The sequence below is a fragment of the Coptis chinensis genome, chromosome 2 (assembly GCF_015680905.1).
Source record: "Coptis chinensis isolate HL-2020 chromosome 2, ASM1568090v1, whole genome shotgun sequence".
Taxonomy (NCBI): Eukaryota; Viridiplantae; Streptophyta; class Magnoliopsida; order Ranunculales; family Ranunculaceae; genus Coptis; species Coptis chinensis.
In genome coordinates, this window is record NC_141457.1 from 64,086,008 (window position 1) to 64,158,096 (window position 72,089).

The 72,089-nt window shown below is 37.1% G+C and overlaps 5 protein-coding genes across 7 annotated transcripts; all 5 read right to left on the minus strand.

The window, feature by feature from the left end:
* Positions 1-12,478: 12,478 nt before the first annotated feature.
* TPK1 (thiamine pyrophosphokinase1) lies at positions 12,479-17,003 on the minus strand. Its single transcript, XM_086589515.1, has 6 exons — positions 16,724-17,003; positions 16,552-16,648; positions 14,718-14,790; positions 13,819-13,920; positions 13,105-13,354; positions 12,479-12,820 (listed from the first exon to the last, which is right to left on the minus strand). The coding sequence occupies exons 1-6, from the start codon at positions 16,857-16,859 to the stop codon at positions 12,705-12,707; spliced, it is 774 nt and encodes a 257-aa protein (XP_086445641.1). The 5' UTR covers positions 16,860-17,003; the 3' UTR covers positions 12,479-12,704.
* A 4,514-nt stretch (positions 17,004-21,517) lies between these two features.
* On the minus strand, positions 21,518-40,295 carry LOC147517134 (uncharacterized). 3 transcript variants are annotated; one of them, XM_086589518.1, is made up of 29 exons: positions 40,067-40,261; positions 39,793-39,991; positions 39,559-39,689; positions 37,720-37,836; positions 34,631-34,777; positions 34,130-34,457; positions 33,787-34,033; positions 32,522-32,643; positions 32,325-32,416; positions 29,874-30,084; positions 29,702-29,768; positions 29,096-29,196; positions 28,865-28,935; positions 28,404-28,574; positions 28,197-28,268; positions 26,362-26,442; positions 26,142-26,243; positions 25,948-26,037; positions 25,004-25,079; positions 24,821-24,917; positions 24,628-24,697; positions 24,348-24,527; positions 24,126-24,248; positions 23,958-24,041; positions 23,528-23,712; positions 23,290-23,428; positions 23,135-23,194; positions 22,375-22,479; positions 21,518-21,821 (listed from the first exon to the last, which is right to left on the minus strand). In XM_086589518.1, exons 1-29 carry the CDS (start codon positions 40,181-40,183, stop codon positions 21,708-21,710), a joined length of 3,699 nt encoding a protein of 1,232 aa, XP_086445644.1. In that variant the 5' UTR covers positions 40,184-40,261; the 3' UTR covers positions 21,518-21,707. The 3 variants fall into 3 exon arrangements, with proteins under 3 accessions (XP_086445644.1, XP_086445642.1, XP_086445643.1); XM_086589516.1 differs by having other exon boundaries at positions 33,787-34,457; positions 40,067-40,262; XM_086589517.1 differs by lacking the exon at positions 26,362-26,442 and having other exon boundaries at positions 33,787-34,457; positions 40,067-40,295.
* A 694-nt stretch (positions 40,296-40,989) lies between these two features.
* Positions 40,990-42,127, minus strand: LOC147517135 (uncharacterized). The gene is made up of 2 exons (XM_086593488.1): positions 41,855-42,127; positions 40,990-41,760 (listed from the first exon to the last, which is right to left on the minus strand). The coding sequence occupies exons 1-2, from the start codon at positions 42,125-42,127 to the stop codon at positions 40,990-40,992; spliced, it is 1,044 nt and encodes a 347-aa protein (XP_086449614.1).
* Positions 42,128-42,328: 201 nt separating this feature from the next.
* On the minus strand, positions 42,329-43,195 carry LOC147517136 (uncharacterized). The gene has a single exon (XM_086593489.1). The coding sequence runs from the start codon at positions 43,193-43,195 to the stop codon at positions 42,329-42,331; it is 867 nt and encodes a 288-aa protein (XP_086449615.1).
* Positions 43,196-43,198: 3 nt separating this feature from the next.
* Positions 43,199-43,882, minus strand: LOC147517137 (uncharacterized). Its single transcript, XM_086593490.1, has one exon. It carries the CDS (start codon positions 43,880-43,882, stop codon positions 43,199-43,201), a length of 684 nt encoding a protein of 227 aa, XP_086449616.1.
* Between the last annotated feature and the right edge of the window lie 28,207 nt (positions 43,883-72,089).

Here is a 72,089-nt window from a genome sequence, read left to right on the forward strand (position 1 = left end):
ACCCATTGTCTGCCTTTCAAACACTCAACACGATTTAGACTTAGCCAAATTCAACCAATTTTTCACTCACATGTATTTACTTGTCATCAAAGCCTCAACCTTCAACTCTTCAACCACCAACCTCATTTCTTGTGTCAACTTTATAGACTACAAATTTCTCAATTTTGCCTTCACTCACATTTTTTGCATTACTATTCTCAATTTTGCAACTTTTCTTCTCACATTCATTCTCAACTTTGCAACTTTTCTTCTCACATTCAAAATGACTTCTTCTTTTCACTATGTTGAATCAACTCTTCATCCGAAGATGAGAACATGATAAATGAGGATGAGAACATGTTCGCACCTATTTTCTCGTTGTTGCAAGACATGCACGAAGCTACTCGTGATCATCGAGGAGGCTCGGTCCCCGGTAGAAAGTACATTTATCGTGATCGAATCGACGCTCACAATAGTATTATGAGGGATTATTTCGTGTAATACCCGAAGTATCCCCTTAATATCTTCCGTAGGAGGTTTAGGATGCACCGCCATCTCTTCCTCCGAATCTTGAAAGTCGTCTCCGACCATGACAAGTACTTTACATATAAGGTTGATGGCATTGGAAAGCCATGTTTGACGGGTATGCAAAAGGTGGTTGTTTGCATTCGTTTGCTTGAATATGGTTGTGGTGCGGATGCGTGGGATGAATACATTCAAATTGCAAAGAGCACCCTTTTCGAAAGCTTGAGGCATTTTTGTGATGCCATGTTGGCGGTCTTCGAAAAAGAATATTTGAAGGCTCCAAATGAAGAAGACATTCAACGTCTACTTACATAAGGTGAAAATCGTGGCTTCCCGGGTATGCTTGGAACTTTAGATTGTATGCATTGGCAATAGGAAATGTGTCCTACGGCATGTCAAGGTACACATGTAGGACATAAGAAGAAACCTACAATCATTTTAGAAGTCGTTGCCAATCAAGACTTATGGATTTGGCATGCTTTTTTTGGTATGGCGGGTTCAAACAACGACATCAATGTGCTTCAACGTTCTCACCTCTTTGACAATCTTATGCATGGTGATGCTCCTCGTTGCAATTACACCGTGAATGGTTGCCAATACAAAATGAGTTACTATCTAGCCAATGTGATTTATCCTAAATGGGTTACACTTGTACAAACAATCCTAACCCAACAACTTAAATAGAGGGATTCTTTGCTAAGATGCAAGAAATTTGTCGCAAAGATATAAAGTGTGCATTTGGTGTCTTATAAGCTAGATGGGGGATAATCAAGAGGCCGGCACGAATGTGGAGTATGCATGACATTAATCAGATAATGAAGACGTGTATAATTTTACATAATATGATTGTCGATGATGAACAAGAGATTGATATCAAAGATTGGCAAATTGACATAGATTGGGAGCCACCAGTCTCATTGCATGTTGTCGAGAATCAAAATGAAGAAATTGCAAGAAGACTCAACACACTTCGTTAGAGCAGAGAAACTAATGTTCAACTAAGAGTTGACCTCATCAATCACCTTTGGCAATTTCATGCGGATCAAGGAATGTAGTATGAGTATTTCTATGTTTGTAGTTTGAGTATTATCTATGTTTGTTTTATAGTTTGAGTATTATTTATGTTTGACTTTATGTTGTTTCAAGACAATTCAAATTAAAATTGAAATTACAATATTGAAAATGAACTAACAACAACAATGGAAATGAAATAACTAAAACAACATTGAAATTAATATAAGTAGTAGAAGCACCACCCCCACTAGTAGAACCACTTGGAGTTCCAAACACTCCACTTTCTCTCCTTTGGTGAATTATCTCCATTTTCATTATCTTGAAGTATTAGGCAACTTCCGGCTCAAGAGTAGAAGTATCTTGTGCTAATATTTTGTTATCTTTTTTCCACTTCTTGAGCTCCATCATCTTCACCCTATCGGCGGCGGCATTCGTCATTTGTGCCAAATACTTCTCCATCATCTTGTAATTATCTCATTCTTTCTTTATCCTTTCTTTCTCACCCCTTGTTCCCGGTGGTCGGTTTTTCTTGGTTCCACTTCCACTTCCACCTCCACCTCCACTTCCATCTCCAACTTGCGTAGGAAATGGATCAATTGGAACGCCACCAAGAGTTGCTGACGACGTTGTGGGTGTTGAAGGCACGACTTCATCATCTACATCGAGAATGACGTTGGTTCGTCTCCTCGATGTAGTTGTGGACCGGCTCTCCAATTCTTCATTCCATTTTGGGATATCCTTGAGAAGGACCCAACAATGCTCAAATTGAAAGTGTGTGTTATAAGCCAACATATATGTTGTTTTTGCCTCGGCCAACCGATCTTGGATCGTTGTGCCACTTCTTGCGGTCCTCTTCGAAGAGGAGATAATTCCCGCCCACCGGTTGCAAGCTTTTTGGATGTGTCCAAATCGAGTGGACACCGAATCCTTGCTTCTCTTGTTGTTTTCGCCAACTCTCTCTCGAAATTTATCTAATATTCTCTCCCAATAGTGTGTGATTCGTTGCCCCGCACCAACAATTGGATCTTCATTAACATATATCCACGCTTTGCAAAGAGCCTCGTCTTCTTGAATTAAAAAATTGGCGGACTTTGTAGATTTCTTTCTTTTTGATGTGGTTGTATGTTCATTTGGATCCATTGTTGTACTTGGAGTAGTGATTGTTGTAGTTGGAGTAGATAGAAATTTTATGAGAATTGGGAGCAAATGGTGAGAGTGTTGTGTGAAGTAGTTGCTATAAATTTGCAATTTCAGAAAAACTAGTCGTTTCTAGCCATTGGGATGTCTGGACTAGACAGACGACAGAGTTTATGACGTCCGTTGCAATTTAACGTACAGACGACAGAAACGTATCCCAAACTTAACAGCTGCTAAAAGTCTCCATTGGACTGGTTTTTCGAATTTGGGCTGCCAAATTTGACTGGGGCTGTTAAAGGGCCTATGTGGCACCTTTTAGCAGCCCATTATAGCTGCTCACCATTGGACTTGCTCTAAGAGATAGAGAAGGATGGGCGTACATTTGTTTTTCTAAACCTTTAAATGCTAAATAGCCCATCTTCTAAATGCTGATCGCTGAACTCTAAAATACACGTTTGTTTTCTGTCAAAATGATCTAGCTCTGAATACTGAATATAAATCATTTGGACAATTTTACCATTATTATATATTTTGAACACAATTTGATTGTTTATAAAATCAAAATATATGAAAATACCAAGTTAAATTAAATTACAAGTTCTTATTATAGAAGTGAAAATAAATACATTTATCTATTTATTATTTTTTTCGGCTAATTAGTTAGAAAAATGTGGGCAATTTGGAAAAATTAGTTACCAATTTGTTGTAGAAAAAATTTCATTGGCTCATTTTTCTTTTATAAAAACAATGGGATGGGCTTTGCTTTGTTATTAGTTGTCATAACTTGTAACATGCAAGAAAGACCATTGTATCATATACCCACCTATCCTATTACCCATCGCCATCAAAATCCAGAGAACCCAATTGTTCGTCTCTCTCTTTCCTCTAGTCCTTTCTCTCTCTCAAAACCCAATCGTCTCTCTGCCTCCAAAAAATAGAGGAAAACCCCATCATCTCTCTCTCTCTCTCTAGCATGGTTGAAGATGAAGGGGTAAGGCTGGAAGTAGGCGGCTCAAACAAATATATTTAGCATTCAAGAGAATGATTGTCGCAGAACAATGAAGACTAAAGTTGGCGATGAATACTGAATAGAAAATAAAAACAAACAACTATTTTGGTTGTTGAATGCTGAAAACTAACTATTCAGCACCACTGAATGCTGAATCCGAAAAAAACAAACAACCCCTAAGTGTATTGATGACAAATATTGGAATATATGGTATATGAATCTGTTGGACAGTTTAACTAGGGATTTTTCCCAACACGTGAAGGCAGACTATGCCCTTGGGTAATAGACTAATAGGTTAAAGCAGAAAACCTGTGAAGGCAGACTTTTGAGGCTCAATATCAAATTTGACGCTCAGGCTATCATAGGTGGATTGTATATTTTGGTAGAAAACCGTTTAGATTTTTTGATATGTGGCTCAAGCACGACTCATGTAGAACTGTTATTGACCAAGCATGGAACAACTCGCATGATGTTAATTCTGACTGCAATGTCATAAATAAAACTATTTCTACTCCAGATTCTCTTACTGTTTGGAATAAAATTGTATTCGGAAATGTGTTTACCAGCATAAAAAAGGTCCAGAAAGAACTGGAAAGAGTACTCATGAAACCCCCCACTAAGGATAATGTGGAAAAGGCTAGAATCCTTAAAGCCCAGTTACTTTACTAGCTAGACAAGGAGGAAAGCCTTTGGAAACAAAAATCCAATGTTCAATATATCAAAGAGGGGGGTAGAAACACAAAATTCTTTCATCTATCCACAGTCTATAGAAGAAGAAAGAACGCTATTCTTAAGCTCAAAAATAATGATGGACTATGGAAAGAAGGAAGGAAAGATGTGGGGAGCACTATTAATGAGTATTTTCAAGACCTTTTTGCTTCTGATAACCCAACTCCAAATAACAATATTTTGAATCTCTTCTCTCCTTGCATCTCTGAGAGAGAGAGAATGATATTCTCACTGAATGCCCTTCTAATAATGAGATTTGGAATGTGGTGAGAAAGATGGGCAGTCTCAAGGCCCCTGGTCCAGATGGATTTCAGGGGGTTTTCTATCAAAAATGTTGGGACATTGTAAGCCCCAGTATTATCATGTTTATTAAGGACTTCTTTGTTAAAGGCATCATGAACCCCAAGTTCAATGAAACCTATATCACTTTAATTCCAAAGATTTCTAACCCTGACCATATAGCTAAATTCAGACCTATAAGTCTATGTAATTTTAGCTATAAGGTCATTGCTAAAATCTTGGCAAACAGATTGAAATCTCACCTTCACAAGATAGTATCTCCTTTTCAAGGAGCTTTCATCAAGGGGAGAAGTATAGGGGACAACATTGGGTTGGCATGTGAGATTTTCCACAATATAAACCATGTGAAGAAGAAAAAACAAGGTTGGATGGTTCTCAAAATGGATATGGCAAAAGCATATGATAGGGTGGAGTGGTCATTTATGGATAATATCTTTAGGAGACTTTGATTTTGTGAAAAGTGGAAAACTTTTGTTCTTCAATGCTTATCCATTAATTGTCTCCTTTAGAGTTTTCCTAAATGGCTCCCACCTTAATAGTTTCACTCCTGATAGAGGCCTTAGGCAAGGGGACCCCCTCTCCCCTACCTATTTATCAGTCTTAGAGGCTCTATCTAGAATAATTGTCATGGCAGAAGCAAATGGTATCAAGATAAGGAGGAGCTCACCATCTATCACTCATCTGCTTTATGCAGATGATTTGATTCTATTCACTAAAGCTAATCTCCTGGAAGGGGATCATCTTAAAAAGATCTTGGCTGAGTATTGTGAGACTTCTGGCCAAAAAATAAAATTTGAAAAATCCAGTCTGTTTTGTAGTAATAATGTGCATAAAAAGCATAAAATGATTTTGGAAAATGAGGATTTTTGACAGAAAAGACAAGTACTTGGGTGATTCTATTGTTTTATCTAGGAAAAAAATTGAAGATTTTAAGTATCTTGTAGATAAGGTAAATAATAAGATCAAAGAGTGGAGATCTAAAGTTCTTTTACAAGCTGGAAGGACTGTCATGGTACAAGCTGTGGCACAAGCCACCCCCTTATATGTTATGTCTACTTACATGATGCTTATTTCCACATGTGATAAGATTGATAGCCTATGTAGGGATTTTTGGTGGTGCTAAGGAAACTAAAAGTGTTCATACCATTAGGTGGGATCATTTATGCACCCCTAAAGCTAGGGGTGGGCTGGGGTTTAGAAAATCTCATGACATAAACAAGGCTATGGTGGCTAAGCTTGGTTGGAAAGCCAAAAGGGATACTGAGTCAATTTGGACGAGAGTTTTTGCCAGCATATATGGTAAAAATTGGATTGACCAAAACGAAGCTAAGACCACCCCTTATCTGAAAGGGGGTTCACAGAAACTACACTTTGATTAAATAGGGCCTCATTTGGTCTATTGGGAATGGCAGGGCTGTTGATGTCCTCAATGATCCTTGGTTGATCTGTAATGAGAGACCAACTTGCATTAAAGAACTGTGGTTTTATGGTGCTGAGCTAGAAGGATGGAAGGTCAAGGACCTTTTCACCCGTGATGGAAGATGGAATAGTGAACTCATAAATAATCACTTACCACCTTTCATTAGTAAATAGATTCATGAAGTTCTGGTGAGACCTTTGACTGCTAGAGAGGACAAAGTTACTTGGTCCTCCAACAAAAAGGGTATTATGATTGTAAAATCAGCATATGCCTTTCTCTGTAAGGAGAACTAGGAAAGCCAGTCATCCAGCTTCAACCTTAATTGCATTAAGAAGCTGTGAAAGGCAAAGATGCCTGCCAGCATGCATATTTTTCTATGGAAAGCATATATGTTTGGTTTAGCAACAGGAGACTCTTTGGAAAGAAGGCATATGGTTGGGGACTTTTCCTGCCCACATTGTTATCTCCCATTAGAGGATCCTTTGCACTTGTTCTTTGAATGCACTTGGGCAAGAAGTATATGGTACCGGTTTGCAGGTTTGGGTATGAGAGTGGAGTGCATGCCTTGTAAAACTCTCAGACAATGGATAGAGGAGTTCCTGAGTTGGAGTTTCAACAAGGAGGAGAGCATGGCAGAAAGGGGAACTCGATCTAGCCCTTACTATCTTATTTTTTATGTGGGAAGAAAGAAATAATATCAAGTTTGAAGGGTTCACAGGTAATAGGAGAAAAGTGTTAAGGAAAAGCTATGCTCAGGCAACAAAAACACTCTTGGATTTTAAGCAAGAGGAAGCTAGCACAACTCCCTCGACATCTTCTTCTACTAGCAATTTGAACCCTCTGAGCATTGAGCAGATATTCCCAATTATTACAGATAATACAATGAGTGTTAATTTTGATGCTGCATATGATGGAATTCTGATTGGGCTAGAGCTGGAGCAATAGCTTGGGAACAGGATGGATTGGTAGTAGGTGCAACAGTCAAGAAGTTTAAGGCTAGGAGTCCAGAGGAAGCAGAGCTTTTGGCTGCTGAAGTTGCAGTGCAGTTGGCTATCAGACTAGGAGGCACAGATTAGCTTTTTACAGGAGACTGCCAGGAAGTGATCAAAGTCTTAAAGAATGTTGAAGCCCCCTCCAACTGGAATCTACAACATGTCAGAAACTCTATTCTTAGCAATGTGTCATGTTTTAATTTCTGCAAGTTTCATTGGATAAGTAGACTTTATAATGGGGAGGCCTATGACTTGGCACAATAGGCTAGCCATAACCAGGAAAGGGAACCTCTTCCAAAGTGTATGCAAGACTTGAATATTTGTCCTATTCAGTTTTAATTAATGGTAAGATATTTGTTAGCGAAAAAAGAAAAGTTCGATATGAGGGTAGGTTCAAAGCGCCCTTGTGGAATTCATATTCGGGATATTGATGAGAATTTAACACGAATAATTTAGATTTCAGAGGAAAGGGCTGCGAACTTCCAAGCAAATCAAGCTCAAGGCCAGATTGCAAATGAGGAGGGGGGTAGCAATGGTGCAAATATTGTGAGGTACATTGAAAACTACACGATGAATTCCATTGCAGAGAACACCCACAACAACAATCAGATTCAGCTCTTTGGGAATGAAGGAGATGAAGGACCAATCAATTTGGCACTCAAAGCAGGGGTGCAAATAGCTACACAGCCACCGGTCATGCAAATGCAAACACTGACCGACTTATTCACACCAGATATCTCTCCGGGAACACATGTTGGAATACACGGAAGCTCAGGAGCTGGCAATGCATTTGATATGGAAGACCTTCAGTTAACTCACATTACTCATGAACATGCAATAGTCAATCTCTCATCAGCCGCTTCCACTACCGACCATGTGGTGCCAAGCTTAAGCCACCAACTTCTGGGGGGCAACGTCAACAAAGTAATGAGAGTCAGAAATTTTGGAGCGTATTTCGTAAGGAGGTCTCACACTCAATCACAAAATGAACCAAATGCAACAGTGGGGGAAATCCAATTGGTACAAACTCTTAACCATCTGTTTCATATTCATAATAACTCACAACATACTATTACTTATATGTGTAGGTCAGCATATGTAAGATATCGTAATATACATGGACGAAGGGTAGAGGTGGCTGACCCAAATCAGCCCCCAATGTCACAATGAGTACAATCCTCCCTTGGAATTGTCGGGGGTATCGGAAACCCTCAACAGTTCGTCATCTCGTCCTTGATTAGGAAAGAGAACCCTGACATCATTTTCCTCTCAGAGACAAAACTTTCCGGAACTAGTATGGCTACTATTAATTTACAGTTAGGATTTCCTAATATTTTTTCAGTTTCTTCTTGTAATAAAGTGGGAGGACTATCACTCCTGTGGAAAGACAACATAGACTTAAATATTTTTTACTCGTGTAAGCATATTATAAATGCTAAGATATCAACCGGTCCAGGAAACATACCTTGGATAGCATCCTTCTTTTATGGGGGCCCCTATGCCCCATTAAAAGAAGCCAGCTGGAACTACATTAAGAATACCAGAAGGGTGGGGGGCGAACCATGGCTCATCATCGGTGACCTGAATGTCATCTTTGAACAATCGGAAAAGCAAGGTGGGGAGCCATATGATCTACATCAATCTGATTTTGCTTCGGATTTGATACAACAGGAAGGTCTGATTGATCTTGGTTACTTAGGTAACTCGTTCACTTGGACTAATGGTAGGGAAGGCAGAGCAAACGCCAGACAACGTCTTGATCGTGGGCTAGCCAATACCGACTGGTTTACTTTATTTTTGGATTTTAAGCTTTTCCACCTACCTCGTATTGAATCTTATCACAGACCCATAATGTTTCATCTGAACCCAGACATCAATAGAGGCCCAAAACCTTTTCATTTTCAGGCAATATGGATTAACCATGAATCTTATCCCTCAGTGATTAATCAGGCGGCGTGGGATAATTCAAAGTTTAGAAATAAAATATTTGAGGTTAAAGATAAATTACAAAAAAAATAATAATAATAAAAAAAAATAAAAAATAAAGGAGTGGAACAAAAAAGTTTTTGGAGACATTAGTAAAAACATTTCTAACACTACCAAAGCCATTGATAATATCCAGATTAAGTAACCCTAATATCCAAAATTGTAGGGAGGAATCATTTTTAAGGGATAAGTTGGAAAATCTTTTGAAAAATGAAGAGATGCTTTGGAAGCAGAAGTCCAGGGATAAGTGGATCCCTGTGGGGACGGGGGATATCAATACCAAATTTTTCCATGCTACGACCATCTGTCGGAGGAAAAGAAACATAATTGATTGGTTAAAAGATGAGGGGAGATGGTTATCTCACAGGAGGGATATTAGTGATTGCCTTGTCAACCACTTCTCATCCCTTCTGTCTCATGATATTCCAAACTCGTCGAGTATCCCTCCTGACCTCATCAACCCTATTATTACGGCTGCTGATAATATTGGGCTGAATGTCAGTCCATCCTCGGAAGAGATTAAGCATGCTGTCTTTTCTATTAATTGGAGTGTTAAAACCACCTGCCCCAGATGGGTTCCCTAGTCTCTTCTATCATAATGCCTGGGAAACTATTAGTAGTTCGGTTTTTGCGATGGTTTCCCTTTTCTTCGCTGAAATTCATAGTCTTGAGCATATTAACCATACAAATATTGTGCTCATTCCAAAGATCCCCAACCCTACCACCCCTCAAGAGTTGCATCCTATCAACTTGTGCAATGTTTCATATAAGATTATTTCCAAAATCCTAGCCAATAGGATGAAACCTATGTTGAAAAAGATCATGTCACCCATGCAAAGTGATTTTGTTCAACAAAGACAAATCACTGACAATATTGTCATCGCCCATGAGATTCTCCACTCTATTAAGACCAGAAAGAGAAAGCATGGTTTAATAGCTATCAAACTTGATATGTCAAAGGCTTTTGACAGAATGAACTGGGAAACTATTGTTTCTATGTTGAACCATCTTGGCTTTAATAATAATTGGTGCAACATGGTTTACCAATGCATCTCGTCAGTTAACTTCTCCATTCTCCTTAATGGTTCGCCTGAAGGTTTTTTCAAATCGAGCAAAGGGCTTAGACAGGGAGACCTTATTTCGCCGATGTTATTCATCATTTGTATGGAGATTCTATCTTGCCTCCTACAACAAAAAGAGATGACGGGCAAGATCCATGGAGCGAAGATCTCGAGGCAGGGTCCCATTATCAGCCACCTTCTGTTTGCGGATGATGTCTTCATTTTCTGTAGAGCAACTATTTCTGATGCTCTAGAAATTGTTGACACTCTAAAACTCTTCTCTACCATCACTGGGCAGACTATAAACTATGGTAAATATGGGGTTTTGTTCAGTAAAAATCTACCCCACAAATTCAAAAAGATCATCCGCAACATTCTAAAGATTAAGGGTATCGGTATTAGAGATATGTACCTTGGGGCACCCCTCTTCCTTAGCCAATCCAAATCTGAGCTTTTTGACCACCTCATCAATCGATTAACCTCTCGGGTTAATGGGTGGAAGATTAAGCTCCTTAGCCAAGCAGGGTGAACTGTCCTTATCAAATCGGTCACTTCGGCTATCCCTATCTACCAAATGTCATATTTCAAACTGCCTAAAAAAATCACCAACAAGACGAATGCGATCCAACGAGATTTCTGGTGGGGAAAAAAAGATAACGGCAAGAAAATCCTTTATCTCAAATCTTGGGACTCTATTTGTTTGCATAAATGAATGGGAGGACTAGGAATTAGAGATTTCAGTACGGCAAGCTGGCTTGGCGGCTTCTGAACAATTCAGAAGCTCTTTGGGGCCAAGTTTTGAAAAACAAGTATTTCCCTCACACAAAGGGTTCTCTTCCGCCCCCCATAAAAAATGACTCCTCGTGGCTTTGGAAAACTTGCCGTTCTGGTATCTCTTCTATCATGAATAATGCTATCTGGGACATTGGTGATAGTACAAACATCAACATCTGGACGGAACCTTGGGTTCCTAAAGATGGAGGGGCAGTCCTCATTTACGGACCTAGGTCGAGATTGGCGCCTGAAAAAGTTTCTGAACTCTTTCACCCTACCACAAAATCTTGGAACATCAACTTGCTTGAGTCTCTCTTCTCCGATTTTATCGTGGGAAATATTTTGACCATTTATGTGAAAGATGAGTCGCATGAAAAATCTTTGTTTGGGGAGGAACAAAAATGGGTCTTTCAAGATCAAATCTTTCTATGAGTACCTAAGTCTTGCTAAAATTAAAAAACCCATTGTTAATAATCCAAGTTTTTTTCTTAAAATATGGAAGTCTTGGGGAAACCCAAGAACAGAGATTTTTGCATGGATATGTGTTCATGACATTGTCTCGACTCGAGAGAGAATCAATCGTATCTTCGCCATCAAAGATCAACGGTGTGTTTTTTGTAAAGCCCCGGTTGAAACTTTACACCATCTGCTTATGACTTGCCCTTTCACTAGGGCGGTGTGGTTTGCTACCCTTTGGCATATTCGTATTGACTTTTTCAAATATTTAACAGTTAAAGACTTTGTTGGTCTTTGGTTTAAACCACCGCCTGATTGGCCAGTAGAATTAGATGAATGGAAATTGACATGCCTTTACATTTACTAGACCATTTGGAAAGAGAGATGTAACATTATTTTTTCGACATAAAAACAGCCATCACCTTTTGACATTGCGAAAATAGCTACCCATCTCACATCACTCCACCTCATCAAACTATATAAAAAACCACACATCCATCCAATCCTATACCGGGATATAAAGCTGGAAAACTCCACCATCGTCCTATGTCAAAATCAATGTGGACTGCTTTCTTTTCGGAATGTAAACCTATTGGTATTGGTTATGTTATGTGAGATGACAAGGGCTTTTTCTTAGCCGCAGACACAACCAGAACAAGTGGACGAGACGCCGAGGAGGGAGAAAGCAGGGATCTCAAATGCACCATTCAATGGACATACGTCCTAGGTTACCAATGCATAATACTGGAAACGGATTGCAAGACAGTAGCTGATTTTTGGAATAGGCTAGCTACTAACATCGGGAGGACAGCCCGAAATATAATTATAGATGCACTGGAATATTCAACCTCTTTTGTTGCCTTGCTTGTAACCCATGTAGATAGAACTTGTAACAAGATTGCACATCTGTTAGCAACCAAGACTAATCACCTCCAGGACTGTTTCTGGGAGATGGAAGCCTCCATTTGGTTACAAAGCCAACTGCAGGATGATCTAAGTACATGTAATATTCAGGACTCTGAAGTTCTATATATATATATATATATATATATATATATATATATAGTGTGTGTGTGTGTGTGTTTACCCAAAAAAAAAAACGGAAGAACACGCCGACATCAACTGATGTCAGACCACTGAATTTTAATATATTACAGGCTCCCAGTTATCAGACATATATTAATGGGATCCCACAGTCTACAAATTTGCCAATTGAATCTATACATTCTGGAGAATAATGACAAAGCAATATTTATTCAATACAAATGCTACATGAATTACCTGAAATCAAAATTTATGGCGACATTATAAAGAATTTATATCTATTTTCTAATGGATATTGTCCATAGAAGATCTGAATCTGACCGCACCGTGATCCGTGCCTCCCGCACAATGTTTGATGTACTTATCAGACCACCGAACTTCATTTCTGTATTATCTGGATTAAACAAATTCCAGGTTATGATACAGATTTTGTAGTATAAACATAAAGAGTAACAAATGAGAAGCAGAAGTACACTAAAGAGAGCACTGATACAAGATCAGTTGCTGCATCATAAACTCAAGTTACATAATACCATAAACCAATAAGTTAAGTTCAACTTGGGGTTCCATCCAAGACAATTACCAACAGATGGTTGAACACACCCGGATCTCCATAATGCTAAAAAGAAGTGTCTGGTTAAAAAAAATAAAAACCTTGAGCGGTTTTAATCTACTTACCGAGATCCCATTGAAGCCCAGTGGTGGTTGTACTTGCAGATGGAATCCCAATTGGGATGAGGCCGCAGTGCGGGCCCTCAACGGATGACAGGATATTGATCTCATGACGGTGGCTCCTTGGAAGCAGTTGGATAAGACAATCTTCAGACAGAAGAACTATCCTTGTGTTCGAGAAACGGCAGAGAACATTGATGTTTCCAATTTCATGATCAAATCGCCCACCAAGTGCCCCTGCAACAAGAATGCATAGCTGCATTTCCATGTACAAACAGAGAAACCATGATCATTTAGGGAAGGGAATTGAATATGAAAAACACAATAATTTTGTAAATTTATAAATCAGTCCTGGATAACATAGCTATGGAGTACAGGGGAGTCTCAGTAGTTGATTGGCAGTTTCTCAAATTAGTGAGACCTACAACTACATATTCTTCTATTAGCCACTTGATTAGAAAGAAGGATACATGGAGCTTAAAAAGGACATCTTAATCATCAAAAAAACCTATAGCATTCACAGTGGGAACTAATTCAGCTAATGAATTTATTCTCAGAGAAGTTATGAAACCGAAAGGGGAAAAGAGGGTCAAATCCTTGAAACCAGAAGTCAAAAACTTAAAAATAGGAGATTAAGACCAGTTTTTAAGATATGGTCCTGGAGGTTGAAGAGGAACTATCGTGTGAAAAGAGCAAATGGATTAATGGATAGTTACTTACATTGGCCTTCTCCAAGTTTGGAGTGACATCTTCAATAAGAGCTACACACTTGTGTAAATCTGTGGTATCTTGATCATGGGATTCATCAACAATTTTTGTTCCCTGGAGTTCATGTGCAAAAAATAATTATTCCACAAAAGTAATTGATATAACCACAAAATATATCTGGTGGAAAAGTAACCATTTCCCCTGAAAAGCATCTCACTTTATCTGTTTGCTAATGATAAATGAGGGAAAAGAACTACATTGAAAGGAAATTCATTTCTTAAGAGTAAGATCGTTATTCAATTCAAATGGAAGTCCACAAAACAAACACCGCAACAATGGAAAATTGTATACTTGTCCTTCGTTCAGAGAATGCTCATTCCAGGTATTGTCAAAGTGCATATATTCTTATGAAGTGATATGGTATATTGGTATTTCCAGAACTATTTTCTTTCTGCAAGGATTTTTCAAGTAGCTCAAAGCTCGTTGAGAGCTTATGAACTGACTACCAATTTCTTTTGAGCTTGTTTTCCAACATAAATAAGATTTTGGTAATTTTTGCACTTCGCAGCATATATGTACTTTCTTGACTTTTTTGTATTTTTAATTGATTCTTTCTTCATCTTACAATGCCTTCAATCCACAAATATGCTAACTGTTTGGAAAAATATGCTCTTCTTCTTTTAAAGAATCACAATTTGATGGGTGAAAAGAAGTTCTACCTCTGTCCACCTTGCTTGGTCTTCATAGTAAGGGACCTTCATAATTCTGTATTTTCCATTTTTTAACAACATGAATGATGAACGGACTAAATTTCCTATTCAAGAACCATAATATGCAAACTCTACGACATACTTCAATTCGTACAGAATAACAGTATAAGTGATTCGGAAGAAGGATTTGAGTAGTGTTACCAGATTTGAATAGAAATCTTGAACTTCTGTCCTAATAGAATCCATGTCTCCTTTAATTACATCCGGCTTGTAACTGAAAAAGAGAGGAGACTTAATTAAATGAAAATGAGCATGAATTGTATCTTGGTAATAAAAGAGCAAGACTAAGCATAATATCCGAAAAAAGTAAAATAAAATAAAATTTGAGCTCATGATTTATGCATTAACTCTGCAAGTTAAGCCTTGCAGTTTTTTACTTTTTACTTAGAGATATGAGACAAAAATAAAAATTGGTCCCAAAGCTGTCTGGTCAAAACCAAACAACCCAGTGTTCAAAAATAACAAGTGGAGATTACTCTGTGTTCAAAAATCAAACAAGAAGCCAAGAAAATGGGAATCGAATCCCATTAACAAGTGGAGATTACTCTGTCAATTTGGTTTTTCAAATGGGTTAGAAATCTCATTGGAACCCTTCATATCATAGGAAATGACACACTTTTGCCATGCAGTTGTGAGCTCCCCATCCGCAAGCCAAGGCAAAAAGAGTGAAGTTATTTATCATTTTATGGTATTTGGTATATTTCCTCACATTAAAAGGTTATCCTAATCCTACCTATATACATTATTACGTCGCTCTTAAGTACTGCATACTATGACCTACACCATATCACCATCAAGTCGCCATATGGAATTCCTAACATGAAATTCATGTTTCATAGAGATGAAAAGAAAAGTGAAAAATACTAACATGTGCCAGCCTGCAAGCGAAATTTCCACAGGGGCATCTTATGCCCAATCTCTAAAATCTCTAAAAATAGGATTCTAAGTAGCTGGGGCAGGTTACCAGGTATTCCGGCCAAGTGAGTCAAACTTCAGTATGTTCAGGCTCCGATGCTTTTAGAAGAGCCTTAAAATAGGTTCACCCTCTGCTCAAATTCTAATATGAATGACCTTGAGCAACTCGGTTAGTGTGCAATTGTAGGAATGTATTGGAGTTGAGTCGAGCCCACCTTTAATAGGTCAGGCTTGTCTCGTTGTTTCTTAAGAGTCTTAATATATGTTCAGGCTTGTCTCAGAATGCAACATGAGCCGAGCTTAAGCTAGCCAAAAACAAGTCAAACAAAGCTCAAGTGGCTTGGATCCTTTACCAGCTCCATAAGTAGCTATGACACGTTAAAGAGAAAGATTGAGAGAGAGAGGGGAGGAACGCAGTAGGATGGCCAAAGTGAGGGAAGGACGAGAAGTGAAGGAGTATGAGAGAAACACCAGAAGATGAATGCGGAAGGGAGCAGGCGAGGGTGGTAAACCAGCCAGCAACAGCCATGCACCTGACCCAAGATTTACTTTAATCGAGGTAGATAGTAGCAAACAGGCCACAACTAAAAGTCTAAAACCAGTTGATATAACAAACAACTGATCGTTATAAGCAACACGACCCTGTGTTTTTGCTTCCACCCCATTCCAAAACAGTGACTTCTAATCTATTTAAGCTAAAATATTCTTGTGCTTTCCGAAGAGAAAACACATCTTTCCCCTCCAATCTAGTAAAAACATCTCCTCTACAGTAAACATATTATCTTTTTGACTATTGAACCTTATCTCCCTGATATCGAATCAATGCTCCAGTGGATTTTCCAGTAAGAGAATCAACTCATTACCAGTAAATGGCAATAGAGTACATTTAGCAGGAAGAAAGTAAAGGATTGCAAAGTATCAACAATAATACAAAATATCCAGTAAATTTTACTCAATGATCCCTACATTGTTTTAAAAATTACAAACAACAGATAATCTATATAAATCAAACTTAAATGACTCCATTAAAAGATTAACAACAAGAACAAGAGAATCAAACCGGTTTCGAACAAGTATAGGATCTTGATTGGGTAACAAATCAGGCATTTCGTCGAAAACCCGATTGGCTCCTCCATCAGCACACAACCTCAACTTGGCTGTTCCACACAAGCCAAAAACATTATTATTATAACACTACAAAAAAAAAAAAAAAAAAACACAAGGGTACATACCGTGTTTCCATAAGAGAGGAGTGAAAGTAGGGAGTTTCTGGTTAAGTACAACAAGTGCGTACGTGAGAGTGGGTTTGTTATCATCTAATGGAATTGTAGGAAGAAGAAAGTGTGTACAGTGAGTCATCAAATCCATTCTTCTTCTCTGGGCTGCTGGTTCGCTTCAAGGTTTTGATAGCTACGAGAGGGAGGATCTTTTAAAGAAAAAGGCAAGTCTAGTCGGGTGCAAGATCTGTGTTTGTCCAAGTCCAACCCAGCATGATTACGTTTTGTTTTTATTAGTCCATTTTGAGCTTGTGTGGTTTGGTAAAAGTGGTAAACGACTGCCGACAAGTCGTATGCCACGTGCTCAACAAGTCAAGCATCGGAATCAGGAACTAGGCATGGACAGAATGATTTTTTGCTCCCAGCGGATTTGCTCCAAGGGAAATAGGAACCAACCAAGTGTCCACTGAAAAGGGGTCAACAGTTATCAAATTTCCACCTTAATATATGCTTTCTGATTTACCCCCAATCTTAAAAAAATAAAAAATAAAAACTTAACCAGTTACAAAATCTAGTTTTTAGTTTTAATTGTTGGAAAAAAAAAAGAATAAAAAACTTGAAGTGCTGAACTAGTGACACTTTTTCAAACTAAAAAAGATAAAAAAAATCTTTAGCTAATGATGGGAAGAACTCCTATATATTTTATAATGAGATTTTTTTTCTTTTTTTTTCTTTTTATTTATTTCTATTTTTAGTGGGGGCAAATCAGGAAGTTTGTTCTAAAGAAGAAATTTGATAACTATCAATCTCTTTTTAGTGGACACGTGATTGGTTCCTGTTTCGCTTGGAGCTCTTTGAGCAAATCCCGCTGGGAGCAAAAAATCACTCGCATGGACACTAATTAGACAAATACAGAGTACATTATTGGTTTCACATCCCAAGTCTTTGTAATGTTTGTATAAATCTAAAGGTCTTTCTAGCAAGACCTCCAAACACGAGACCAAAAGCTAGTAGTTGAAGAAATAGAGTTATTTTGATGGACAAGGGAAGGGCCTGTTGATGATGTTACTGTCCAACATTCCCGACTTAAAGTTTCTTGGCAAAATATCTCGCTGACCTGGTTTCATTTTGAACACAACAAGTGGTGGGACCAACCTGTTGGTAGTTGAGTCTAAGTAGCACTTCCGATAAATTCATTTCCAGCATAACAAAACACATTGCGCGTTCCATAACAAAACCATTGCGTTCCGTGTTAATTACTACGATTTTGAATGCAAAATTTTTCTTGGTTCGTTGGATAGCCGTAGACTACTCCAATGCAGATCGTCACCCATGAACCTTGATTTAGTGAATCACAGTTTAAACTTCTAAATGATGGAACAAAATCTTGGTGAAGGCACAAAATACGCTGATCCCCCCTTCCTTCCTTTAGGGTATGGATAGGGCATGGTTGTCCACCTCCAAACTTGCCCTACTACTTATACTAGTTCAAATCCAATGAAGACATGGAGCAGACAACACGTAATGAATTTGTCAAATGTATTCGTTATTTCTATGTATTCTGCACCATTTGAATTAATGTCAACTCCATATTATGGTCGTTTTCCCAAAATGATCAAATGTAGACCACATTGCTCAATCAGATATTCCGTATAAATTCCACTCTATCTTAGTTAGAATCGTTATATCTAAATCAGATGAGACGTACGCTAATCTAATAACAAACCAACCAAGTAGCATCTACCATCAACTTTCTCTTAAACTTTTTCTCCCCTCTATAAAGAAAAGGATTCTTCATATTCGGACTGTCAAACCTCATTTCTTTGGAGTATGTGCCAGTAAATACGAAGCAGATCCAGATCGCTCAACAAAATGGAAGCCCCAGGAACCTGTCTATGACAAAAGAAACAAGTCGTTGATCATACAAGACCCAAAACTATTACGGATTTACAGCAGAGGCTCCCAATTAAAAGATTGGTGCTGGATAGTAAAACAGTGACATTGGTACTGGATCTCATCATTCACTCAAAGTAGGATCTACCATCTTCGGGCAGTACAAACTTGGCTAGCATTCCAAATAAAGAGAGCTCCCATGACCATATAATAATACAGACGCAAACATTATACGGAGGGAAACACTCCCTAGCTGTAACTATATCCTTTTGCCAAAACTGAACCCATTTTACTTTTGCAGCCGAATGATATTAATCGTTCTCAAACTGCAATGATATTAATTGAACTTAAGCTTTATTAAAGCAAAGAAAACTTGTAACCCTTCACAATTGTCTGCTAGATAATTTGGTGCACGACCTATTAACTTTGGCATAAGAATGCTTAAGTATATAATATTCAAGACTAGTGAATGCCCGTGCCAGTCGGCACTCTAGACACATGCTTTTGAACAACACCCCAAGAGACCATCTCTATGGTAGCATTGGATCGATGATATAACCATTTCCAACAGTTTTATGCTTCATAATCATTCCATACGCATACTCAAGTGAGCTTAATTATTGCAATTCTATGCATTTCATTTCTCAGAAACCAACTCATAACACATTCATTAATTCAATACATATCAGAATGAGAATGATGAAAATAAAGGGAGAGAGTCTTCAATTAAGAGCATCATTATTTTTTTTTTAAATAAAAAAATCCAGCAGAGTCTCCTTTGTATTTTCAATATTTCAAAATTTTAAATCCCGTCATAACCTGAAAATCAAACAATACAATTCGCATAGATCAACCATAACAAAATATATAACTTCATATTTATACATAACCCAAATTACTTCTAAAACTAAAAGACAACTCATTAAACATTAAATAAGACTTTGTATAATTTTTCACCTAGGGCTAATTCTAGTAACGAAAGGGAAAAATAAAATAAAATAAATACTCCACGCCCACTGATCGAGGTCCTCATTTCTCTCATTCTCCCCTCTATGCATATTGTTCACACCATTCTGCTACCATATGGATAAATGTGCCATGGAGCAAAGACTACAATCAAACTTGTGGCATGAATGGGTATTTTGGAGATTAAAATTGAAACACTACTCATGCCTATCAATATGTTCATAATGCTAAAGCATGCCAATAACAAAAACTGCTCAAGAAAGCAACAATGACCATAAAAATGCTTATATGGTGTAGTTATTCTCTATTTGGCATCTAATCATGAAAATCCCTAAAATTGGAATCATCCTATATCAACCATAACTTATAATCTAAAAATAAGAAAGCGTCCCATCAAGAAAAAGAGAAGAATGAGGGTCAATTGTAAGGAATGGATTGCATAGCAAACATTTAAGTACTCAATCTCAAACACTTTTTTCAGCAACTTGATTATGAGAATATGAGAGTGGTAAAACCAAAACCCATAAAATTTAACCACTTAATAAAAAAAAATGACATGTATGACTATATATAGCCAATCAATCACCACGTTGAAATCTATCATGTTTGTAAAAAAGCTACCAAGACAGCATTTGTGAAAGAGCTATCAAGACAGACTCTTCGATTGAAATCTCTACCATTGCATAACTCCTATATTCACAATGATGACACCCAAATGGACTAAGCTATGGTAGAAGAGAAGGGTATGTGCTCCTCTTCCCCAACAACATAATTTCAGGTGCTAATGAGTTAGCAAAAGGCAATCAAAATCAATAACAATATCCAATACATTCTAAATGTAAATGGCAATAACAACAAAACAACGCATACCCAAAAAAAAAAAATTAGTACCAAAACATAGAAAAAACAAATAATTGAAATTAGATTAAAACTTAAAATAATCGGAAAAAAAACAATGTACCTGGAAGAAATTGGAATCGAAATTCTTCGACAATGAGAAATTAAAATGAGAATTGAAGGTGGGCGTTGAGATTGGGTCGGTGCCATAACTGAACATCTTTGAATGTGAAACGAAGTTGAAGAGAAAGAAGAGACACCCAATTTTTTCTGAACATTAAGAGAAAAAAAAATGATTCTAAGAAAATGATATGATTAATTTCTTCAAAAAAGATGTATAAATTCATTGTACCTTTTTGATGAATGGTGTGGAACCTAAAGCTGTAGAAGTAGCCATGGTGTGGAACTCTTTTTTGAAGGCGTTGTTTACTTATTTATGTTGTTGCCGTTTTTCTTTAGTAAAAGAGTGAAAAAATTTAATAAAATAAAACCCAAAGTCATGGCTCGAACCCGCGACCCCCATGGAAACAAAGCCAAAATAAAACAAAGCCAAAATAACCAAGCGGGAGCCATTTCGATTCAAAAATTAAATTGGAACGCACATCTCAACCGTTAGATCTTGCTCAAAATAATCTAGACCGTCCTTTATTATAATTTTGTTTTGTAGTGAGAAAAAAAAACCCTAGCTTATTAGATATATGACCTTCCCAATACTAATATATCACTAAAACAAAATAAAATGCAATTCTAATCAACTAGCCGTTAACAGGTTAAAAAAGATCCAGAATACTAAATACGGCATCAAATATATTTTGACAAGAAAAAAATGTTAGCGAAGTATTTAGATGAGCCAAATAAGAGATCAGATTTTCACAAGCAACTCAGCAACTCAAGCATTATTAATCTTATCTACTTTTTCAGAGTACTCGTTCTCACAAAAATGTAAACTCCATGAGCCAAGCGAACAAACTCAATCACTATCACTCAATACCACTCCCATCTGTATCCTCTTGTCTCCCTGAAAGTCTGATTTCAGACATATTCCGGTATATAGTATAAACTTAACGCAAAATGGGCTTATTTCACTGAGCTGGAATGAATGTAAAGGCAGAATTATGGCAATCAGAAACATTAGATAGATCACCAGCTTCAAAATTACTTCTAATATAAATACATGGGGAACTAGTGATGGAATATCCACCGTAATCAGTTCCTTATGAGAAGAGAAAGCTGCATAAATTAAAATTTTAGAAGAAGAAACACAATGATAGGGCTGTACAAAATTACAAATAGATAGCACCCGCTACATAAAGTAACTTAGTGACATCTTCTTCCTTGATCCACCTTCTCCATATAACTCATTCCACTGGAGGAGCTCGTTCATATTTGAAGATTCTGATGACACACTTGCGCATACCTAAGTGAGAAGAACATGATAATTTAATAACCTTTGACAGTTTCGAATCAAATATACTGCAAACATTTTATGGTAAATGACAGACGAAAAATTTGAAAGTTTTTTATTGCCATGCTCTGTTAAGATGTTCTGTTTTTTTTTCTCTTTTTTTGCTTCAAGTCCCAATTCAATACAAAGAAATGAGCCTCACAAGCTGGCCTTTGATCAGTTGATAGCAATCCGTAACAAGATAAATAGTATTCAGAAACGTTGTTATAGAATGCTATTGCCATTTATGTGTTCAGTCTTGAGTTTCAAGTATCATTTGTTTATAAGATTTTTCAGCGCGTCTTTAACCGGGAATAAAGTGCAAAAAGTACACCAAAGTTGAGACAAACATCCATAAGCACATTGAAGATCCACAAATAATTTAAACATAGAAATAAACGATCAGGACTAAAATTTCTACCCCAAAAGATAAAAAGAGACAAATATTCCAAAAAACATCACATAATAATTTTAAAAGATCAAAAAAGTAAGTTCACTTCACATTGTTTATTTTATAAAAATATACCTGCTCGTGTGCATATCTTAAATCCTCCATGTTTAAGGGACGCACATCTGCACTGCCACGCAACGGAGGCGGCAATCTATTTTCTTCCAGTGCTAAGCTCCTCTCCTGGGATGGATAAAACATAAATGGCTTTAGATCTACTGACAAACAGTCGCGAATGAAATTTAATGATGTACTAAAGTATGTAAATAATGATAAAACAAACAAAACAAACTAATGATACCCTCGTAATAATTAGAAATTAATAATAATAATAATAATAATATTAATATTAATATTAAAAAAAAGGCTGCACAGAGACAGCTATAAAATGTTTTAGATTGCACAAGGAACACCCCCACCCCCCCCCCTCCCTCCCTCCCCCCCCCGAAACCCAGTATTTAGAAGAAAAGGAGCATTGAAGGAAATTTCACCACCTTCAAGAGATTTCTTATCATGAAAAAAAAAACCATGTCATCGCAACTTAATTTTTCCCATCAAAATTGTTCCCAAGGGTGACAACAGTTCCCTCGTATGCTCTTTTCTTGTATCGATGATATTAAATTCACTTGTATGCTCCTATCTCATGTAATTTTCAACTACTAGGGGAAAAGTTCCTCGTGTGATAAACCAGACCAAAAATGTTGGGCACTGAGCACGGACTAATATGTGCCATAAAATACTCGGAAGTAACTGAATATAGTGCTGGTCAATATTTGGATATTACAACTTAGCCATTTTGAATTGATGAGTAACAATATCGAAAGAGCGTGATACAGACCTTCTTTTCTTTCTGCAGAAGTTCTCTTATGGAGCAGTGTGCTGCAGTAACACAAAGATTCTGAAAAAAAGAGAATGATGAATATCAACATAATAGAACAGTCCTGATAATGAAACTGAGATGCAGCCAACAGTAAAAGTCAGAAACAAGGAAACCTTCAAGTCACTTCCAGAGTATCCATCGGTCATATTAGCAACAGCTTCCAAATCAACATCAGAAGCCATCTCTTCTTTGGCCAGTATTACTTTCAAAATTTTTTCTCTATTTGGGACGTCTGGCAAATTTACCATCAAACTGCAGGAAAACATTTCACATAATTGATTAAATACAGGATCTATTGCTTTAAGGGTATCTAGACATGGCATCACATAAACAAATTTTTCAAGGAGTTACCGTCTGGGAAGTCTCCTTATAACGGCTTCATCCAAGTCAAAGGGCCTATTGGTGGCAGCAAGTACCAATACACGTTCTTTGTCCTTAGTACGCAGACCATCCCAATTTATCATGAACTCGTTCTTCATTTTACGCATGGCTTCATGTTCTCCTGATTTTTCACGCCTCCCTAACATGCTGTCAACCTGAACATGCAGAAACGATGGTCAGGAATAAATAAAAATAATCACCCATCATGCACGATTATGCAAAACCCAAAGTAATTCTGCAAACAACTTCCAAAGATTACAATTTATGTGAAATATATATCTTCTTTGGCTGCGATAACATTTAACTCAAAACTTTCCGTGGCAAGAAATACATCATATGAGCAAAGGGAAAAGAGAAGTCCCTACGAGAATAAGAGGATAAAGGAAAGCTTTTCACTGACCTCGTCAACAAAAATAACACTAGGAGCAATTTTACTTGCTAGAGAGAATACAGCTTTGACATACTTTTCACCTTCACCAACCCACTAAAAGCAATAAAGATAGGAAGTTAGATTCAATGCCTCGACAAATAGTAAACCATACTGATCAACCTGAAACCACATCTGTACCTTCGAAGAAATGCTTGACATTGATATGTTAATAAAGTTGGCACCTGCCTCAGTTGCAACCGCTTTTGCAAGCATTGTTTTTCCTGTGCCCGGTGGGCCAAAGAGCAGTATTCCTTTGCAAGGCTGAAAATCAATTATAACTCATTAAATGTAGGGGAAAAGTGGAATCTAAACTTCTAGCAGGTGTACAGATGCATTGTGGAAAAAGCTACGATGTCGTACTTTTGTCAGCTGCCCTCTACAAAACAATTCTGGCCTCTGCAAAGGGAGCATCACCAACTCCTTCAACGTCTCCTTGACTTTTTCTAAGGCTCCAATGTCGTCAAAACTAACTCCAATATCATTTGACGGAATCACATCAGCCAGAAGATTCTTTTCAAACTCATTTTCGGTGACCACATCCTAAATAACAGGTCAATCTTAGAATGTGTCCAAGTAAATGTTTATCTCAGAACTTCAACCTAAAACATATGTGCATAAAACATTAAAACATCTCACTTACCTTTAGAGATTTCTTCAAAGTCTTCGTCTCATTCTGAATAGCATGGAAAATGTTGAGCGCATACTCAAAACTGCCACATTCAACAAGATATTAAGTACCCAAATTCAGCAATTCATTAAGATTATTTTCCTCAATGTAACAGATGCATGTGATATTGTGATAATAACAAAGAGAAAGGACGGCGGTGGTTAACCTTCCACCAGAAATCACAAGCTTAGTTTCTTCACTAGAAGGATCCCAATTATGCATGAGGTGATGGCTTAAAGCCCAACCAACTATCTTCTCCACACCTGTAAAGTTAATCAGGAAGAAATATGGAAAGGTCAAGAACAGCCGAGTAATCTCTAATAGAAGTAAAAGTGAAAATGATACCAACTTTCACTTGCAAGTGCTTGGTCTTTTATGCAAAGTGTTTCAAGTTCAACACAATCCAGTCCATTTCGATTTAGAATCTGAAACATGAAGTGAGTAAGTTAAGAAAATATCCACAGATGGCCATGTGGGAATAAATAAAATATCACCGACTCAGAGATACAAAAGTCCACTATAATCAGTCAAGGTTTTATGGTTAGCTAAGGAAACTCAGGTACCACAGTGAAACCAATGGTTGTTTAAATATAAGAAATAAGTAGCCTGAATTTCTCATTCTTTTCTGTCAAACTTTCATTGTCAAAATATGTGGCGTTAGTTCAAGAAATGAAATTAGTAACACAAAGTTACAAATGCTTCCGGTGAAAAACGCATTTTTTTCCCTCCTAGATGTTGATGTAGGGTACATATCTTTTGTTACACCGATCCCTCTAATTGTTGCAGTAAAACTCTGATATCTCAATTTATTGGACAGACTTAGATATGCGATAACTTTTCACTTGGAGTTGAATTTTATAACTCAAGATGCTTGGATAAAGGAGGCTTGACAACTGCAAGAACCATCTCATAAAGATTTTCAAGATTCTTTGTTTTCGGGGTCAAAACGGGGAAATGGTAACAGAATTAGAAATGTAGTTTCTTTCATTTACTTGTTTTTTTTTTCTTACTTTTTATTATGTTTCAAGATTATGTAGTAATCAATTGTCTACAAAATTGTTTGATGTTAAAAAAAAAAGTCTATTTTAGGGTCCACTAGTAACTTGACATAATGTTTCAAAAACTCGCCCTCGAGTTATGCTTCGGGGAGATGAGAATTGTTTTCGAGCGGCTTAAATGAAATGTCTCCATGAGCCGTCTTTTGTTCTGGCTTCTTCTACTACTTTTCCTAGCTGGTCTTTAAAACAACAAGAATGTTTCAAATTTCCCAAACATAATGTGGAGATCACATACCGATCGAAAACTAGCACGGGCTGACTTTGCTTTGAGAGTTTCAACATCACGATCCAAATGTTGCTTCCAATCTACAAGAAGAGCTTCATCCTGTCATAGCCCCCAACAAACCTCAGACGTTTTTTATATAGTATGTGAATCCATAATAACAATGCAAATCTATAGTTACAGAACAAAAAGAATCAGTCAGAAACCTGTGGCAGCAGTATGGTCACTTTATTTGGAAAAAGTTTGGTGAGATGCTTTGATGACTTCGAAATTTCTCTGCCTCTCTCATGTAGCCTACCAAAGCTATCCTGCATGTTACAAGAATGGTAACTTGTGACCACCACAAGGGAATAAACAATACACAAGATGGCTTCATAAACAACTACAAAAATAAATATCCAAGAGTATAGTTAGCTGTATGGTCACTTTATTTGGAAAAGGTTTACTGGGTTGCTTTAATGGCTTCAGAATCTTTTTGCCTCTCTCATGTGGTCTACCAAAGCTATCCTGCATGTTACAAGAATGGATACTTGTGACTTCCCTCAGCGGCACCAACAACCACAGAAGATACAAGACCAGTTTACAAACTGTTACCAAAAGCGAAGATACAAGAGTATGTGCTAAACGGAGATATCATATATGATCAAGGTTTAAAAAAACGAGACTTAATCCTCACAGGTTCTAGCCCCCTCATAACTTCTTCAAAAAATAAGCAATCCATATTAGGTTATGTTTTGAGCGTCAAAACACCTCCTTGTTTGTTTTGAGAATAAAAACACCTCATTCTATTAGAAATATCAAACTTCCATCATCAAACTCCATTTTTCCTTATTCTCTTTTTTATTGTTACTGAGGCTTAAGCCTTGAGAGCCTCTGAGGCTCGCCTCAAGCGCCTCACAGAGGCAGTGAACCTCAAGGCTTTGATGCATTTTTTAAAACACTGAATAATGAATATGATGTTAGTGAAAGGTGGAAAATTTGATTAACAAAAGAACAACTATAATGAAGAGGAGGAATTTTAAAGCCATCAAAAGAAGTATGAATACAGTAAACGTGATTCATAGGTAATGAACAAATCTATCCCCAGAGACGTTTTCAGGTGGAAGATGGGTTTTCAGGGAGAACACACTTTACCATCCTGTTTGTAGTAAAATTCTTATAGGCAAGCAACTTCCCCTTATTAGGTAAGAAGTTGTTTTCTTGAAAACTCCTCCTTCAAGCAATGACAACAATAATGTGGAGATGGCAAATCACTTTCTCACAATTTTCCAGTAATTTGGCTTTGTTTAACCAAACCAAAGCCAAACTACAACATAGATTGATGGAGAAAGTGTCCTCTCCCTGACCACCGCTTTTAAGTGGTATGTCAAGTCATCACGACCGACAAACTCATCAAAACATCTCATACAGTAGTCCACACGACATCCTCCTATCCCATCACTCAAATGCCTAAAGCATAGAAAAACTTCTCCTAGCACAGCAACATTAAAGATGCCTACCGCTGAAATTGGAGAGATCTTAATAATTTCTCTTTAAATTTGTAGAAATGAAATGAAGGTAATTTCCTCAAATTCCATGACAGAGGAAGAAAGTTTTTGGTGCACAGAAAAGAGGGAATTAATATTTCTCAGCTAAGAAAAACAAGTGGAGGATCTCAAACAAATAATTTCTCTGAACATTAAACAATATGATTTTATGAAACAATTCAAAGGACACAAGATGGCCTAAACTACCAAGAAAATGAAACATCACACAGGATAAACCAAGGCCAAAAGAAAGCTCGCTCCTCGTATCATCCAAGATCAAAATCTCCATATTCTAGTGATTAAAAAAAAAATAACTCATCGATTCATTCTCGAAATCACTGATATTGGTTATTGGCAAGCATGTATTTCTTTTGCATCAGCTAGATTTATACTAATTTTGTCCATCAGGATTTTATTACCAAAAAAACCCATCATTTTGAACAGCGTTTTGCAGCTTCAGAGAACATGTTGTATCCTAAGTTTTTTGTTACATGTGGGGCACATTCAAATTGGTTAAGGTATTATGTTTAATAATGTTAATGTCAATACATTGACATTGATCAACAACTTCATGTTCATATAGCAATAGCTAGCTACAAAAAAAAAAAAAAAAAATCAAATTATTCAACTAAAAGATGGTTGGAGCTGTAAAGCAAAGAGAACTTCACAGGCACCGATGGAAAAACATGCCAAACAGCAATGTGATTGATTGAACAAGAACATAATTAGCAATACCGGAAAAGCAAAGTCAAGAAGAGCTGTTGGGTTGCTCCCGAACTTCGTAAACAAAAGGCCTCCAAGATGTGACTGCAAATTCAGTATTAAAAATGTAATTAAGCAAAAACTGAAATACAATGAAACATACTGTAGACGGCTCATAATAAGATTCAGTTTTACCAAATTGCATTAAACTATTTAAGCAATAAGTCACAAGCTCCTCACCTTGTCCTTACGGTCAATCTGGGTACTTGAGAGAATAACAACTACGTCCTCTGGGAGATTTTCAAGCTTAGCCTTCAATGAAGTATATGCCTCTTTGCTCCCTAACATAGACTTCTCTATCTCTTTCACAAAAAGAATTAACGGGCCAGTTTTGCTTTCACTGTAAGCAACCTGCACAAAAAAAAAGCATCAGGAGAACTGTCCAACTTTCCAGCTACGACTGTGCTTGTGCACCTGTAAATCTTTTTAGATAGTTTTTTACTAAAACAAGATATGATGCAAATAAATAATTGGCGGTGTTTCCACCACTAAAAAGTCAGGCAGAATCACCTATTAACACCTTGAAACATCTCTATACAACTCCATCCCCTATTCTAGCTCAAATATACAAAAAAAACTTTACTGGTAAAGAAGCACAGCCTACATATCCTTTTCAGATAATTAAAAAAGCAAGTGTTCACCTCAAACAGTTCGTCGATGGCAAGATTGTCAACGTCATCTACCACAGGATTTTCCAAGCCAAGCAAACCATCTATGAAAAGAAATTATTACATCATGTCAAAACTTTGGGAATGTAATACGGATAGCAATTAGAAAGTAGCATACCCACAGCCTTAAGTTGACTTAGTCAATGGAAATAACAATGCAAAACAAACCATGATCTTATTCACATTGACCCAAAAGATTGTTACCTTCAGGAAGTGCTTTGTCGAATCTAACTCCAAATTTAGAGGATCCATGTTTTTTCAAAGCAAGAATTACTTTGGCCTTATGACCATGAGGCAGTCCTGCCCTGCATATACACAAAGTAATAAAACATAATTCAGAGTGCCAAAGTAGAACACCAAACACAGTATATAAGCTCATAATCCCATCTTGACGTGACCAGAACAGATAAAGTAGTGCAAGGCGGCTCCGGTCTTCTTTTCTTAATCGGTAAAAATAAATTTTATGAAGGTAAACATGAGGGAGCCTATAGCATCTGGATGGAAGATAAAACACACGAACTAGATTGGTGCTCCTTATTCCACTCGGCATTTGTCAACAGCCATGTGCTTCCTTAGTAAGGTTACTAAGGTAAGTGACACCACCCCGAAATCATCATCCAAATTTACAATACAAGTGCACCCAATTAAAAATAAGTGCAAGGAGGCTGGGTGCTAAGCTATATATGACGATGATCAAATACAACCTACGTTCGACTAAAAATACTGTGTTAAACACTTCAGCAACCATTTTCCCGTTTTGGTACTCACAAAAAGAGAACATTTGATTGGAGATTGGAGAACAGTAGATACCTTGAAGTAGGCTGAAGAGGAGGGAACCCACATGGGTGTATATTACCCATATATTTTACTCGGTCACCTGTGAATTTCAAAGAAGCTTAAGCAGCTCAGGAAATGTACAATGCAAGAACATACAAAATTATAAAACAACACTCAAAAATATACAAAAGTCTAAACAGTATACCTGTTTTGGGTGTGTGATTATTGGATGATGCAGTTGAGGTTTCTTGCTTGGGAAGACCTTGTGGATTAAGCGTAGATGAGCCAACTATATCAGCTTCAACACTTGAGGCTTGCTTCTTTTGCTGTGATGCAAATCGTTGCTTGGAAAATGATCCAGACTTTTCTAAGTTTAAATCTTCTTTGCTTGACACAGAATCTTTTGTAAGGAACTCCTAAATCATTGTCATGCGTCAAAATCTCAACACGAAACAAAGAACGAATACCTAATGCTATTTAATATGGTTCAAGATGTTAATGTCTGTCTCAAGGCTAAAATGGCATGTAGCATCAAAAACATGATATCATTCGACACATTGAGGAGCAGTAGGAGAGTCAGAACTCAGAAAACTGCAAACCTTCAGTGAGACATATGGTAGAGAGAGAGAGAGAGAAACGAGCTTCTCGGTCGTCTTCACTCTTATATATAAACTAAAGCAATAAGAAATAGCGGTGAATTAGACTACCAAAAAGAATCATACTAACTTTGACTTCACGTAAACTGAGTTAGGATCAGTTTGATCATCTTATTCTAAGGCCGTCTGAATTTCTCAATGTTTAAAACGTTGGGCAGTGGTTGAGCGCCTAGAGCTTCTAGACGGGCTAAGGCGGTTAGTTGTTGCTAATATACATATTACATGTAGTGACATACACCAACACTACAAGAAATGGAGAAACCAAACTTCACATGCTTATAAAAAATGCTAATGAGGGAGCAAACTACACATTTACCATAATTTATACAGTAAACACAAACATAAATACTTCTTTAAAAGAAGGCATAACAGTTGAAGAAGATGGCAAGTGGGCTGCTTGAGTTGAACAGAGAGACCCAGAGAGGACTGAACACACTCTGTTTCGCGCTTATTACCCCTTGTAGTGGACTTTTTTCTTTTAATTCTTGCCGGGCTTTAGTCTTTTAAACCTGCATTCAAATCTTAAGCCTTCTTGGGCACTTAATTTTGGACAGATCAACTTTTTTCGAAAAAAGAACCAACAGTTGAGCACTACAAGACTGCCTAGAGGCCAATTAGTCCGCCTAGAAGCAGAATAATCCGCCTAGCCTGAACAATTGTCCCACCATTTTTTGAACCGTCTTAGGCCTAGGTGAGTCGGCTAGGCACTGCCTAGGCTTCTGGTTAGAACACTGGAATTTCTTTTGATGATCATGCTATCTGCGGTCATGTACACATGCACACCCCTAAACATATACATATGACCAAAGTCATTAATTGGCAAGACAATAAATTTGTTTTTGCAATTAATTGATGCTTTTGCATTTAATCACAGAACCATAGGTTAATTTGGTCAGCTAATGGCCTACTAAAACAGCTCCCTCCATTGCTTATTTTTGGTCTATTATGTACATGTCAAAATAAATAAACACAAAGATATAGCAGTTTTGTGACTGATGGGGCTAACGACAACCTACTTGACCTTTTCTCTTTTTTATAGAAAACGTATTTATTAATATAACCAAGGAGAATACAACACTAAAATCTTAAGCACCATACACTCTGAGTTACCCACCTAAAGTAGATTGCAATTTCAGTCCTCCCCAAGTACAACAACAGCAGGAATTGCCTTTCACACCATTACTTTCATTTAGTGTAGCATTTGCAGAAAGAAGTCCTGCCTCATGTGACCTACTAAAGTTGTCACATGCTCTACTCATTCCCCAGGCCAGTACCAGATGACCTTCTTGAATAAAATGGTTTTGCTTTTTTCTATTTGGTACCCTAAATCATATGCCAAAAACGACCTTCTTTGTCCACGCTTTAGATTTTTTAACAAACAATAAGCACAATTACCATTCAGTCAACCTCTTCTCATACGTATTGGCAGTATTTTGGTTACTTTGTCCATCAGTAAGTCAACCCTAAAGGTCTTGGGTTCAACTCCCAGCTTCACCTGGGAAGAAGGGTATAAGTCTTTAGGGGTTAAAATGGATATAATTTCACCTTGAAGGGGAAAATAACAAATAAAAACAAATAATAATATCAATATTATAATAACAATAACAACAATGACAACAAAAAGAATTATAATAATAAAATAGTAGTTATAACAAAAGCAACAATGACAACAATAATATGAGTTGCCACTTATACAGATAGTAATTATAATTATAGTCATAACAATAATATTAACTAGTAATAACAAAACACAAAAAAATACAATATGATAGTCAAAGTTCTAATAACTCCGTAAAGCATCATTTCAACAGGAAAGAAGTTAAATTTTGCAGTTCACATTCCCGTAGCAGAAGCCCTAACTAGTAGTCTAGTACTGTGACTACTGTCAGAACAGCATTTGACACATTTCGAGCAAGGTTTCAATAGTACGAACGCTAGACACGAATTTAAATGGTGACCAGAAATTATATAGAAAGGATTGATAAGTCAATAAAGCTTACTCCAGGCAACAGTAGAGAATCAACTATAAGCAACCTAGCTCCAAAATATTTGGCTAAAGCTTTAGTTAGTGTCTCTTGATAAATTTCAGAACCTACAACACAATCCACAAAACAAAACGAGATATATTGTCACTACATGCCGAATAAATTAATAAATAAAGCAAAATGTCCACATAAGCTGCAAATGGTACTGATACCTGAAGGACCACATAACAATATCCGCGAGCATACTGTAGGAAGATCCAGCGCATTTGTCGCAAATTTCGGACACTTAAAATGTACGTATGTAGACGCAATCAAAACATTCTTTGTAGAATCGCTGAAAAGACAAATGAAAATTAGGTGCGACCACAATAACCACAAGGTTGTCCGTTGGTGCAGAATTAAGAAGCATTTATTTCAAACACATGGTGGCGACAGGCGAGATGGGGGTATTATGTACAGATTGTGGGTTTGTAGAATGTAGTCTTTGAGGATGCCGTATTTCTACTCTTTTTCTTTCTATCTTTTATTGTAATTGTAGGTTTTCTTGACCTACGTCTTTGTTTCTAACAAAAATCATTCATTTTAGTATTTTACCAATAGAAAAAGGTATTCCTTAACTTCTGTTCTACAAGTATAGATATCCTCAAGAAGATACTCGTTAACTCTTGTCTCTAAGGATGCTCTCTAATGGGGAATCTGTAAGTCAAATCCTCAGCCATTGTCAATACTCGTTTGTGCCAGGTGAGGGGTTACTTCGTTCACTATTTTTGGGCACTTCGAGTATGTCCGCTCAGTCATTAGCGTTTTGGATCTAGAAAGTTAGAATATGGGCAATTGTACCGTTTGAGATAATGTGGACGTTAAGATTAGAGGGGAACATGAGGCATTTTGAGAATAGATTATCTCGACCAGACGGCTGATTTTCTTATGGTTGAAGATATGGCATATGGGAGGAGCCGAGGAACATGATAATCAGGAATTTTAATTTCAGATAAAATTGCACTATATTTCAGATAAAATAGCACTTGATGAGCTAAGTTAAACGTTGAATGCTGAATTTCATATGTATTATGTTCCTTTTTCGGGTGTTTTCTGTGTTTCCTGTTCAATCCGTTGGACCATTAGAGATACTGCATCCTATAACTCTCTTTTGAAATTGCATAAGTATAAAATATCTCTACTTTTACCAGCTAAAAAACAGCATACAACATTAGAACAATAAGAAATGAAGATGCCCCGGAAAAACAAATATACATCCAGTGTGATGATCAACACTTCTAGCCGTCTAGGTAAGTCTAAATGTTGATATAGCAAATGCAAAGAATAGACATTGTTCAAAACTGAGTTTGACCTGTAAACATATCAAACACGGCTCAATAATGAACGAAATAATGGGGCCTTGAGGAGCACTAATGGAACGGCAAACCAATCAAGTGTGAAATGAAATGAAAACCAATTCAAGGAGAGCTAAACTTACCTTAGATAGTATGGAAAATCATCAAAAGACACTTCAATATCACTGGGAAAGAGAATTTTTTCTTTTAAGTGATCCTGAAAAGCTTCGCATCTACTTGAGGGGATACTTTTATCTAGATCAGAATTTTCCCTTTGCTCATCTACTGTTCTGAACATGCTGCCATCTAATTCAAAGTCAGAGGGAGATCGAGGAAACATCGGCATATAAGGCTTGAACTCATAATTTATCCCAGGAATCCTTCCAATTCCTGCATCAAAACAAGCATCCAAGCCAATGCCATCAAGATGTGAAGTTCCATTTGCAGCAAGGTCTACTTTAGATATAGCAACAGCTTCTCTCTCACTTGAAGAACGAGTGACCCCCTCGTCACATTTAAAGCTTCCCATCCTAGTCTTGCAACCAGCATCCAGATCCGGCATGGAGCTTTCTGATATTTCACAACGCAAAGGAAGTGGAGGTCTTTCCCCGCCACTCTTAGCAGACGGTGTAAGAAATGGCAAATCTTTCCTGTGGGTTGATAGGGATGCTAGTATCGATGCTCCAGCAACTGAAGAGGAGTCACCAGACCTTGACTTCAAATACGTCCCTTTGACTGAAGCACTGTGAGATTCTGTAATGCCAACTGAAGGCCCACCTAAAGTAGGCAATTGGCTTGCAAGTTTCTGGAAGATCTATATTATGTTAAGGAATCGACCTCTAGCACAAGTGATAACAAGGATCATTAGCATACAAAAAGAACGAATTTAGGGAGGAAACCATTCAATGGTAGAGACTTATATCATAATAATCTTTCTTTCCTTTTATTATAAAAAAATCTGATCAAACAATCTCTTAAAAAGGATACATAAGCATGTTTACCAAATGAATCAAAAACGACCTCATCTCCTTCCTGGAGACATACATCCAAATTTTTTTCGAGATTCTTGCCATTTACTTTGACATCACCTTTGCTCCCTGTGATCTTTAGTAGGGCAGAAGAAGAACCCTGGCTCTGGCAATAAGAAATAAAAGAGTGTAACCTCACAATCCATGTCATATCACAATTAGGTTCTGCTGCATGGACTCTCCAAATAGAGTTTAGTTATTAATGTCAAGGGTGTGCAATTACTCAATAATGACTTTTCCTTCATTTTGTTTACATTTTAATGGAATTTTCTTCTCTCCATAAATGGTTTTCTCTTAGTATACGAAAAGAAATGGAAGATGAAAATATCTTCAAAAGATGCCAGAAACCAAGTGACATATCCTTAAAACAATATGGTTGGAATTTGTTGGTGGGTTGGGCCTTGAGTCAGATTCCCATTTATAAATTTGTCGAAATGACAAAACGAAGTGTTAAGTATTAAAAATGAACAAACAAAAAAATAATAATAATAATAATGAAAAATAAAGTTGTGAAAATCAGCGTTGATATTTGTGACCATAATCCTAATTTTTCAATTTGTCTTACTATTAAAATTGCCAAAACCGCCAACTAAAATACAAGATCACAAAATTATATTGTGGATCCATCTCCTAGTCCTAATGTGCATCCTAGAAAATAGATTGAGATAGTTGAAAACTTCAATGCAAAGTAGTCTTCTACAATCTCTAACTCCATGGGTACAAGGTAGGACAAAACAACTTACTTAAACCATACGATAAATATTAATGAAGAACTGAAAAGGGAACATAGGGTTCATGTCAGGGTGGGTAACTACAAAGGCAGACCCATAGGTTTCCCTTCTAAATGTACTCATACAAAGTTGTACTTTTTAACTTTAAGATGAGCAACTGCACGCCCAGGACCCACTGGCTCCACCCCTGGTCCTTTAGTTCTTCATATTTGCTATCTCAACATATTTATTAGAGTTCTTAAAACTATTAACATTTTTCAGCTTGATAAGAGAAAGTAAAGAGTATGAAAAACGGATGACAGAATAAAGCATCTAAACGGCTAGAGACACCCTAATTTTGAACTAGGTTCTCTCACCTTACACCATTTATCTTGTGCTTCCCTACTAAAAAATGACAAACACTAAGCCCAACAATATTAAAGGAGACACGAAGAACCTTTAAGAAAACAGAGGTCTATTTTAATACACCAAAATTCAAAAAAGTAAGTTATCAGCTTAATAAACAAAAGTTGATGAGATCAAGCTAATACACTAATACTCGAATTACTTCAAACTGTATACGAAAATATTGGTGTATAAACACTCCAAAGGAACTCCAAAATAATGGAAGTTCTTAAGTACAAATACACAATATTGTACACTTCCAATTCATTTTTGCAAAATATTGATATACAAAAATTTACTAGTTTGAAAAGTAACACACCCCAAAGACAAATAATGGAACCTTCAAAATACAAGCCTGACGTTGCGACAACAACACTACCTTTGCACATTTGTTTATGCTAAAATGGCCTTGCAGTTTCTTACCAAAGTGCCCACATTATGGCACTAGGAAGGTGCTGTGTTAGGTACTTCGTGTCGCTTGAGAGTGGTAGGATCACAATCCCACTAGCCACACCTGTGTATTGCATGGTACGGGTGTGACGTGCGAGACACCGATATGGAGATTCAGACACGGCATGGTTTAAAAGAATCAGATTTGTGAACACGGCTGATATTCAATTTAATTTTAGAAAATATATATGTGACAAGAACGTTATAGAAAAGATATGTAAAATTTTGTAATTACAGGATTTCAATTCTAATGTTTTATGTTTCTTTGGGTCATATCTCATTTGAGGTACATTACCATCCAACTCTTCATCTAGAAGTGCTGGTGTCGCCTCTGCGTTGTGTGTCACACGCCGACACAGGACACGACACAAAATATGAAGTAGCCGCACAACAGATTTCCCACGGCCTCCCTAATCTCTTGATACAAAATATGAATAAATGGTCATGAACTCTAGAGGGCCACAAAATGCCAAGCTAACTTACTCAAGGCATTCATGTCAAGAAAGTGGTGTCAAACCAAGCCCGATCCGACAACGTCGACAAGCATAAAAATTCTAGCCAACAACTCCCCAACAAGAGATCATAATGTGCAGCTCGCGTGCTCCCTCTCTCCCATTTATAGAAGACTTGTGAGAGCTTAGCTCCAGTCAGATTTTCTTCTTTAGTCTCAGCGCTTCTCACCTTCTGTCTTTCAGACTACTCTTCCTGGTCGTCCCTTTGTTTTTTTGTCCTTCAAGTCCTTGGATATCAAATTCTAGGTTCTTACCCAAAACGACTTCATTATATTGGTAAAGGTTGACCACCTCAAGTTATTATTTGAATGAAAAGTGATTATTAGCTGACCAAATAAGAAATTGAAGCTCAAATTAGCTAAAGTTGCATACTGAAATTTATGCATGGGCACTGCGAAAGGATCTCCAAATACTAAGAGGTCTTTAAGTTCGGTAGTCCGGCTGCCATCCAGCAGCTACCAACCGAACAATCATCTCACATTCTCCAAGATGAAGCTGGTCAAACCAAGAACACTCCAGAGTTCCCTAGGAAATTCGTGACAGGAAAGTATCTTGGAAGAACCTAGAATCTAAACAAGTAGATATCTTAGGAACTTTAATTGGATATGTCTAGGGAAATTCTAGAAGATGTTGATATTGGTTTGTAACCAATAGATGTCTAATGTGAAATGGTCGAAACTCAAAACCATTAATTCCACTTCCTTAACTCTGTTTATAGGATATGCATTTCATTTGTAATCATCAGATATTTAGAGTAGCACAAGTCGTTCTTTACTTACATCTCTCAAAGTGTGTTCTCATGTTGCTCACACATTGAATATTTAAGTGTTAATTGATTTGGGGTGGTGTTCTTAGATGTTACCTAAGTGACATCACACTCTAATACGAGCCTTACCAACTGTATACTTTGGGTAGAAATTTGACAATCATAACAGAGCAGCTTAATATATATATAATTCTATTAAACTTACCTCTATGTGACTTAGTTTGCAGAGTACGTTACTAACAGAAGGATCTTTCATCCTTAAGTTGCATTGTGCACTTCGACCAACACTGAAAATAGATCCACATAAGAGCCGGGGGGGATGCTGGAAAATACAAAAGAATATTACAAAATATCAAGACGCCTTCGTATTTAAGTCACTTAACAACAAACTACAGTGTCAAAAAAGAAAAGGAAAATTCAATGTGCACATTCATAGAATTCTTATTAAATAGGTCGTGAGTTTTTTTATAAAAGGAAAATCAAGTATTCTACAGATGTAACATGTATAAGCGCATATAAACTTTTAGAGTAACACAAATAAATTTCGTTTTCCTTTTATACTGTCAATCTTCATTCATGTTGATCAGGTTCAAGAAAACTGTTCTTCTCCAGTTCTTCCTTCTTTTTTTTACTAGTTATAAAATGTCATGTTAACATGTCTACATGAAAGCAGGGGACAAAAACCAGGTTTTTCCCCTCTCCTCCATCTTTTTTGCCTCCTATGTGGCCTATTCTCCATTCTTTTGCTCTCTCTACATTTTTCCACCTCATATACTACAAAAATAAACAATAAAAGAATAAAGAATAAAAGTGTAAATATGATCAACTGCATCAAACTTCCCTTCCAGTAACCCATCACACTCCTACACCAAAAAATGGCACAAATTCCTATCCAACTCGACTGTACTAATAAAGTAATAAGAGTAGAATTGTGACCAACAACAATGTTGTAATTGAAATTTCTGGCATTCTATAAGAATGGTTTCTATGTAATTTCTTGCAAGTCTATGCCAATTACAACAACAACAATCTGGAAATGTTAGTAAAACCTTTAGGAAATTATACCAGAAGTCTTGGGTTCGAACCCACCGCTGATCTAACTTAAAACAGGCATGCCAAAAAAAAAGGAAAAAACGATGCCGGAGAAATAGACCCAATAAGCTTTTAGAAACCCTTGATTTCTAGGAACCACTCTTTCTTCCCTATTCTCGCCCATTCTCCATTCTAGCATCTTACTTTATTTCATTTTGTGTTTTCTGGTTTTTCTTGGTACTCAATTTGATGATTAATAAATAATAACACATATCTATGTCTACTCGGAAAAAAAAAGTTGGAACATGTCATAAGCACCTTCTAGGATCCGGTTTTCTGTTAGATGTCAATGCCTTAAGCTTGTATCAAGTGCTGGCCTCTATTTCCCCTCTTACCCACTCCCCTTGAAGAAGCCCTTTGCTCAGTTTTACCACCTATAGTACTGCACTTCCGCCGTTTAGTCCCTGGTGCAGACATTAGGTCTAATAGCAAAGTCGTGGAGGAATGTCCTTGCACAAGCCTTATTATTGTGATTCATGTACAGAGTCCAATGTGGAACATTGTAAAGACCGTTGTCGCAGTCGGAAACCAATGGTGTTTAGTATATCTGACAAATAAAGACTATTTTGATCTTTGATTTACAGCTTGCGTAGTATATAAACTACATATCTTGTAAGGGATCATTCCCTTTTAAAAATGATATTATAGTAAAATGACCCGTTACCCCACCCAGTCACCCAAAAGAAAAAAGTAGTTGTGTGTTTGCAACAGTAAATGGGTCACATTTTTCATTACAGCCTCGCCAATAGCATTTCAACTATTCTTACCAACTTTTAACAAATCTTGTTGTGCTTCGTGTATAGTATTTTCAGAACACTAAAGTTTAAAGAAACTTAGCAAAACACAACCATAATACATGCAAAAACATAAACAGATTCCAAAATTGAAGAAAAATTGATGCCCATTACCAGCTAACAAAGAAACAGTAAATCAATAACAAAAACACACATACCTGAGAAGAGCGCGGAACAAGCTTGCCCCACGGCTTCATTTGCCTTTTCATCTCTTTACAAGCTCTCAGTGTTCTCTTCTGTCTCTCAATAACAATTTCTTTGTTCCTCTCAAATTCCTCAAATGCACATTCTACAAACAACAATCCACATAAAAAACAAACCTTTAATATAAAAAAAAACTTCAATTCTAATCACAATATAATAACATGCAAACACAAAAGAATCACACAAACCTTTCTCTAATTCCTTGTCTTCTTCATTACTAATATCAGAACCATTCTCAAGATCACCAATCTTCATATCAGATTCCTTTACATGATCCTCCTCCTCTTCTTCTTCTTCTTCTTTCTCTTCTTCAACAACAATCTGATCATCAGGTACTAGTGGTGAAGTAGCTTCAACTTCATTTATACTCTGTGACAGTTCCTCAACCTAAAGATTAAAAAATTAAACCCTGATAATTATATATTAGATTAAAAAAAAACTCAAAAATTGTAAAGAACGAACCTTTGGACGTTTTCCATTAGGTGGAGGTGGAGAAGAAGATGAAGAACATGCAGCAGAATTGGTATTAAGTGATCGCTTTGATGAAGAAGAACCAGAACTCCGCCTTGTTTCAACCATGGTCTCGTTTCTTGATTTTATTTATTTATTTTTTATTTGTTTTTGAAAGATGAGATTTTTAGAGATTTTTAGGAGAAGATTGAGAGCTTTAGTATTAATTAATTGTAATTATATTTATTGTTATTAACGAGAGATTGAATAGGGGCCGTGTGAGACGCGTGTATGTGTTGATTATATATTTCGATTATATCGACAAATGTTATAAACCTTTATTGAATTTTGCTTTGAACAGGTGAAATATCGGTGGATTATTTGCCGATAGGTTATGTGGTTTCCTATAGTGGATATTTTGGAGTTATGGGATTGAAGTTAAACGCCCATTTCCTCTTTCCAATTTCAGCAATCACAGTAGAAACGGAAGGCCTTCCTCTTGTTTTCGTATTTTCATTTAAAAACGATTAGTACGCTATACTTTCTGATTTGGCACAAACTACAAATTATCTGATCAACTTGTTATGAGCTTAATAGATGGATTATTTCATAGAAATATATGTTGTTGATAATGTTTGATACGAAAAGTTTCATTAATTCAAAATTCAAGTAGCATTCACACTTGTTGCACTTAATATGACGAGAAGTGCGAGTGCTTGATGTATGTTCATATTTTGTATACTAGAAATTGCCTGTGACTTTGTCACGAAGCTTTTAAAAATAATTGTTCTTCTAATTGTTTTTTGTTTGTACATTTAACCTTTGTACAACATATTTTGCAGAATCACCAAGAAAATGAATTATTTAAGTTGCAAAATTACGAAGTAAAATAACCAAAATACAACAACTTCCGCAAATAAGGATGACATATAGGTTTATTCCAACAAAATTTCTGAATACACGATATTTGTAGTGCAATTAGAAGCATCTGGTGGAAGAATGACACTAATTCTTTTTGATGATGTGCATCTTGAGAGGGCCACATACAATTGTCCATGACTGAAAACAGGTGTCTGTAGATCTATCCCAACGTACTTGACTGATTGTCCTTGTGATTTATTTATCGTCATTCCATACGCGAGTCTTACAGGGAATTGACGCCGTGTCATTGGAACTGCCATGTCATTAGATGAAGGCGTCAAAGAAATTCTCGGGAGAAGTACCGGCTCACCTGCTTTGTCTCCAATTAAAATTTTAGCCTGAATCACTTTAGGAGCACATTGAAGAACTATTAGTCGTGTTCCATTGCAAAGTCCATTTCTTGGTGCTATATTTCTTAGCAGCATAATCGGGCTGCCACGTTTTAGCTTTAGTTGGAAAGGAGGTAAACTTAAGGAATCAAGTGAATTCAAAAACTCACTTGGATAATCACCTCCATTCGCGGGAGAATTGCCATCTTTTTCAACTGATTTATTTGCTGTTAAATATTCAATAACATCTCCAGGAAATTTTTTTAAGGCAGTGTCATTGATTTTCTTGACATCATCATTACGTGCAACTAGAATAGTACGCTCTCTTAGGAAATCAGCTGAAGTTGTGCCCTCCACATTCAAATTTGGGTACACAGAGTAAATGAGTTCTTCAAGATTTCTGCAATGTCGTATCCCAGATGGAAGCTTTACAGTATCTTTCGGATTCGTTCCAATCTAAACAAATCAGCTAAACTTAGACAATGAGCTACTATGTAAGAGTATTTGCAAAAATACAGTTCAAAATAAATTGTTAAAATAGATATTTTACCTCTTTCAAATAGTTTGCAAAGTCGATGTTATCTGGCTCTGTCATATCAAGCCGCATGTTTTGAACCAGATGCAAGACTTCCACATGTCTCCAGAGCGGAGATCGTCTCAATGATGCAACAACAAATTCTTCACGAACACCTTTCGGTATAACAGGCAAAGTTTGCCTAAAATCCCCTCCGAGAATCACAGTGATTCCACCAAATGGCTGCTTATTGCAACATATATCTTGGAGCGATCGATCAACAACTTCTACACAGTGTCTATGTTGCATGGGGACTTCATCCCAAATAATAAGTTTCGTCTCTTTGAAAAGTCCGGCTTGCAATGATTATTTACCAAATCCACATACTGTGTCTTCTAACACATCTAGTGGTAACCTAAATGTTGAGTGGGCAGTTCTGCCTCTATATAATAATAAAGACGCAATTCCAGAAGAAGCCACCATAATCATGATATTACCGATACTACGACATCATGCTGCAATTGCATTGTATAGAAATGTTTTTCCAGTACCCGCATCTCCATTTAAGAAAAATAATTTTCCTTTAGCATTGTGCACAGAATCCGTCACTGCATTGAAAGCTTGGTGTTGCTCTTCATTGAGACGACTTACATTATCATCTGCCACCTGTTGTAGTCCCTCATATTGAAGTTGTTGTTGCTCCAAAATAAGTCTATTGCCAACTACCTTACTCCAATTTTCTCTCGGTAGTGGCAAGTCTGGGAAATCTGAAAGCTTCTTAGCACTCTCAAAAAGGATTTGGTCCAATAAAAATAAGTCGTAGTCTTTTAGTTGGTCGTCAGATGGATTTGAAATGAGAAACAATGTTTTCATCTTGGGTGCAAGATTATCACATATTTGTAATGCAAATCTATCCCACAATAGTTCTGGATGTGTTGGAGTGCACTCTAGAAGTATAACACTGAAAAGTCTTCGTAGTTGATACCGAGTTTGCATCACAGCTGCCTCCTTTAAACACTGTTTCCACTCCTCATCATCTTCTAACAGTCCCCGTGCTATACATGCAGCTCTAAATGTACTGTATGGAACACCATCTACAAATTTCAATGATTCAAATGACTGCAGGCCCTTTACAACAGTTAACAACAAGCGAAGATAGAAATGTTCACCTGCATTTGGACTTGCAAAATACATTCGACCAATAGCATAACAACTTTTGCTCATGGGTGTCCAAATTTTCTCAGACTTGTCGTAAACAAAGTGTTGAGGGAATTCTTGATAAGTGTACTTTCTGGCATGTGGATATTTAGCACAACATTCGAAGAATGCATTTAGAGTTGATTTCTGACGCTTAGCTCGAGCAATAATTTCTTCCATTGGTTATGTTGCTTTATAAATAACCTGATGCATTCCAAGCAAGTGGACTGCCAAGCGAACAACATTTGGTACCTCCTCATGCATTCTAAACTCTAATAGATGCCACACAGCTTCTGGTGGTCCGATATACCTCCCGTCGATGTACTGTTGGATCTCGTCATTCGCTCCAGTTAGCACCATAGTTGTTTTGTCAAATCCCTTGTAAATATATTTAGTGATATATTTGACAGCCCGAACTAATGCACATACTTCAATGTTAATGTGGCAGTCAAACATTTTAGATAGATACGGATTATATGGAGCGACATTTCGGTTGTCAACGGTATGCTCACCTCTTATCTTGCTTTTGACCTTGTACATTTTTCCTGGGTTGCGACGCATATAAAGAGGGTACCCTTCTCGATCCATCGTTGTCTTTTCAACAAATTCTCGTGGATAATGGAACCTGCACTTGCCATCTTGCATACATGGTGCTTCTGGGTTTTCAACACCACACACACCATGAATCATGCACTTCATAACGGTCTTAAAGAGTGCAGGTTGAGTGTCAGGGTTTAGAATCTCGGTAGAAACTATTCGATCCACTTGTTCAGTGGTGCAAATCTTATCCTCATGTTGAAGGAATATGAGAGCGTGCATGTGTGGGAGGCCGCATTTTTTAAGTTCAATGGTGTAAACATGTGCCATTGCACGTCCAAACACGTCATTTTTTATGATTTCATTCATTATCTCTTTTCACTTCATCTCAAATACTCGGGCGACCAACGCAGGTTTATCAGATGCTGTCTGGTGACTCTTAAGCTCATTTTGAATTTCTGGCCAATTCGGATTTGCAGTGACCGTAACAAAGACATCCGGACGTTTATTGTATCGTGTGATCGCCATTGCATCTTGATAAATCTCATACATATGGACTCCCTGTATGTGACGATGGAAGAATAAAACGCTAGCCCACTTGATCTGGATTCAGTCCCTGTGTTGCAACATCTGTCAATCCTGAATACAACTCTGCACGAATCTCAGCTTGATGATCTCTGAAATAGCACAACTTGTTCTGTTCGGTTGAAGCCCAACCGTCAACAACAAATTCTTGGCATAGAGGCCCTCCCTACAAGATCGTTGAATACTCTGTCGGGCGATCAAACAAACGATAAGCATAGTACTACGTCTGGGTCAAACGCACATCTGTTGGACGATTATTTTTGACGTCCCATTGGCATAGATCAGGAGACCAACCAAGTTCTCCTCGAGGAAATAGAAGAACATAATGCAGTGGCAAATAAGTAGGATTACACTCACTTATCCTCTCTAACCCTCCCCTTCTCAAACGAAGAACAATATCTCGCAAGCTATCAACCTCATTTCCATTACTTGGTAATACCACAACAATTTCCTCTGTAGATGGAAGGTTATATCATCGTCGGTCACTACCAGAGCTGTAATGAAGACGAACAAAAATATTGTTGTTTGCAGAACCATTTGAATTTAAAATCTCAAAAGCATTCTTATAGAACTTGTAGAAGTCGTTGTACTGAATAAGAGTGTCTTGAATGATTTTTAAGACGTCCCGTGACAAATGAGGATTCTGACTAAGGCAGGTGATTTAAAGCCTCATTTCCATCATAAAAGTAAAGCTGTGAATAGACAGGATCCCTTCTTGGATCTGCCAGCAGTGATCCGACTCTATGGTAGAGTCCTCCATGTATAACAAATGACATTGGACCACGCCCATGCAATACACGCATGTCCGGATTAACACCAAGGCTTGTAAAAGCATTACACACATTGTATGACCGAATGTGCTCACGAAATGACCTCGCATTGACATCAGATCCTTCATACAATGATTTAAAGGCAGGGGGCAGTTCAGAAAGCAAAGACAATTTGATCTTTCCTTGTAAACATCACATCCCAAATAAAGGTCTGTTTTTGGTTGACTTTGATAGTTGTTCATCTTTCCAATGTAGGGTATAACAGAATCCACATTGGACATCCATTCGACCAAGATAATGTTGTCCTTTCCATGGAGTATGTGCATCTTGCATGCGATTCTTTTCTTGGTGAGTGCGTTGAGCCAATTGTCGCCGAGTAGGTACTAACCCTCGTGAGGTAGTATGTTGAGAAAGAGTTGAAGAAGTAGTATTTCTTTTCCTTCCTGAATGCTAATAGAGAAATTAAGTGTCAAAAATTGATTTAAAGAAACATATACTTTACAATATAAGGAATAAGATGAAGAATATTTCTTTTAGAAAAAAGAAAAAAAAAACATGAATGCTAATATTACACTTGCATCTGAAAATTGTCAAAAACTGCTTTAAACATAATTAATAGTTTAACCAACAACTTACAAATGAGATAACTACAAAAACAAAAATAGTATATCAAATCTTTGCTTCACGATATATATAATAAGAATTCGCAATGCATCTTCGTAGTATTTAAAAAAATTGATAGCATGACATGTCCAGTAGCAATTACCTCTCAATTATTAATACATGATGGTTAATATTCCATGAATTAGATGAAAAATTCTTCATACTATGGTAGAAAGAAACAGGTATTTTATAGCTTAGTTTACCAAGATATCATTTTTTTTTTACTTTTTCGATTGTAGAGTCCAACAAAAGTACAGAAGAAGTGGAGAAGTGGTATAAATAAAAAAAAAAAAAGATACCTCAATATTCTCAGCATTTTAAATGCGGAATTGCTCCCGAAGTCTTGCTCTATGAATTTCTACTTTCGTTTGATGTACTATTCGAATGTTGAGAAAGAGCTGAAGAAGTTGAATTCTGAGAAACATTGTAATCATTTTTGTTGTTATTTCTTTTCATTCCTGAATGCTAATAATAATACATTCATCCAAAAAGTGACAAAAATTTATTTAAATAAACAATATAAGGAATAAGATAAATAATATAAAAAATAACAACTCATAATCAGTTTGTTACTTTTTAGACTGTAGATGCTAACAAAAGTACAGAAGAACTGGAGAAGGTGTGCTATGAGTATAAAAAGATACCCCAATATTCTCAGCATTTTGAGCGTGCAATTGCTCCCGAAGTCTTGCTCTATGAATTTCTACTTCTATTTGTTGTTCCATGATGATTATACCTTTTAACTTAAAAAATAAACGGTAATCATACCTCAATTGATTTAAAAGACCCTTCAAATCATAATTGGATACACTAAAGAAAATAAATAAATACAAACCTTATTATGCAAGAGTTTTTTCCAGTGTAGTCAATTTTCTCACAACTCTCAGCCAAAGAGTTTTTTCCAAGTGCAGTCAATTTTCTCACTCAACTCCCAGCCAAAGTTTCTTGCATCCTGCACAAGAAAACTACTGAACAGAGGGATACAAATAGAACAATGTTAATTTAACTAACTTTTTAAAGATAGCATCCAGGACACGAAATTTAGCTGATATCATTTGTGAGTAGTACTACAGAAGAATAAAATTTTCATATATTCTCCAAACCAAACTGGCCACTTATCTAATTAGAACGAAGGAGATCAATCACAATGTGGCTGAGTTACTGTCTAATTAGAACGAAGGAGATCAATCTTACATATATGTTTATACTTTTAAGCAGTAAAGCAAAAGAAATCAAAGCATAATACGGCAAGATGACCCACCAAAGGCAAATTGAAAGAAAAGTAACTCACAAAAGTGATTATTTTACATTTCCACAGATGACAAAAGTACATGAAGTGAGAAAACTAATAAGAAACTTACAAAGAAAACTTTTGGGGTCAATATATGCTTGCAAGATTCCTTTTTTGTTTTCTTTATTTGAACTTCTATGGAGTTGACATATTGCTTGCATTCAAATTAGAATTAATTAGGCAACAAAAGAATTAATGAATTGATAAAGCGAATCTGTAGACTGTTTTCTGAGCTGATTTGCAGATAGTCCTCTGCGCACTCCTATCATTAATGTAACTACTCATTTAATTAATAGAATGTAACGAAATAGTTCCTGTAATTTATTTTGGAGGAAATACTTACTCTAAGTTACAAACTGAGCACCATGATGAGAATTGGTTACTTTGCCACTACTCTTACTGAGGTTTATGTATCTAAGCCTATTCCCGACCAAATTTATTGCAAATGTCAAAACTGAGCAAGCGCAAATTGGCAGATAGTAGAAGTGGGAAAGCGGCTCAAGATGTGCAATCACTACAAGATTGTGGGGTACCTTATGATGGGATATCATAAGCTCAAAAGTGTGATAAAACCTCCTAACACATACAAAGCTATAGTAGTTGATTTTGCACCACCTCCAGAAAATGATGAATCTTTTGCTCCAGGCAAAAAAGAAGAGAATGAAGACAGCCTGCAGAAAGGAGAACTCTCCAACCAAGCCAATAGCGTTTGGAAAGTTACGAATAAAGAGGTACGGATATCTTAGCAGGCATACCAAATTTGTAACTCTTGGAAACTTGGACTCATGAAGCTAATAAGGTTTTATGTTGCTGATGAAGCTAAGGATGCATCAATTCATGAACTTGATATAACACTAATGTTGCCGAAGAAGCTAATGATGCACTGACACATGTTGCTGATGATGCTAATGCACAAAGTTGAAAACAAAACAAATCTCAGATCAGAGGGAGAGTGCAGATTTGGATTAACTTCTTGAAAAGTAACCGGGGGCCCTAACTTCGAGAGTGGAGCTAGAACATTCTTTGCTTGTACCATGCACATAGATAGCGTGGCTTAATTTGAATGATTTTGTAACCTGCTACAGTTTCACAATATGGTTAAGTAAATATCTAAATGATATGCAAGTAATGGTAGGAGACTAAACTGAATAAGTTTTCAACCCTTATTGACATCATAAGTTTTTGTGCAATAGATAGAAGTGCACTTCTATTCAAATGGATGGAATCTTTAAAAGTGGTGTTTTTGAAGATAGATTTTATCTTAGAAAACATACTGACTCGAGTTTCATAACAAAAGTTGGAGTTTAATTGTAATATTACTAAAATCCTCAGGATGATATCAATCCATAGTTCCGCTTGGGATCAATAACTGATTCAAGAATTTTTCACCCAGAAGAGTTTCACGAAGCCTCTTCACGTATGTACCTTCATATCTGCAGCAGGAAATAAAATAGTGAACATCAATACATTTTAAACAATGATACGTTTGCAAGAATTGCTTATGATTCTTGTCAGTTTCACTTGATCCAGAAGTATTGCAGGTAGTCCCAAATTTCCCCAAAGTGAAGACACTCAGGCATTCACTCATAAAAAGAGCAGCCACACATGGAACTCACTAACATGACGAAAATAACCTAATTATAGTAAAAGTACATTATTTATATGTTACCTACTCGACTACTACTTATCTAAGCAAAGAAGGCATGTGTCTTAAATGTGATGCACAATACTGCAAGATCCTAGAAAAAAGAGTCTGTTGATAGTTACGTTTTAAAACTGCTATATCAATACAAAGCCTTACTTGTGAGGAGGGAGGTTGCTTAAGTACTCTAGCGAAGCTTCAGCTTCAAGTAGTTCTACACCGTCTATGTCTAACAAAAGTCTTTTACTGAAACACAATTAATTCAGTGTTTGATTCTATGTATAGAAGAGGATAAAGTTTCTTTTTTGAGAATACTAATCTAGTAAGTGTTTGATTCAATCCGGCACTAAGTGTTTGATTATATATATAGAAGAGGATAAAATTTCTTTTTTGAGTTTGATTCAATATATATAGAAGAGGATAGAATTTCTTTTTTGAGTTTGATAAAAGTCTTTTACTGAAACACAATTAATTCAGTAAGTATTTGATTCAATCCGGCAGTAAGTGTTTGATTATATATATAGAAGAGGATAGAATTTCTTTTTTGAGTTTGATTCAATATATATAGAAGAGGATAAAATTTCTTTTTTGAGTTTGATTAAATCTAGTAAGTGTTTGATTCAATATAGAATTTCTTTTTTTTAAGAATACTAATCTCGAGGGGCTGAGATTTAAATCTAGTAAGTGTTTGATTCAATATAGAATTTCTTTTTTTTTTAGAGTACTAATCTCGAGGGGCATGAGATTAAATCTCAGCCGCCACATAGCACCAGTCCTATTATGTTATATTGATAAGTACTAGCTAATGACTAAATAGAACAATGGAAACGGCTGTTCTTGGGCTAGTATAGTTAAAACCAATATTTGCATTCAATATTCTTTATCTCCTACTCCAGTCCCATGTACAAATAGGTCCATAACTCCTCTTCGCACGATATGCTATCTCTCACCTCGCATTACACTATTTTATGTTGGGAGAGATACAATGAAATGCTAGTCTTTAATATTTGAAATATTTGAGGAAACCAAAGTCATGGGATTAAGATTCGTTAGAGCGGTTCGGATGTATTGTTGTCTTTATGAAACTTTCTTTTGCACGACTTGGACTGGGAGGTCGATAAACATTACATACATGTAAAAGTTCTTGTACGGAACATAGGGGCATATTCTAACTCAGGGGAAAATTGATGAAATGTGACCGCATTAAGCAATAGCAAACACTGTTTTTAGTTTGTCGTTTAGACTGTGCAAAACAAATTTATTAGTATTAGCTTCAAAGTACAAGATGCTAATAATAGCTAGGAATCATGGGGAAGAGTTTTGAGACAAATTTATAGGGGTTCGGGAAAGAAGAGGTAATGACTATATAGGCGGTACGGTTTAAATATAATGTGTGATGAATCAATTCTATCACCTGCTCGAACTTTAATTTGAATTTAATTTGAATACAATGTGTGACCAATGGTGAATCAATTGTATCACCTGCTCGAACTTTAATTTGAATGATTGTCCTGATTAGTGCTTCTTTTCTATTTCCGCTTTGATATTACCACAAATTTTTACTGTCTAATTTTAATATATAATAATTATATAGCTAAACACCATTCAGGCATTCACTCACAATCTATTCAGAAAAAATGTATCAGATGGTTCACAATTAACATTCATTATAAATGACATTTTTCTTCACATTGTTTTCTATCATCACCCGACAAGTGACATTATTTTAAGGGTACCCTTATTTTAATACGATCTCATGTGTACTTCCATGCACCATTTCATAGGTATCTCTGCACCTCCAGCTGAATTACTTCCATTCCCAACTTTAGTATCTTAAGAAGTTGAGAGCCATTGGTGGTGATGAAGAAGATGATGAACATGCAACATAATTACTATTAAGTGAACGCTTTGATTATGATGAACCACAACTTCGCCTTGTTTCAATTCCACCAAAGACCACCGTAAAGTCAAAGAATAAAAATCCCGAGGGGAGAATTAAATCTCTTCCAGAAACGAGAGAGTAAGAGAGAGAAAGGTGGTGATGGAGTCACATGTGTTGGACACTTGGATTGTGCTCTGCAGATGAATGTGGTGCATATAACACTTAAACACATGCAAAATGGTACATTTCTCATATGGCTATAAACTTCAATTAGTGGTTGTTTGTTTTTCCCAACTTCAACGTTCAGAGGTACTGAATCACTTAAGTTCAGCATTCAGAGGCTGTAAATATTGTTTGTTTTTCACCTTGATTTAAGCATTCAGCAGTGAAACTTAGATTCAGCATTCCGCGATTAAGTCAGCACTAAACGCTTAAGTTAATTGCTGAAACCATTTGCTTCCTGTTATGCCCTCTATCTAGCACCAAATTTTGATAGTACTGCCTTTGGGTTTCTTTGGTTATTAACCCAAAACCTTGCCATACATGTTTCAAATTCCACTTCTTTCTGGTTTCATCAACATGGACCCTTCAATTGTATTCCCTTCTTCCACTAATCAGACTCTTTACTTCAGCAACACCCACAACAATAAATAACCAATTGAATATGACGATCACCAACAATACATTCTAAGGAGGGAAATTCAACACCCCAATCAGATTATTTAAACTCCCACTAATTTAAGAGCCCTCCAAATTTACATAAACACTAAAGCTTAAATTTTCAAAACTTACAAAAACCCACCATCGTTGTGGGTAGGGTGCTATATGTCCTCGCAAAGTAGTAATGGAAATTTTATTTACATTGGCATGCATACATTCTTTAAAAAAGGTATATATATATATATATATATATATATATATATATATATATATATATATATATATATATATATATATACTATTAATAAATTAAAACAATATTTATTTTAATATTATTCATAACTAAAAAAAATATGTATATATTAATGTATTGTTTCGACCTCCACCTACTTGGCAAATGTCCATTAGTAGTGGCCTCCATTTTATTCGTTTAATCGACAGAGCTAAAGCTCAATTTGCAATATCATAGATCAATGTACATGCCCATTAACTTATGTGTCTAAGGTTGAACCTTAGCTACATGGCTTGCCACTAACATACATTAATTTATGTCCAGATTCGTTTCTTATCAAAGGGATAATTATCAGTTGAGAGTTATATTCAATTACAATTACTTAAGCTACAAGAATACTTGAGCTACAAGGAGTCTCTACTCTACCTATATAATTACCAAACTATTTTTCATACATAACTACGTTCTTGAGACTTGATCTCATCGATAATTTGGGTACGTAGTGTCACACCCCGAATTTCGACAGAATTCGAAAAAAACATTATTTTGTTCCCGACGACTCTTCGATCTCCGAAGTGTGACGCACTCTCAACTCCTAAAAACCCATAAACAGTTTAAATATGCGGACAATTAAAAACTAATAAAAATTTCAATTAAACAAATGTCCTCTTCATTACAAAAATTCATCAAATAAGATTAGGTTACAAATCTCTTTTCAATAACTCTTTAATTAAAATTACAAATGAAAATACAAATAATATTTCCTCAACTGAAAATCTATATCACCTTAAGGGAAAACAAAACCTATCTTGAAATGCAACGCTAACGCAAACCACAAGCAGCAACCAATCTTCTTCAACACTAAACCTGTCAAGACTTATCAACTGTGTTCATTTAATGACCACACTCGATAAGCAAATATACAAATCGGGTCAGCATTATAAAAATGCTGGTGTGAGTAGCTCTAAAACACAACATATACTTATACATATATTTATATACAATTCATACGGCAGTTAATTCCTCCACAGAGGCGCCTTAACTTTCCACGACTAATACATCATCCTTAAGTACAATAATTAATGCAGGTAGTTCCTCTACTGAGACGCCTTAACTTCCCACTAACCACACAACAGACTATACGTATAATAAATAAGGCATGTAGTTCCTCCATCGAGGCACCTTAGGTTCTAACTAAATTACTAACCAGCCAAACATATACAATCATCTATCTAGAGATATATCATTTACCAACATATTACCATAATTATATTAATTAAGGTTTTCTTTGTGTGTCCCTAAAATCACATCGTATCTATGTCTTACCTAGTTTCCCTAGCTTCCACAATCGCTACCCGACGCCGAACATGTGCATCCACATGCCTCCCCTTACATAATGAACCACTCCGTGCGTAACCACCCGGCGAAATGATGCGACACCGTAAAATCCTCACACCCGGAAGCCATTATGTAAGTAATGCCACTATTCGGCATAAAATATCGCGCCTCGTCGTTCTATTTTCATGACGAAATAATCAAACCCACTATTCGGCTACGCCAGAAGGGCCATTCATCTTAACTGAAACGCCAGAAGGGCCAATCACATTACTTACGCCCGAAGGCCATTCAGATTCACTGAAACGCCAGAAGGGCCAAATCACATGAGTTGTGGTAGCTAGGTTCTAGGATTTTCGTTACGTAATTTATTCAAGTGTCATCTATTTATGACTCATAGTAATTCCACTATATCACGTGCATGTCGATTACCTTATTGCACTAAGCCACAATATTTATAAATATCTCAATTATATCTCATAACAACTTTTATTCTTTCACGTGCCAATATATTATTGCACTACGCCACAATCCCGTGGGAAATATCCACAAATACTATACTACCTCATAGTAGCATCTCACATATATAATAATGGAGTGTTTATACATTTATTTCTCCCAAACATATTGCATTATATATATATCCCAACATATTATATAATATCACAATATCAACGTCAAATCTTAATTAGATAATGACCACCAAATTTATACAATTTACAACATAAAATGCAAGATAATTAAATTAAACACGGTCCATCCCACAATCAAAGCCCAATATATATATGCTTTACACACTACTCACGTCAAATCTTAATTAGATAATGACAAACAACGTTATATAATCTTCGACAATATTTTATTACTATATTTGTCCATATTCTTAAATATGTGAAAAACTGAAAAAGTCAACATTCCAAAGTCAAAGGTCAACGGTCAAAGTCAAAGTCAAACTGGCATGGTCAAAGGTCAAACTGTCGTTTCTATGTTCAATAGGTTCATGGTCATAGCCATGGTTCATGGCTAAGGTCAAAGTCAAAAGTCAACAGTCGACACGTCATGGTCAAAGGTCAAAGTCAACACGTCATGGTCAAAATCAAAGTCATCACGTCGTGGTCAAAGTCAAAGTCATCACGTCATGGTCAAAATCAAAGTCATCACGTCATGGTCAAAATCAAAGTCATCACGTCATGGTCAAAATCAATGTCAAAGTCAACGGTCAATGGTCAAAGTCAAACTGGCATGGTCAAAAGTCAAACTGTCGTTTCTATGTTCAACAGGTTCATGGTCATAGCCATGGTTCATGGCTAAGGTCAATGTGCATGGCTCATAGGCTCATGACTAAGGTAATAGTTCGGACCCAACTGGCCAAGCCCAAACCTTAGGACCCGAAAGTCTAAAACCAACTCATTTACTCTACCTGACCCAATTGGGATCTATATTAAATCCTATGGACTGGCCCCAAGCAATATTAAAACCCTAAAAACTTAACCGAATCCGCCCAAAACACAACCGAAGTTCTACCAAAATTTGACCTGAAACCGGCCCAATCAAAACCAAAACTGGTCCACAACTTAATTTGGAACTGGCCCAACACTTTAATTGGGTCGGCCCAAAGAAAACTAATGAAATTGGCCCATAGAACTTAATCTAGAACTGGCCCAAACAAAACTTAATTAAACTGGTCCAAAATACAAAACAAATAGAAAAGGGCCCAAACAAAACACTCTAAACTAGCTAAGGCCCAACCACTTAAATTAGATTTCGGCCCAGCAAGAAATAGAACCGGCCCAACATAAAATAAAGTGTTTGGCCCAATCGATTAGAACTAAAGCCCAACCATCTAAAATAGAATCCGGGCCTAAACAAAACAAAACCGAGCCCAAGCCTCAAGCCCAAACCCTAGGCCCAATTCATCATCTTCTCCAACTGCCACCACCGGATTGACCACCGTCGACCTCCACTCGACCACCCATCTTAACCCACCGATTTTAATCCTCATACAAACCCCTACCACTTTAACAAAAACCACAAACTCTAATATCAGTAATTCAACACTCTTCTTCAAACTAGATCTAGAGTTTCGACCTCCATTAAAGCTTGTTCCAAGCTCCAATCGGCGGCCCAATCCATCAACATCAACCCAACTACCACCATTCATCAAACCCCAAACAACAATACCAAATAATTCAAACAACAAAAATCACACAACAAAACCAAACCCCAAGATCCAAGATGTATGCGTTACCATTAAAGCCTTCTCAAGCTCCAACAAAGACACTACACAAACCAAATCACAACTCAACCAACCCACCATACCAAAAATAATACTCTAGCATCACACCCAAAACCTAGTTCGACCAAAACCACCATCACTACTACGGTTTCAAAACCCACCATCGATCACGGTTTCAAACCTAAAAATATGGGGACGATTTGGATCATTTGGGGGCCGCCTTAACAGCCCCAACAAGGTTCGACAGAATATCGGCGATTTCCATTTGTTGGACTCGACGCCCGCCGCCATTGGCGACTTCCGAAGTTCCAACAGATTCCGGCCGATTTAAATACAAATCGAAATTCAACAAGGTTTAATAAAACAAATGGCACGAAGTCCAATACAAAGCAGGATAATGAAGCGAGATACAAAACAGAAATATTAGATAGTATACACCGATATCACGAAAACTATACATCCGTGAAATAGCAAAATAGCTACTCACCTTTATTAACAGCTCGACGAATCCTCCTAGCCCGAATCGTCGCGCTCCACCCTCCAGCAAACGAGCTTCTAGCTCTGCCTCCATTTTCATTATTTTTATTATCTTAAAAACCCTATTCTCTAGAAAAATGTGTTTATATACTTGGGTTTGAAACTCAAGCCCAATACAGACTCGGGCCCAAAAATCAGGCCCGCGTATCCCAAATCCAATCCAGCCGATTTTTAAATAAATAAATTTAATTAATTAATAAATAGAAAAAAAACGTATTTTAAATACAGGCGTTACACGTAGGCAACCGAAAGGTACAGTCTCATCATTCATCACTCAATCACCATCACTTTCTCACTACTCTTCTACGTTATTCACCACTTAGTGTTTTGATCATATTTGGTCGAAACATAATTGGTGCCGTCTGTGGTTCTTATTCAAAACCCTCGATCACGTTCTGTGAAGGTTATGATGCCATACTCGACGAGCTCAAGGTCCTAATGCAATTACTGACGATCATCACAAACATGATGTTCAAGGTCAACTTGGCGATAACGAACTAATCCCTCCTACTCCTTTTCCACCACAGGTTGGACGCGACCCTACTGCCGTTCCACCAATGCGCCAAATTATTCAGCGTGAGGTTATTGCCTCTGACGATTCTCCATCCTCTGACTGGCGAAACTAAATATTGTAACTTCGTCAGATTTTATCGTAGCGATAATAACGAATGAATCGAGCGTAAAAGCGTTCAACCTTAAACTGATGAAGCTAAACGTGATAACTTAGTCAGATTGTGTCGTAGCGATAGTAACGAACTAAGTGAGCGTAAAAGCACTCAAACTTAGACTGACGAAGCTAAACGTGGTAACTTTGTCAAATTGTGTCGTAGGGATAGTAATGAACTAAGTGAGCGTAAAAGCGTTCAAACTTAGACTAACAAAGCTAAACGTGGTAACTTCGTCAGATTATGTCGTAGAAATAGTAACGAACTAAGCGAGCATAAAAGCTTTCAAACTTAGACTGACGAAATTAAACATGGTAACTTCGTCAGATTGTGTCGTAGCGATAGTAACGAACTAAGAGAGCGTAAAAACATTCAAACTTAGACTGACTAAATTAAACGTTGTAACTTTGTCAGATTGTGTCGTAACGATAATAAGGTCCGCTATAACCATAATAATACCATTGGAACTGAAGTGAAAGAACTACATCTTTATTGATGACCGAGTCATAAAAAGTGCAAAGATAATAACGGAAAATAAACGATTGAACTAGAAGCAAACTAAAGATTTTTTTTTAAGGATAACGGGAAAACAACAACTAAAATCTACTTATAGAACTTGCACAGATGAAATACATTCCACGGCTTATCGAGAACAATCCCATCTAAATCTCGGAGAAAATAAGATCCTTTGGTCGCGGGGCGATCAATGATGTATGGACTTGTCCAGTATTCTCCAAATTTACCAGAATCTATCTATCAACCTTGTCTTTCGACAGAGTATCCAGTCATCTTTCTCAAACACTTTAAGTCAAACTTTCTTATCATATTTTCGTTTCATATCAGCCTGATAACGAATTAATTATTGCAGACCAACATCTCTCGTCTCATCTATCAAGGCTTTGGCTTGAGCAAGTGCTTGATCATTCAACTCCAATTCCATGACAGAAGTTCGTGTGGTTGGAGTCATCAACTCTGTAGGCAAGACCGCTTTCGTACCGTAAGCAAGATTAAACGGAGAAAATCTCGTTGAATGCTTATGCGTGGTTCGATAAGCCCACATAACTGCAGGAAGTTTCTTAACTCAATTTCCTTTGGCCTGTTGAAGTCGCCACTTGAACATTGCAAGAATGAGTTTGTTAGTAGCTTTAGCTTGTCCATTAGCTTGCGGATGGTATGGTGTTGAGAAATTGTGACTAATCTTCAAGTCAAAACAAAATTGTCGAATTTCGTCAGCATCAAATTGTTTGCCATTGTTGGAAGTCAATGATGTTGGAATACCGAAACGACAAATAATGTCACGCCATAAGAACTTTTTAACATTTGAAGCAAGGATCTGGGCTAAGGGCACAAATTCAGCCCACTTGGTTAAATAATCAGTTGCAACAAGTAAGAAACGAACACTACCAGGAGCTTCCGGAAGTAGACCGACAATGTCAAGACCCCACTTCGCAAATGGCCAAGGGCTCAAGATTGGATGAAGTTCTGTCGCTGGAAGTGTTCCCATATTATCATATTTCTGACAAGGAACACACTTCTCAGACAAACGCTTAGCATCCTTTTGCATGCATGGCCACCAGTACCCTTGTGTCATTGCTCTATGAGCGAGACTTCGCCCCCGGGAGTGGTTCCCACATAGGGCTGAATGAATTTCCGTGGGGACAAGTAAACCTTCCGCTCTGCTGAGACAACGAAGCATAGGGTTAAGACTGGTGCCTTTACGATAAAGTTGCAACAGACCATCCAAAGTCGAGATGATACAATATTTCCAAGCATCGTGTTTGACACGATCACCAACTTTACGATCGTGAGGCAAGATGTGATCATGTAAATATGTGATATAAGAAAGACGCCAATTATCGTCGTCACAAGGCGTAAGCGGAAAACTTAGCTCTACATCAGGAACTTCCGGAGCATTGTCAGCTTCATGATCATCGTTGGTATGGACTGAGACAATATCATTGACAAGATCATTGGGGTCATCTGACAGCATAAGTTGTGGATCAAGTGTTTTCTCTGCAACGACAGCTTGATTATCAAGATCACGCTTACGCTTCCGAGTCAGCATAGGAGATATCAAATTGGCATGACGTGATTCGTCAGAAAATGTATGGACGAAAAAATAACTCTGAGTGATGTACATATCTCGCAAGTCCTCGATGGATAGATTGATACTCTGCTCTTTTTAAAATTCAATGGAAATTTGGCGAGGCTCATCTGACTTAACTGTCGCGGATAAATATGCGAGAGAATCAGCATGTCGCACATCATGACGCGGACACTGCACAATACTGATAGATTCAAAATTTCGAACAATCCGATGAATTAAGTCCAAATAAGCCGATATTCTCTCGTCACTAGCCACATATGATCCTCCAAACTGGCTAGCGACTAACTTAGAATTTGTGAATAATCGTAACTTAGTCGTCCCCAGATAAAGAGCAGTGCGCAAGCCGCAAATGACAGCTTCGTACTCGGCGTCATTATTTGAAGCGTCAAAACCCAAACGCACTGACTTCTCAATTTTTTCTCCATTCGGCTGCAAAATTACACACCCAATACCGGAGCCAGACTTGGTTTTCGTTCGCCCTATTTCTTGTGAAAGTTTTCCTTTTGTAGAATTCGCTATTTGTGATTGGCAAGCACCACAGTAATTCTCGATTTGTTAATTCCGTTCCATCTTCTTTTTCACTATCGCTATCACTACCGAATAATGAATTTTTGAGTCTTTTACTCCTGTTCTCCATATCACTATGTGTCTCCCTTGACCTATCAAGCCACCGTTCGATATCCCCATAGTTTCTGAAATCAACAATATCATCAAAGTAACTCAGATCTACCAATCTTTCATCGGAACATTCATTAAAGAAAAAACGAAGATTATTCTCCACTTCCTTGTCCAAATCGATTTTTGGTAGTATAATTGCATTTTATGTTAGACACAAAATAACTCACATTAGTCAACAATTTACTATTAGTACAATTTTCAGTACTAATATTTTGACTTACTTCGAAATTTGTTCGGCACTTTAAACTCTGTCGGATTCCAATTTCCTCACAAGCGATACAAATATCTATCCCATCCGGTTTATATTTTCGGGAAGCCTTTAAATATTCTGTTTGAATTCTTAAATTCAACTTCATATTTTAGGTATCCTTTAGTAAATACGACTTTCGGTTGTATCAACGGAAATAATTCTTGAGCTCTGAACCTTCTATTAAATTCATCTTGTAAACGGTGCGCTTTCGTAAAAATTAGCCAGAACGAAATTGGCAGTTGTCCTTGTGCAATAACCACCATTCTAATAATTGCGCAATTTTTTTGATCAACGGAATTGCACTCACGCAACTTAATTGTGAATAAGCCATTATTACTTCATCTTCTTTGACTTTCGTTTCAAATTCATACACTTTGTCCATCTCAAATCTCTTGAGTACTAATTTTTTTTGTATATCCTTAAGTGACCATCGCCTCGGCTTCGTGTATTCGCTATATTTGTCACATTCTTTCTACCTCACCAAGTTTACGATCGTCATAATACCCAAGATGGAGTCTTACTATTCTCGATTATCTTTCGCCCGTACCATATAATTAGTGCTAGATCGTGACTTTTCTCTTTTATCTGTGCTTGTGTTTACTTTTTTTTTAATTCTTTATCATCACATTCCGTATGTTTATATAGTCTTTCCCTTTTACCGATTTTGCGTTGGTCTAGTTCTTATCTAATTCTATTATCCAAAACAATTTAAGGTAAGGTGGGAGACTCGCTGGTTTATCTGTTATCTAATTCTATCATCCAAACCAAGCCAGTCTGTATTCGTAGGTGACTTTTCTCTACTTCCAATTTCTCTCTCTTCACATCTTAGTAGAATTGTGCTAGTCCAATATTCTAGTCATGTGCACTTACTATTCAAGTCCAACTTGTAATGGACACTAGCTTTATCTCTTTTTCAATCCGGTTTAATGTCATAGCCACACCAATTCCAATCATTATTAGGCCCCACATGTTTTTGCAAAAATTTGTCTTTACTCACTATCATATTCCAAGCCCTTGTTGGTTAAGAACACCTTTATTAGCCAACTCTTTTTCTCTAATTGGCCTAGGCCACCAACTTAAATTATGCATCCCACTCAAATTAAATTAATTACAAAAAATTATATTATATTTATTTCATATTGGTTTCCCTTAATATTTTCATTCACATTCGTCCACGCGCATATACAGAAATTATGTGTCAAACGCATAAATTTTCATTTTTACGTGCTCTTGTTTTTCTTAATTCATTTTTTTTCTTCTTTGTCATACGAACTTCGTTCACATGCCAAAGAGGGGGTGGTACCTATGTGGCAAATGTCTATTAATAGTGGTCTCTATTTTATTCGTTTAATGGACAGGGCTAAAGCCCAATTTGCAATATCATGGATCAATGTACATACCCATTAACTCATGTGTCTAAGGCTGAACCTTAGCCACATGACTTGCCACTAACGTACATTAATTTATGTCCAGATTCGTTTCTTATCGAAGGGATAATTATCAGTTGACAGTTATATTCAATTACAATTACTTAAGCTACAAGAATACTTGAGCTACAAGGAGTCTTTACTCTACCTATATAAATACCAAACTATTTTTCATACAGAACTACGTTCTTGAGACTTGATCCCATCGATAATTTGGGTACGTAGACAACCGAAATGTACAGTCTCATCATTCACTCAATCACCATCACTTTTCTCACTACTCTTCTACGTTATTCACCTCTTTCATCACCACTTAGTGTTTTGATCATATTTGGTCGAAACATGTATCTTATGATTTTTTTAATTTTTTTTTATTGATAGTGAAGACAATTCACTTTCCAATAATATGTAATTAGTAATAAATTGGTTTTACACGAATTATTTTATTACCAATTGAATTAAGAACTATATAACAAGGTTAAAATGGTTAAAATGGCATATATTCAGCGTTTAGAGCTACATCATTCTGGGAGAAAACAAACATGTTTTTCAGAGTTCAGCATTCAACATTCAACAATTAGCATTTAGAGGGTGGGCACAATCAGCAATCAATAATCAGCATTCAGAGGCTCAGAAAAACAAACGACCCCTTAGTCTTACAAATGTGTTAGTGTGTGGGTACGTAATACTAAAATGGTGCATAGTTCTTGAGATCAAGGGGCGTGCATGTCGATGACTACAGAAGGCCCAAGGCCCACTTAAGTACCCAGAAAGCAAGTTTTTTATGCCGGCAAATTTTTTAACTCTGTGCCTCATCTTTTTCTCCCACTAAAAGGCTTTCAACGAGGCTTCTTGGTGGTGAATCTCGCTCGACTAGTCGAATCAGTTAAGTGTTTGTTATCGTTCTAGTTTGTTTCTACTTCAATTTTGATTGTAAATATGAACACACCCTTTCGTTCACATCGCTTCTGTGTGAAGATTTTTCCTAATCTAGAAACACAAATATTTTGTTAATGATCAAAGAATAATGAGAAGTATTGGATCAAAAAGAATAAGAGATGTAGAAGATGATGAGTTGAACCACGTTCTTTAATGGCTGCCTATGTATCCTGTGAATAGGAATCCAACTCAAAACGTAGTTCAACTATCATATTTATAAGAATAGATGAGGTTTCCCAATTAAAGTTTTACTAGGAGACCATCTCTTGTTAAGTCTCATCTTGACTCTTCTAGAAGCCCCATATTTCCCAAGTCAAATAGGTCTCCTTTCTTGACTTAAACAATAGAAAAATATGTTTAGGTTTGGAGTAGTAGTTAGAGCTCCAATCCTAGTAGTTGAGTTCCGGATTTGGAGTTCATAGTTAGAAGTTGGTTATACGAACCTACTACTCCAACTAGTTCCAAAACCCATGAACCTGCTCCGAACCTAGTAGTTGAGTTCTGGATTTGGAGTTCATAGTTAGGAGTTGGTTATACGAACCTACTACTCCAACTAGTTCCAAAGCCCACGAACCTCCTCTTCTTGTCTCACTTCCGAACCTAGAAAGTGAGAGGATTTGGACTTGAAGTATGTTTTAGTACTTTCTACCCACACCAAGACCATATCCGAGCCTTAAGAAGGTGCTGCCACGTGTTACATATCTATTTGCTAAAATATGCACACACAGATGCCCCCCTTTTTTATTCATGGGTTGTAAATCAAACCCTTAAGGAAAAAGGCCGGGTAAAAATGTACGCTGACGTCTTATGCCTCGATTTTCTCTGTGGAATGTATCGGAAAAATCTCGCATTACTCCTGAACTCGTACTTTGTCAAGTGCAAGGAACCGAACTAGCAAATCCGGACCTGCCAACTTTGCCAAGCCTTGTAATATCCGGACTTGGACATCTAGACATGAGCAAATCAGCTCATGCCTTATAATGGTAATCCAACAATAACCTGGACCTGTGTTATAATAAGTCGAACCTGTCATGATTTATAATGATCCGGACCTGTGAAATCAGCACATGGCGCCACTTCCACAAAATCAGGACATGTCTTAATAATTCATCCAGACTTGGGGTATAGCAGCACATCCCATAAACCCATGTCCCACTAGGAGTTGGAGTTGTTGGAGTTGGACGAGAAAAAGAGGTTTCGTTGCTTACTTAGCCTTCGTCCTTACTGTTAGTATAGTTTCCTTCACAAATTAGTCCTTTTAGGAAACGGTTGAGCTTGTTCTCTTTTATATATTAGAAAGTAAAGTTTGTCATATCAAAAAGTGAACTTTGTCAATTCCTCCAAAATTTTAAGTTGCTACCGGCAGTAACTCTTTAAGGTTTTGATACCGTTTGAAGTTTGGATCAATATTTTCACATTCAATTGCCACTGTTTTCTTCGACAAAAGTATTGAACGCGAATCTGTTTTGTTCCAACAACACATTAAAAAATCAATTTGTCCTCTCATTAGACCGCCATTAATAGATTATCGAAGCTCTTTGTCATCGCATATACTTCAAGATAAAGTAGTAATCCACTACAATTACCATGTATTCTCTTACTAATTGAGAGTTTAAGACCAAAGGTAGTGAAAACCAATTTTATGTTTACAAATCGACTATTTTCTCTTTGCATCAGGTTGTCAAAACCGATTTCAGTCAATCCCGAGTTCACTAGTTGAATCACCACTTCCGGATCAAGCAAGTAACTAAATTGACTATGTATTTCCAATTCTGATGTCTCGCCAATTAGTGTCGAGTTCTTTAATTTGTAAGGTAGTTCCGGATTCAGTACTGGGCAATGTAGTTTCGGATTATTCAGTCCACAAAATAGTTTCGGGTTTGTTACTCGAGAGAACAGTACCGAACTTGGACCTTTTGTGTTCCTTATTAGCTAGGAAGTGGAGTTCCGAACTTAGACAAGTTCCGAACGTGGAGTTCCAGGCAAGCTAGGAAGTGGTGTTCCGAACTTGGACAAGTTTCGAACGTGGAATTCCAGACTAGCTAGGAAGTGGAGTTCCGGACTTGGACAAGTTCCGAACGTGGAGTTCCTGACTAGCTAGGAAGTGGAGTTCCGGACTTGGACAAGTTCCGAACGTGGAGTTCCTGACTAGCAAGGAAGTGAAATTCCGGACTTGGACAAGTTCCGAACGTGGAGTTCCTGACTTGCTAGGAAGTGGAGTTCCGAACTTAGACAAGTTTCGAATGTGGAGTTCCAGGCAAGCTAGGAAGTGGTGTTCGGAACTTGGACAAGTTTCGAACATGGAGTTCCATACTAGCTAGGAAGTGGAGTTCCAAACGTGGAGTTCCTAACTAGCTAGGAAGTGGAGTTCTTTTCTCCTTATTTGCATAAATATGTATACACAGATGCCCCACTTTTCTCTTAGACGATGGTTGCACATTCGACCGTTGAAGGAAAATGACAAAAGTGTCGAATTATATTTTATACAAATTCGTATTTCGAATCTTAGAAAAACAAGGTTTTGTAGGAAAATAGGGTTTGCCCCTGTGTCAATTCCTGTAAATACCTTTAGTTTCGTTAAGAAATAAGACTTTGTAGGAACGTAGAGTGTGCCCCTGTATTATTTCCTGTAAAGTCCTTAAATGATCTGGTATCTAATGCATAAATCGACACTTATAAGCATAAGGCATTAGATCTTAGGAAGATAAAATCCAAACTAAGTTAAACTTTCTCCATCACACGGGGAACAACACATGAGATTTTTCACTCATCATCCCGAGAAAGCTTTCTAAAGGTTCTGATACAACTTTGGCCAACATATGGGATCTCTCACCCAACATCCAAAAAGTATCCCAATAGAAAATTATAAAAGAAACAATGCTCTGAAAAGAGAAATATAACTTTTATTGAAAATTGATTGGCATAGATCATTCCCCCAGTGTAGTGGAAGTATATCCAAATCTGTGAAAATTTTGTCTCTTGGAAGCTAAGAGTAGTGTAACATTACTTGGAAACAATACATGTTAGCATCGAGATTCACCATTGGAGGATCTTTCATCAGCATCTTATTCTTGCTTAACTTCAAAGATGTCTTCATAAGGATGAGTTAAAGTGAAAAAGTCCCTATCCGGTGGGGGTAATGTACTACTTCCAAACGTGTCACCAGTATTCTGTCTCTTAGACTTATCTTGATAGGAATTCCTGTCGACTGACTTGTGCGCCGACTGTGGTTCCTCGGACTTCCTATCATCATAATGACTAGCAGAGCTCCTACCAACAGGAGCGGAGGTGACACTGGTTGTCACACCCCGAATTTCGACAGAATTCGGAAAAACAATATTTGTTCCCGACTTTTCGATTTTCGAGGTGTGATGCACTCTCAACTCCCAAGAACCCATAATCAGTTTAAATACGTGGATAATTAAAAACCAATAAAAATTTAAGATAAACAAAAGTCCTCTTCATTTCCTAAGAACTCACAAATATGATTAAATTACAAATCTCCTTTCAACAACTCTTTAATTATAATTACAACTGAAAATACAAAACAACATATGTCTCAACTAAAATCTATTACACCTTAAGGGAAAACAAAACATATCCTGAATGCGATGCTAATGCAAACCACAAGCAGCAACCAACCTTCTTCAACATTAATCCTGTCAAGACTTACCAACTATGTTCATTTAATGAACACACCCGATAAGCAAACATGTAAATCGGGTCAGCATTATAAACAATGCTGGTGTGAGTAGCCCTAAAATACAAATCATACTTATACAAATATATACACAATCCATAAGGCAGTTAGTTTCTCCACCGAGGCGCCTTAACTTCCAACGATTAATATAACATCCTTAAGTACAATAATTAAGGCAGGTAGTTCCTCCATTGAGGCGCCTTAACTTCCTACTAACCACACAACAAACTATACACATAATAAATAAGGCATGTAGTTCTTCCATTGAGGCACCTTACCTTCCCAACCATAATACAAAGGCATTTAGTTCCTCTACCGAGGCGCCTTAGGTTCTAACTAAACTAAAAACCAGCCAAGCATATTCTATACTTACCGCATTTCATACTCAATTACAGAGTGGGTTGTCTCTACACAAGTAATTAGGTTGACCCACCCTTTTGCAAAACCATATACAATAATATATTTAAAGATATATCATTAACCAACATATTACTATAATTATATTATTTAAGGCTTTTTTTGCGTGTCTCTAAAATCACGTTGTATCTATGTCTTACCTAGTTTTCTTGGCTACCACAATCGCTACCCAACACCAAACATGTACATCTACATGCCTCCCCTCACATAATGAACCACTCCATGCGTAGCTACCCTATGTGGGATATCGCATACCAGGTAACCCTCACACGAAAGCCATTATGTGAGTACTGTCACTATTCGGCATAAAATATCGAGCGTCTCGTTCTAATTTTGCGAACGGAATAATCAAGCCACTATTCGGCTACGCCAGAAGGGCCATTCAGATTCACTAAAACGCCAGAAGGGCCAATCAAATTACTTACGCCAGAAGGGCCATTCAGATTCACTGAAACGCCAGAAAGGCCAATTATATATCACATACGCCCAGCACAAGGGCCAAATCACGTGAGTTGTGGTAGCTAGGTTCTAGGATTTTCGTTACGTAATTTATTCAGGTGTCATATATTCATGTCTCATAATGATTCTGGTTCTATATCTCATGCCAGTATACCTAATTGTACTGAAGCTCAACGTTTCTCGTTATAATAAAGTCTACATTATCCCGTGCCAATACTATTCATTGCACGATATCCAAGTATCTCTATATCAAATCTTAAAACTTATTATTTCACGTGCCAATCATATATTGCACTATGGAATATCTCAAGCCTTCATAAATACTACAATTCATTTAAGTAGCAACTCGTAATAGTAATCAATCATGTAATGTATTCGTTCAATATATATATGTGAACTCAATTCCCCATCAAAGGCACGCATTATTTCCATTTGTGCACCATACAAATATTAAATAAATAATCAAAATATATGTCAATTCTACCAATGTCAAAATGGAACGACTTTAAAAAGAAAGAACAACTCAAGTCCAAACATCACGCATAATTATTCGAGTCCAAATCACAAGTCAAGTCAAACTGATCAACCGTCAAAAGCCCAATACTAAAGTCCATGAATCTGAGTCCGTATGTAGTTTAATTATCATAAAAACGTATATATCTAAGTCTTATAAGAATTCTCCTCTTGTTACGTGCCAGTATTTATATTCTTTACACATCACTCATGTCAAATCTTAATTAAATAATGACAAACAAATTTATATAAGCTTCTACATCATTTTAGCATTTGATTTGTCCATACAATTTACAACATAAAACGTAGCACAATTATACAGTCAAAAGTTCACAATCAAAGCCCGAAACCAAAACCCAAAAAGTCTAAATATTTAAAGACCCCATTGGATCTATTTTAAGTTATATGGACCGGCCCAAAACCAAATTAGAAATTGGCTCAAAACACAAATGGGTTCGGCCCAAAGAATTAAACTGAAACCGGCCCAAAACTTAAACTAAAACTGGTCCAAAACTTAAACTAAACTGGTCCGGCACAACAACAAAACTAACCCAAATTGGCCCAAGGAAACTAATCTAAACTGGCCCAAAACAAAAGATTAATCTGGCCTAACAACTAACTAGTGTTTAGTCCCAAAAACTGAAATCAAAACCGGCCCAACCAAAACAAAATAAAATTGGGCCCAAAGAAACCAACTAAGGCCCAAGCCCCACTAATAGGTTTTGGCCCAAGGCCCAACCGGTCATCTCCCTCAGCTTCAGCAGCTCCAGCAGCCACTAAATCGGCCACCACAACCTCCACTCATCACCCCTCCAAACATAATCGAAAATGCTGAGGGGAAAAACCCCCACTACTTTAACAAAATCGAAAAACTCAATTCTTGAATTCAAAATTCTTCAACCAACTAGATCTGGAAATTTCTCGCCGCCATTAACAGCTTCTACGAGCTTCGACTGCCCCATACACTCTACAACAACTTTCAAACCATACCCCTACAATCAATTCTCATACAACCAAAACAACTACCATATAAATTTGATCGAACCCGTCCTCCGCACTAGATCGTGTTGCCATTAACGACCTTCTTCCACCTGCAACAGCACCCACCCAAACACCAATCGACCAAACATCAACCCTATCATAGTTTAACAGTTCAACAACATATACCAACACAACAACATAACAGTTCAGTATAAATATACAGGACCGATTTCTAATAGGGCTGGCACCTCCATTAACGACTTCTTCGAGTCTCCAACAGTTAATCTCAGAGTTTCAATGATTAAGTAAATAACGATACTAACATCTAACAAGTCCAACAATTCCACAGGATGAGAAAAATAACGAAAAACAGAAAAACTGAGCGAGAACAAAAACTCGGACAGTAAAGCTTTTGTGGAATAGAGTAAAAATATAACTACTCACCGGTATTAAAAGCTCCACGAATCCCTCATAGTCCAAATCGTCATGCTCCAACTCTCTAGCAATCGAGTTTCCTTATCTCCGCCTCCATTTTTATTTTATTTTTATCTAAAAATCCTATTCTCTGGAAAAATATGTATATATACCTGGGTTTGAAACCTAAGCCCAACACAGACTCGGGCCCAGAAATCAAGCCCACATATCCCAAATCCAGTTCAACAAATTTTAAATAAATAAATAAATATGTATTTTAAATACGGGCGTTACACTGGTTATCACTATTTTATGAGAAGATTCCCTATCCAATTGCTCTTCTTCTAGTTCCACATACTTATCGATCCGAGCCTGCAACTCTGTTATGTTCGTAGGCTTTTTTTTCTTCAAAGACATGTATAGACCAGAAGTGGGATCTAATCCCTTTCTAAAGGCCACAATGGTGTGGGTCTCATCGACGTTGTCAACATACAATTGAACCTCGTTAAATCTTTTGGTGAAATCCCTGATATGCTCGTCTTTTTGGATTTTCAGGTCAAACAGTGCATCACCGGTTTTAATGTAGGGTTGGTTGCAACTGAATTTCGCAATGAAATTGATGGATAATACCTTAAACTCGTGAATATTGCCCCTGGGCAGCTTCGTGTACCAAGTGAGTGCTGAGTCTATCAAACTTGAAGTAAAATACTGGCACAAATAATGATCTTTCTTAGAAAGACCCACCATTGATTGACGATAACCGAGCACATGGAGACCAGATCTCCTTTGCCATTAAATTTGGAGAACTTCAGTGGTTTATAATCATGGGGGATGTATCCACTCATAACATGTCGTGAAAAAGGAGTTCCAATGTCTCCCTCGATTGCTGATTGAACAACTGACTCATCCATCTTGGTTGGTTTCGAACCTCGCAGTTCCTCTAGTATTTGCGCCTTGAGCTGTGCAAGAGTAGTCGGTTCTTGAATTGGAGTTCTCTCATTGTTGTACCTCGAACTTGAACTCTTATAGTTCTCATCTCGATGATAATGTGGTTCCGGTTCCCAAGATCAAGTGGAGGAGTTTCCAAAATAGGATCGGGGAACTGAGGGACGTCGAGGCAATGAAGGTTCCCTTAGAACTCAAAGTCTTCTTCATATTGAAGGTGACCTTGATAGTTGTGGATTCCGGGCAAACACATTTGGACGTCCATCCTTCGTACCTCGAGAACTTGAATACCAAGATAAGTCAGTTCCGTGTGAACTCGAGTGTTGGGTTGGATCCAATTCCGGATTATTATTCGAATCTGGTTGGTTGCTATGGTACCCAACAAAGTAAGGGATATAGGGCACAGGGACGTAACCCTCACCATGGTCGAGACTTGGTGGCCGGTACTGCCCCCTAGAGTTTCCATCAGTAGGCAACACTCCAATCTTGGAGGTGAACGACCCTCCTTTGTGCGGTAGTAGTCTTGGAAAAAACGCAAATGAGCCTCTTGTCGACCACGTTCGGCCATCACAGCATCCATGATGGCTTGGTTGGTTATGGCAGATTAGGGAGTATCATAGTTAGGCTCATCTTCTTCACGTCCCTGTCGAAAACAACGATCTCCTTTACGTTCAGATTGTCTTTGAGAAGTAACATGTGGGTTATTGATCTCGTTATTCCTCTCATTACCTTGATTCGTGTTGGCTCTTGTAGTAACCATGACTTTGAATCAAAGTGAAGAAATTAATTATTTTTTTTAAAGAACAACAAACCCAAGAAAAATTGGTGGGTAGGAGAACCTAGAACCAAAAAAAATTCAACCAAGAAATCAAATCAATTATGTATAGTTTCCTCACAGACGGCGCCAATTGTGTGATCATTTTTCCTAATCTAGAAACACAAATATTTTGTTGATGATCAAAGAACAATGAGAAGTATTGGATCAAGAAGAAGAAGAGATGTAGAAGATGATGAGTTGAACCACGTTCTTTAATGGCTGCCTACTACGTATCCTGTGAATAGGAATCCAACTCAAAGCGTAGTTCAACTATCCTATTTATAAGAATAGATGAGGTTTCCCAATTAGTGTTTTACTAGGAGACCGTCTCTTGTTAAGTCTCATCTTGACTCTTCTAGAAGTTCCATGTTTCCCAAGTCAAATATGTCTCCTTTATTAACTTAAACAACATAAAAACATGTTTAGGTTTGGAGTAGTAGTTAGAGCTCCAAGCCTAGTAGTTGAGTTCCAGATTTGGAGTTCATAGTTAAGAGTAGTGTTCTAAAAAATGTTAGGGGGTAGTCGGGCGGTGGGAGAGCGCTTAGGCCTTCTAGGCAGTGCCTAGACAGGCAAGGCACTAGGCGGTTTTTTTTTCCTAATATATATAGTAATACTCACATATACTAGAAGAAATGAAGAAAATTATTTACCATAACTCAAAAAATAAACACAAACAAAGATACTTATTATAAAAATGCGTAATAGTTGAGGAATATTGACTTCATATAAAAATAGTTGTAAATACATAAATATGCAACGTACTTAGGTCCTATTAACACTTGTATCAACATAGAATTTTTTTTCACAAACATATCAATGTACTATGCCCGATTGCACAAAAATAACAATCTGTTAGTATCCGTCAGTTGAGTGATGATGTGTCCATTTATTTTCAATTTTCTTTTTTTGTATTTTGCACCCGACATAATATTAGGACGTGATGTGGCAAAAATAATACACCTAAGATAATGGGTGAGATTGATAACTCTTAAGGCCCAAAAAGAATAAGGACCCAGCCCCCAAAAATGACAAAACCCGACCCATGAAACAAAAGATTATAACCCAGCCCAACAATCTAACCCAAATTCTTATACTAAGAAACGACTGGGTGTACAGGATCACCCTCTCCCTCATCTTCTTCCCCCAACCATCGAACTAGCAAACCCTAAAATAAAAGACTCTAATTTTAGGGCATGTGCGTTAGCTGGCTTGGTGATATTTACTCATTTGTCTCACCTCTCACTAGAGAAATCTACCTCGTGGGAGAATTTTTTTACAAGTTCTGGTCTTAATCACTTGAAGTTACACCTTATACGAACAAAAATTATACAAGCGCTCATAAAGCCATAATCCATGTGCATAACTTCATATAGGTGCTTCTACGAAATAGAGCTTAGAGTTTATATTATTAGCGTTGCTGCTTTGAGAACAAGGAGTTGGGAGGCCGCGTCCTTGATCCTTTAGGCGCTCAAAGAGGAGAAAATAAAGATCTGCCTTAGCTATGTGTTTCTTAAATACGTAATATTCTATGATTTAGCTAAAGCAGCGACAATCCATGATTTTGAAGATGTGGCCATCAAATTGCAGCTTCATACGTGGAGAGTTTAAAACTCCCATTTTGGTGATTTCAAGACTCCCCTCGGTGATGAGTTATTGTGGCAGGGTTGGTACCACCAATCTGCACTAAAATTAAAGTTTTTGATTTTAAGGTTTGCTGGTTCGATGGTTGGGGAAGAAGATGAGGGCGAGGGTGATCCTGTACACCCGGTCATTTCTTAGTAAAAGAATTTGAGTTAGATTGAATTGTTGGGCCGGGTTATAATCTTTTGTTTCATGGGTCAGGTTCTGTCATTTTTGGGGGCTAGATCCTTATTCTTTTTGGGCCTTAAGAGTTATCAATCTCACCCATTATCTTAGGTGTATTATTTTTTCCACATCACGTCCTAATATTATGCAGGGTGGAAAATACAAAAAAAGAAAATTGAAAATAAATGGACACATCATCACTTAACTGACGGATGCTAACAGATTGCTATTTTTGTGAAATTGGGTATAGTACATTGATACGTTTGTGGAAAAAAATTCTATGTTGATACAAGTGTTAATAGGACCTAAGTACGTTGCATATTTCTGTATTTAAACCTATAAAAATATATTCTTTGTTATAGTGGCATATAATTTACATTAGACTTAAGTCTTTTAAACTCATTCAAATCTTAAGCCTACACGGGCCTTTATTTTTCGACATTTAATCATTAAAAAAAAAAAAAAAAAAAAAAAAAAACTTGACTGGACCACCTAGAGGCCGCCTAGACCCGCCTAATCGGTCCGCCTAGTCGGCCCACCAATTTTTTAAATTATTAGGGCCTAGACGAGTCGGTTGGGCACCACC

Excerpts from the sequence above, each read along its gene's own strand:
- TPK1 (XM_086589515.1), bottom strand. The coding sequence starts at position 16,859 with ATGGATTTGATGACTCACTGTACACACTTTCTTCTTCCTACAATTCCA. Across the intron at positions 16,649-16,723 it reads TCCTCTCTTATGGAAACACG|CCAAGTTGAGGTTGTGTGCT; the intron begins GTATGTACCCTT and ends TGTGTGGAACAG. Across the intron at positions 13,921-14,717 it reads AAGATTTCTATTCAAATCTG|GGAACAAAAATTGTTGATGA; the intron begins GTAACACTACTC and ends CATGAACTCCAG.
- LOC147517135 (XM_086593488.1), bottom strand. The coding sequence starts at position 42,127 with ATGCAACATAGACACTGTGTAGAAGTTGTTGATCGATCGCTCCAAGAT. Across the intron at positions 41,761-41,854 it reads TTGCAAACTATTTGAAAGAG|ATTGGAACGAATCCGAAAGA; the intron begins GTAAAATATCTA and ends TGATTTGTTTAG.
- LOC147517137 (XM_086593490.1), bottom strand. The coding sequence starts at position 43,882 with ATGGCACATGTTTACACCATTGAACTTAAAAAATGCGGCCTCCCACAC.
- LOC147517134 (XM_086589516.1), bottom strand. The coding sequence starts at position 40,183 with ATGGTTGAAACAAGGCGGAGTTCTGGTTCTTCTTCATCAAAGCGATCA. Across the intron at positions 34,458-34,630 it reads CATTTGGTAAACATGCTTAT|ATCTTCCAGAAACTTGCAAG; the intron begins GTATCCTTTTTA and ends AACATAATATAG. Across the intron at positions 22,480-23,134 it reads TTCTGCAGAAAGAAAAGAAG|GAGAGGAGCTTAGCACTGGA; the intron begins GTCTGTATCACG and ends TATCCATCCCAG.
- LOC147517136 (XM_086593489.1), bottom strand. The coding sequence starts at position 43,195 with ATGGAAGAAATTATTGCTCGAGCTAAGCGTCAGAAATCAACTCTAAAT.